Raw genomic sequence first — 72,089 nt, 5'->3', positions numbered from 1 at the left:
TAATGCTAATGAGATGAAAACATTTATAGGTATAATGCTTTGTATGGGTTTGGTTGACTGCCCAGAGGTAGGCCTCTACTGGTCCAAAAATAATTTATACGAAAATAAATTAATCGAATCAGTAATGACCAGAGATAGATTCTTGTTGCTCAGAAAATGTTGGCATTTTGCTGATAATCAGAAAGCTCTAGTTACAAAGGATCGTCTTGTAAAAATTAGAGACATTGTAGATTATTTAAATACAGCTTTTATGGAAGGTATGGTTCCTGGTAGAGAACTAGTTATTGATGAGACAATGATCCCATGGCATGGAAGACTTATTTTTAAACAATATATAAAAAAATAAGTCCCACAAATATGGTCTAAAACTGTACAAATTGTGTACTCCTAAAGGATATACTTAGCGTGTTTCCTTATATGCCGGGAAAAACAAAACTCCAGTAAGTGCTAATGGTCACACATATGATGTTGTGATGGAGCTTATGGGCCCACTTGATGATGAAAATGTTCACTTTGACGGATTCCTCAATGAAGGGAGAATACTCTATGTAGACAACTTCTACACGGGAGTCCCAATAGCAGAGAAATTATTGGACAACAAAATCCGTATTTGTGGAACAGTAAACATGAAAAGGAAAGGGTTGCCAAAAAACCTGCAACAATTCAAACTGAAGAAGGGCCAATGTATTGGTTTTAAGTGTCAACATGGGACGAAATTTATAAAATGGACTGATAAAAGAAATGTTACCATGATCTCAACCGCTCTGGACCACAATATCACCCTCATTTGTACCGGTAAGAAATCTAAAACCAACCAAACTATCTTCAAGCCAAAGTGTGTATTAGATTATAATGGTGCTAAAAAGGGTGTATATTATAGTGATCAGATGGCAGCATACTATACAACTCTTCGAAAAAGTTTGAAATGGTATAAAAAGTAGTGTTAGAACTGCTTACCGGCACCACAATGGTTCACTCATGGGTACTATTTACTAAACTCACTGGGAATAAAATGTCCATGATAAAGTTTAGAGAAATTGTTACTCTGAATCTGATTAATTCCAGCAATGAATGAGGTCCTACTACAAGCCCTTTCAGAAAGAAATCGCACAGTCTGGCAAAAACAGATGGAATTGGAAAGAAAAAAAGGCGAAGATGCAGAGGATGCTAAGAACGGATTAGATAGACTTCATCTTCAAGAGAGGCCGACAAAAAAGCAAAAACTATGAATACATTCTGTAAGGACTGCCCTGACAAACCATGTTTATGCCTCGATTGCTTCAACTCAAAACACAAGTGAAACACTTAAAATAAAAGTATCTTGAGCATGCTATGCTATATTTTTATCAAAACTTGTAGGCAAATATTGTTCTTTTTTGTAGTTTTGTAAGTAAATAATTTTGTAAGTATCACTTGTAGACAAGTGTTTATAATATCGTCTACATACAAGTAGCTATGTTTATGTGTACATAATTATATTCTAGTTTATTTGTGAAATAATATGTGTTTTATTACCTTGTACTTGAAAACCCTAGAACGTCGTTAAATTTGTAGATCGAGTATATCAACATTGCTATTTGACAGTATATAAAAAGGAATAACACCATGATCAAAGTCATTCAAGTGAACTGATCTCCAAGGATTTTTTCTTATGGTACTGGTTAATTTTTCGAATCAATACTTATTATTCACAGTTAATTTTATTCCCTTTAACAAAGGAAAATCTATAAAAACAATTATTAAAATAAAACTATTTTTCAAGTTATTTTGTTTCATAGGCATTCAGTTGTAAAATACTTCTTTGTCCCTTTACCAATTATTCCTTTTTGCGTATTATTGAGCTCTAGTAAATATACCACTACTTGAAATTTTAGGTTATATTAATATTAACTAAAAAAAATAAGTTTGAATACTTTTAATGAATATTTTATATTAAAACAAGTATTTCATCCTAGTCCGAAGATTTTGTATGTTTTAGCTGTATTAGTGTCTCAATAACATTTTGGCCAGTCACAGGTCCAAAAGTTGTCAGTGTGTTACTAGACATCATATTCTGTTTTTGAAGAAAAATTAAGACTGTATAAAATTAGGGGACAGGTTAAGTTTACTGGATACATCCAAGAAAAATGAGTTAAATGCATAAGCAATTTCATTTTGATTACTGTGTAATTTATTAGTATTTCAGTAATAGTAGTGTTTTTTTAAAGACCCTGTTTCTTGATTTATAATTTTCAACATAAGCTTTGAAAATAGGATCGCTAGAGTTATTACATTGCATGTGCAGTTCTCTCTTCCTAATCGCTGACACTTGCAAACCAGCTGTAAAACCCACACTTTGTCAACTAATGGCTCAATTTTTTTTTTGAAAAGTAGAAAGTGATAAAAATAATGTTTAAGAATATGCATTAAAACCTTGTTGAGATCATTATTCATTCATTTCATTATTTTGAATATCATAGAGAGCGTGCCAGTCTCCATGTGAAAGATGTTTTCTTTGGAATGATTCCTTTTCTTGGGTATAAAGTTATATGTTGTGTTGCATGTTAGAGTTGTTTTATAATTTATAAGAACTAGAAGCAGAACAGTGATCAGAAAAACCTGTATCAAGAAATATCTATTATTTAGGCGTATTACTAATCAATTGTATTTAACAATTTACTGAATTCTACTCAAGAAACCGCTGCCTCTACATCTGAACGTAAATTTCCAAAGAAGGATACGCTTAAAAACAACTAATTGATAACATGTATTTTTTCAGGATGCAGAAGACGATGAGAATAGACTATCTTCTTGAACAGTACTTCTTAAATTTACCGTGAACTGTTGTTCTATTTATCAGCAAGTTCCTATATTATGTGATAAATATAATTTAATTCTCTGATACAAACGTTTCTTGTATGTGATAGTTGCTTTTTCTTTTTTGATACTTACAAATGTTTCCTATGTTATGTGTTTTTACTACCTTATACTTAAATAAAAATGTAAATAATATTTAAGAAATTGTTTAAATAAACAATTTTAAACAATTTTTATTAAACAATTGTTGAAATTAACAATATGGAGAGGGCGCTGTGATCGCCACGGTAGAGTATTATTGTTAAATCTGGTCTTATTAATTTTTTCAAAACACATTTAATTAGAATGCATCACAATATTTGTCATATAGTGTGAACACTGCCATATCAACTTGAACGTGTTGGACGATAAGTAACTCCTTTTGGAACGCTAGTATGAGTAAGCAATTGCTTTGATAATTCATAACCTCAACTACGAGCTAACATTCAAGCACTAGTCAGTGAAGTACATACCGGTGTTTGTCGTTTCTTCACAACACGCAACTCTTATACTAGTGCCTTCTCGTTTAGTGATAAGCACTGATAGCTCAGTGGTAAAGAGCGATAAGGTCACTCAAGAGATAGCGAGTTCGATCCCAGCAACTGACAAGAACTTTTTGCTGCATTCAGACAATTATTGTTATTTTGCCGCTCTTGTCCTGGTAGTTCCTGTTATCATTCACAGATAGAGCAAGTGCCTGGAAATCATTAAAACAGAGTGAACTTTTATATGACTGGCATGTTAAGAAATCACTGTAGTAGCATATTAATGACTATTAATCTTTTGTGTTGTTTGTTTTAATGTGTTCTTATGTGCGACCTGCGTATTCCTATTCCTTATCGTTATTTAGAAATTATATATTTAAATATATACGAAAGCTGAACTTAATAAACTCTATTATAATGGACTTTACGTTGGAAAACACACAAAAAGGATGACCTTGCCTAATTTATCAAAAATATAAATTCAGATTAAAAAGAGCTTTAGTAAATGGTGATTTATCATGGTGTTGTTTGGGGAAAAATTGTGGAGCCTCTGTAAAAACTGATTCTCAAAAAACTGTTTGAACTATATGTAATGAGAAACACAGTGGACCACATCCCGTCACTATGCGTTCCCTGGCTCCCGACTGTAAAGGTACGTCCACACCGAACGCGCAGAGCTGCGCCGCGCTGCGCAAAACATGTGCGCGCCGAGCGGCGCACTTGGTGTGGACGGCGAACCGCGCAGCTTCGCGCACTCGCGAACATCCGCCAACACGATCAGACTGATGGCGGTATTTTGACGAACATCTTTGAAGTTTGTTCGCCCATGCGCGCTCAGTGTGGACGGGCATTTGCTCAGTTGTTGCTGCGCGTCGTTTCGGCTCGAACTGTCACTACCTGTGTTTGATCAAAATGGCTTTTGAATGGAGTCGTGAATGCATCGAGACTCTGGTGAATGCTTATCGAGTTCGAACGGAGTTATGGGACCCAAAAGACAATAAATACCATATTAAAAATAAAAAAAGTGACGCCTGGCGTGAAATTGCCAGTGAGGTGGGTTGTGATCATGGAGAGGCGAAATCGAAAATGTCATCCCTGCTCTCATCCTTCCGGCGAGAAAAAGTAAAGGAAAAGAAGACAAAAAATTCCACTGGTTCAGGTGAGTCCGTGCAAAATTAATTTTACACTTTCTGTAGCCCCGTCGAAACCCAATGGATACAGGTATATTTTTTTCTTTTAGTCAGTACTACTAACATTTCTAAAGAAATAATTATACCTTTTAACAACTGAATAGGCCCACATTATACATCCTTAACTGTACTTAATTGTTAATGTAAAACACGTGATTAAATTAGAAATTTCAGATTTTTTGTAATGAGTACATGCAGTTTGCACGAAAGCAGTCTTTAAAAACCAAATTCTATGATTGATTTGTCAACTATTTCATGCGAGCAAGAAATTGTGACTATTTTTTTAATTAAAAAATACTTTGTTAGGCTACTAAAATTATCTTATTTTTTTACTCATGGAGGAAATAGCCGCAGTACTGACATGACATCGTTTACTTCCAGGACGTGACCAGTTATATGTGAGCACTTGGTTAGCCTACAAGCTATTTGCATTTCTGAAGGAGAAGGATACACCAACCAATTCTTTGGACACAGAAAGTGTAAGTATATGTTTATTAATCTAAATGTATACATGTTTTACAATGCAGTAATATTATCATTTGTAGAATGATGTTTCCACTGTTATAGCCTATCGGTGGTGGTGATTTAATCTAAGAATAAAAGTAAACAAATATTGATATGTAATTTTAACTTCATCAATTACGAGTAATATCTACACAATTATCTCTGTATAAACCTTTAACAAAATGAAACAGTTTTAAATGAGACAAAAAGGAAAGTTATTAAAAATAGCCTATTGGCAATCTCTTTAAGTAGAAACTTAATTATAAAAATAACTTCAATTCTAGGTTTAACAATGTTATTTTTTTATTTTTTACGATCAAAACACATATATAAATGTCTGCAAATGCAAAAATAGTATTTCAAAGGGTATCCGAGCACAATTTACTTGAAATCGCTTAAATTAACATGGGCTGTTATGGCAGTTCGGCTACATACTGTTAACACACGTCACATGATGCACAATTACAAAACATTAACACATATTTCTTGTAGTCTCTAAAAATAACCGGCTTCAAATGCCAATATGATTCATAGTGTAGAGCAACCCTTGGCTGAAAGGTTTTGGTTTAGGTTTATGCGTAACTTTCTTGCCACGAGACTTGTCCTGTTGTAACAAAGTTCTCCGCAAATTCATTGCGAACTGCCTTTGCAACTTCAGAACTTTTATGGGCTTTCTTTATCATACCACGAAGTGCTGTACCGAGGATTTCTTTTCTCCAGTTCCCCTCAATGACAGTGCCATTCGGTAGCTCGATGTCAAAAGTACCGGGAGGAGTGTAGATGTCCCGGGATGTTTCGCTCCTCCTGAGGAAATTGTGCAAAAAGAGAGTTGTAAGCACCACATCTCTAACCTTTTCTGCCTCCAACAGCATCGGTTTTCTTAAAACTCTGAATACAGCTGAAAGAATCTCAAAACTATTTTCTGTGACTCGCCGAGCTCGTGATAAACGATAGTTGAAAATCCTTTCTTTGGATCCATTTTCTGAGACCCCAGAGTAGGGCTTCAAAACATTTTCATGCAGAGCAAACGCTTCATCTCCTAAAAAAACGTAAGGAACACGTTTTTCACGACCTGGAAGTGTCTTTGGTTGCGGTGCGTTCAAAGTTTTCCCCTCAATCTTTTTCCACAATGCACAGTTTTTAAATATACCACCATCAGATATACGTCCCTGAGCACCGACGTCAGCAAACATAAAATTGTAGTTTGCATCCACCAGCGCAAACAGAACGATACTGAAGAAAGACTTGTAATTGTAGTATTCGCTTACAGTATCCCAAGGTGCTTGGATTTCGATGTGTTTGCCATCTACTGCTGCCAAACAGTGTGGGAAATTCCACGTTTCTTCAAACTCCTTTTCATACTGTAGCCATTCTTGTTGTGAGCTCGGCAGCTGTAACAAATGGCATTAAGGTGCTATATAACAGCCGGTGTTATAGTCAGTTATAAATAAAAAAGTGTTATAGCGAAATTGGTTTTAGATCAATTTTCTTTTTCCCCAGGTTTTTGTCGAACAGCCTGAAAATGATCCTGATGAAGATGAGGAGGAAGAATCTAATCAATCTGAACCTGTTGTACCATCTGGGAATCAAAGCACGGCAACAGCATCGCCTGCTTTAACATCAAGTCAAAACAGATTTGTACCACCGCAACCCAAAAAGCGAAGGAGAACGGCCATTGACGACCCCCGGCTTGCTCAGGCGTACAAAATCATGGATAATGCGACAAAAACAACTCGTGATGAATGTTCAACATTTGGAGAGCATATTGCGACAAAGCTCCGAAAGTTTGATGACCGTAACCGTAATTATTTGATGCACAAGATTAGTACATTGATATACGAGACAGAAATCGAGGTTGACACTGTTTACACACGTTCTCCTATGCAACAGAGCGGTGAATCCAGCGCAAGCCGAATGTCTACTCCTAGTCCTTCACCTCAACTTCCATTGCAACAAGTATACAGTCCACCTGCCAACAACCCTATACAAACATTTATAAATGGCTTTGTGGATAACAATTCAGAAGTTTTAACTACTCTGTAATGGCTAGTATTTAAAATGACAATGAACAATAGTTTATAAAATAGGGCTTGTTACAAGTTATCTTTTGGGGGAATCATTATGTAGATTATTTTTAGTTTGTTTAATTCACTTTCGTTAGTTTGTTTTAAACCATTTTTGAAAATGTTACAAGCATATTAATATTGTTCATTCTAAAACAATCATGTTCCCAAAGTACAGTTTTTTTTATAAAAGTGTTGTAAATTTAAATTTACTGCTTAATAAACTGTATTACTTACTTGTATGTAGTCTCTCAGTGCATTATTCAGAGCCCTGCAAACTTCCATCACAATGTATGAAATACTCTGTTTAGACACTTTAAAAAGGTACATCAAGCTTGTGAAAGAGTCTCCAGTTGCTAAAAAGCGAACAGTTATCGCCAGTCTGTCCTTAGCACTTATAGCTTTTCTATAATTAGTATCCCGTCGAGTGATTTCTGGCCCAATCAAATTTAGAAGATACTCAAAATCTTCAGACGACATGCGGCAAAAATTTTTGAACTGCCCACCAATACGGAGATCATTAAGCATGGATTCCCCTCCATACGATTCCCGACGTCTCAGTATGGGCGTCACCCAATGACGACGTGGTTTTCTCCTTCTTTTTAACAGATCATTATAAATAACAATAAAAACCGAAGCAGCTGTTGCCGGGTCCATTTTCTACATCGGTGTGATTGTGTAGCCCGCGCAACACAGATCACAGCCACGCAACTACGAACATGGCGCTCTGTTCCGCGCAGTTTCGCGCAGCGCAATATGCTTTGCGCAGCGCGGCGCAGCTCTGCGCGTTCGGTGTGGTCGTACCTTAAAAGACCTGAGAGTGGTTCTGCTAGCGTATCTCTTTTGAACCATTCTGTCGATAGTAGTCCATCTGCCTCACCTCTATTGTCACAACTCTACAACAGGAAGTCATTTTCTGACTCAGCTAGTCAGATTGAAGACGGCCACATGAAGACCAAGGATGAACTGATAGAGCGTATTAATCAGCTAACTCATCCTTAGTCCTTCAGTGCCAAACTATGCACTCACAGCTTGAGGAAAAAGAAAAAGAAATCCAGAACTTAAAAAATGCATATTCAGATACTAACAAATTGGCTGAAAGTACCATGGCACCCCACCAAAACGATAAAGAAAAAAAAAACGAATCTTGTCAACGTTGCGTAATTCTCAGAGAAGAGGCACAAAACATGGTTCAGGCCATCAGAACTTTAGAGAACTTGCGACTCCAGAACACACTACAAGAGCGCATCATGACTGAACGCAGTTTGGCTGTGGACAGCTAGATTGATGACAGCGAGGGCTCGCAACGACGCTCGTCGCTGCCTTTAAGCAATCCTCTCCGTTTCTTTCTGAGAAACAAATCAAATTTCTGACAATGGGGATTGTGTAAAAATTAAAAAAAGAAAATATAAAGGGAAAAACATAATAAACAATATAAATACAAACAAAAACATTTAAGCCATTACAAAGAACAAAATATTTAAGTAAAAGAGATTAATGAAACAGAGCAGAAACTTCATGTCTTCGCTGACAGCCACGGGAAAAATATTTATAATCTATTGGCAAATAAAGTTCCACCAAAGTGTGAAGTTTTCGTTAATGCATGCTCAGGAGCGTCTTTGAACCATGTCTTGAACAATGCCCACAGTATGACGGAAAAATTCACGAACTGTCAAGTTGCCTCTCCGCACTGTATCACGGCCGTCAACGGAAGAGAGCGCCCGAAGCAGAGACACGGATGTTGCCGAGACTGTCGATGCTCCGTCCAACACGTCGTCACTTCACTTTATGGATAATCTAAACCAAATACCATCTCATGTGAAGTAGTAAATGATCGCTCTCCCTCTAGCTCTCTACAAGATAAAGGCTTTAAAAATAGTTTAAATTATATTAACAATACTGCACCAAAACACTCAGATTGCAAGTAATAAAATTTTAGAAATCGAAATTTTGTGCGATGAGCTAAGTCCAGATATATTAGTAATATCTGAACACGGGTTTACCATCGATTCACTGCATGCATTTAGACTAAGAAATTATGTTTTAGGAAATTCTTTCAGCAGAACTAAATTTAAAGGTGGAGATGTCGCTCTATTTCTGAAACGGTAATTGAAATTCGAACGTATTAATTTAAAATTCAGCTCTGATAAGGACTTTGAAATTTCTGGATTAAAAGTCTTTACTGCAGTAAAAAGTTCTTACATAAGTATTTATGGTTCATACCGATCTCCCACAGGAAATATTGAACACTTTTTTTAATAAATTTCAAATTGTATTAAACTTATTAATAAATAAAAATAAAAGATTTATTCTTACGGGTGATTTTAATATCGATGTACTGAATGGCGAGCTACACTGCACACAGAGATTTCGAGACATCTTGAGAAGTTTTGGTCTGACGTGGTCCGTCAACTCGCCAACACGGGTTACAGCTCCCTCAGAGTCAGCCATCGACAGTCTGGTCACCAACATACCAGACGTCACTGTGTCAGTTGTATCGACGGCTATCGCTGACCACTACGGACAACTCGCTGTTGTGCCGAGGTGTCCCGCGACTCGATGTCCACCGGTGGTAAATTTGGCGAGGGACACTCGACCTTTGAATGTTAAAACATTGATTAGGTTTTTACAAAATGAAGACTGGGAACCTGTTTATAATTCTATGTCTGCCGAGGAAAGGTTTGCAACATTCTATGATACTTTTAAATTTAATTTAAACATTTCATGTCCATAGAAAAAAAATATTCAAAAACCAAAAAGAAATAACTGGATTACAAAAGGAATTTCAGTGTCCAGAGAACATTTAAAAAGACTCAAAATTTACCAAGTACTCTAAAAATATCGGCGATCTAGAATTTTATAAACTTTACAGGACAATTTATCGTAAAGTAATAAAAGCGGCAAAATCTTACAACATCCAAAAACGTATTGAAAATTCGGATAATATTTCTAAAACGGCATGGAAAATTATAAATGACAAAAATAAAACTAAGCGAACTAAGTTGAACTGAAAAAAGGAAATAAATTATATAGTAAGAGTAAAGATAGTACAGGCAAACTTATTTCTGGCCGGTGTATTGGCGAACTCTGTCACTGCCCATTGAAATGCCAAGAAATTCTTTCAGATGCTGTTCAGAAAGAGATATTTGAAGGATTTTGGAACCTTAGTAATTTTGATAAACAAAATGCTTATTTGTTTAAATGTATTGAGGCTTTTAGTGTGAAGAGACGTTATGGTAATACCACTCCAGAAACATCACGTCGTCAGAAATCATATTATTTTAATGTTAATATTAACGGCGAAATGAAACGCATCTGCAGAAAATCATTTCTAGCTATTCACGGCCTTCAAAATAGTAGAGGACGTCTCAACAACATTTTAAAGCAAATTAAATCAGGCTCTACACCAAAAACAGACACAAGGAGTAAGCATGAAAATCGTCCTCATCGTATTTCTGAGAATAGAGTACAGTCAGTTCATGACCATATTAAATCAATCCCCTTATATCAGTCTCATTACAGCAGATCTCAGAATCCACAAAGAATGTTTTTTGACAGTAATTTGACTACTTAATCACTATATGAAGACCTATACTTGACCTTCTGTAAAGAGCGAAACATCAACCCTGTTAGTGCTGACTTTTATAGACGAACCTTTTGTGAATGTTACAACATTGGGTTTAAATTGCCTAAATCCGACACTTGTAAGATTTGTGACCTTCTTAATATTTTATTAACAGACAATGCTAGTTCTGAACAGGAGAAAAATGAAGCTTTTACTAAAAGGGAACTCCGCTTAAGAAAAGCGGAGGCTTTGAGTAAAACGCTAAACGAGCTATCCATAAAATCTAAGGAAAATCCTGATGATATACACACAATCAGTATTGATTTACAGCAGACATTACCAACCCCAAAGCTTTCCTGTGGTCCTGCATTTTATTTGAGAAAACTTTGGACCTATAATGTAGGAATCCATGACTGTGGAAATTACATCGGCTATATGTTTCTTTGGGATGAAACCATTGAAGCTTGAGGTAGCGATGAAATAGGAAGCTGTCTCTTAATATATATAGGAAACATGAAGATAAAAGTAAAAAGTTAGTAATATTTTCTGATAACTGCTCTGAGCAGAACAAGAATTACAATCTGGTTGCCCTTTACAACTATATGATTTTAACCGGTATGTTTGAGGAAATCGAGCACTATTACTTGATTACTGGACACACATATCTTCCTTCAGATAAGAATTTTGCAAAAATCGAAAAATATCAAAAGAAAGAGTCTAATGTGTACTCTCCAGAAGAGTGGAAGATGTTAATTACAAAATGTGGGGAAAATAAGAAATTCATCGTCACACAGATGACAAAAGAAGATATATATATATATATATATATATATATATATATATATATATATAATCTTGCTGAGTTAAAAAATAGTTTAAATACCAACAAACAAAAATGTGATGAGGGTCATCCTTTGAAGTTCAAAGATGCAATTTGTTTTAAGTTTTCAATAAGTGAACCAATGACAATGATGGTAAAACATCTTATAAATCAAGACTTCATAAAAGTATCTCTTAAAAAAGAGGGAAGTCGCCTAACATAAGTTCATCTGCTTTGAAACAAAATATAATGAAGCACGTCAGATCAAACAAAAATATAATGAAGCACGTCAGATCAAACAAAAATATAATGAAGCACGTCAGATCAATAAAAAAAAATTGCCGACATCAAGCAGTTGCTTCCATATATTCCACAAGTGCACCATTATTATTACAACCATCTTAGAGCTACGGAAGAAGAGAAAGGCGATGGACCAGAAATTATAGAATAATGAAGACTTGTTCTGTATACTGTACCAATTAATTAATTTGCTCTTTTTCAGTTTATTTTTAATGTAATCAAGGTTTTTTGTATTTCTACTGTTTAAAATAAACTTCATTATTAGTAGCCAATTCACAGTTTTTCTTTACGAAGATAGTGCTAACCCACATTATTCATGTATAATATATATATATATATATATATATATATATATATGTTTTTTAATATTGTGATACTTTAATTAAAACAGTTAAGTGTTGTTTATGAAGTTTATTCTAAAGAAATAAAAATAAATAGTTTTATGTTATTTCACTATAAAATGTGATTTACAGATTTAGCCAAACTTTAAAATCTCATTTACTCAAAAACAACTTTGTGTGGGTTAGCACTTTCTTCCCCCAACCCCTTCAATTGGCTTCTCAATCATCGCGGGCGTGTAATAACCAGCTACCAAATAGCTGACATTTTTGGCAAAGCATATGAAAGAAACGCAACATTGGGAAAGGGAATTAAGGGCTTCGAGGTGTGTGGAATTTTCCCTGTTAATCGAAACGTTTTCTCAGATGATGACTTTCTTCCCAGTTCAGTAACTGACCAAACAATACCTGTGGATAATTCAGATGAAGATTTGGGTCTACACGAACAAATTCCAACAGATGTTACTTATCAGCAGATGTTGTTTATCAAGCAGAATCTACTTTTGATGAACATAACAGAGAAGAGTTCAATGAAGAAGTGACAACTCCATTTAGAGAACACACGGTTAGCAGAGGACCTCACCGGTTGACGTGTTACCCCTCTCAAAACGAACAGAAGCACAAAAGCAGAATTAAGAAACAAAAGTCAAAAGTCATGATTAGCTCTCCATTTATGGGCCAGTTAATTACTGCCGATCAGAAAAAAAGGCAAGCTGAAGAGGACCGATTAAAAAAGCTGGAGGCTAAAACGAAAAGTTGGGATTTGCGTCAGTGAAAAAAAAACCCAAAAGCAAGCGGAAAATTGATCAACCTGGCACCTCAACCGATAACAGTAGGTGTCCGGCGTGTGAAGAGAGTTCAAAGAACCACCGGAAGAGGACTGGATTCAATGTACAAAATGTAGAGAATGGTGGCAGGAAGATTGCTCTAATTATAAGGGCGGGGTTAATTTCATATGTGATTATTGTTAAAAATATAGAGAAAGTGGTGCAAATGTGGAAGCGTGATGATAATGTGGAAACTTAACCTGTAGGGCTCGAGAGGTGCTGTACTCTAGCGGTGATCGCAATAACTTGTTAGCGGTCACCTCATTGTTTATTGTCAGTGAACTAGTTGACGTTTTCCAGATTTCTCAAACTTTTCAGGTATGGCTTTAAAAACATATTTAATCACATAGTCTACCCTACTATTTCTTAGTTCTTAGGCAGTCACTGTTAAACAAGACATACGCTACAATCTAGCACAATAAATTAAATTCCTAACTTTAAAATGCAGTTTGTCTTTAACCTCAAATCTCAATTTGGCGATGCTGGTAATGTGGCAATATATACACATCTTTTGGAAGTTATTTGTAGAATTTGGAAAAATTCCATTAGTAATCAAATTAGTTATTAAAAATAATAAAACAAGGTTTCCACATTTGCACCACTTTGTCTACGAGTATGTTTAAAAAACCTTGTAAAACTAATTGTGTTGAATAATGCAACTGTAGCCTAGTTACAAAATCTTGTTCAATATGTGGTCTATTGAATACATTAATCGTCGTTTTATTTATTGCACACATTTGTCCCACAATGTGCGAACTCTTGACCCTCACACGGGCAGTAAAAATGTTTGAATACATAAATAAATAAAATTCCGCCAACGATAACAGCCCAAACACAACTTTAATTGGTTACCATATTCCAGAAGATAATTTTCTAATAGTTTTGTTTAACTTAAGTATAATTTTACCCATATTTTAAACGATACTAAGACTAAGAGGGCACACTTGCCCCAAGTTACTCTACACCTAATAATAGAGATAGGTGTGCCAACAAACTCAAACACACTGTTAATAGTAGTAGTAAACTTAACCTTAAAATACGTAATTTTCGAAAATTTAATCACGTCAGTCAAGTCCTAATGAAGAGCTTTAATTACCAGATCAGTCGCTTGTAAAATGATAGGGAACAACAACAAAAATTTTGTTTCGCAACAAAGCTGCAGAGTTGTTCAACAGAATTCAAGAAGATGAAGTTATAAACAAAAAAACTAAGATAAGAGAGATAGCAAAACCAGTAATAGAGTTTTTTTTTAAATACGCCATTGAAACAGGTAGGGAAATAATAGGGCAATAGCTCGATCTAGTATTAAAGGTAATAATCGACCTTTACAGTCCGCAATTAAGAAAACATAAGGCAAAACATTCAAATAATAACTTAACCGATGATAATTGTAAGTTAATCAGGCTAGGCAGGAACGAATCATATGAATGATTTGCTTTTATTGTACATATACGTATACGTTTTAAGGTTATAAGATTAACGAGAGAGGATATAACGATGTTTTCCAACTGTTAACTGCAATTATTAATAATTCATGTCCTCCGATTAATTTATACAACATCTATTGAACCAATAGAAAACTAAATCCAGCTTTCTGGTACAATGAATTATTTTCCAAGGATAGTGGACATACTCTGATTGGGGGAGACTTCGAAGCGCACCACCCTTTCTGGAATTGTAATAAAGCTGATATAAGGAGTAATTGAATCTTTAAGGAATAGAGTGATTCCAATTTTATTTTAATCATACTTATTAGGTCATAATCATACGACGGTAAAAAGCATGTTTACAAGGCAATCAATCCTTGATTTAACGTTTATGACGCCGGGATTATATTCTCAACTACTAACATGGAAGGTAGGGAGTAATTCTATGGGAGTGATCATTTTCCTATTGACATCCAGTTCCAAGTAAGATATGAGCCGGTTAAAGGCAAAGTGGATTAATTCCATTTTTTTTTTTTTAATTTTATGGTCAGCAATGGATTCTCCATACCAAAATCTATTTTGTGCAATGATAGTGCAAGTCCTAGTACACTTGGGGACCACACAGAGTGCAGCACTAGTTTTAGCTGACAACAGAGACATCTGTTGGTTATAAGGAAAAATGGTGTAACTTGGACTTGCACCACATTTCCAGAAACAGCTGTTGTCTAAACAATGAATACACATGGTTGTTTGCTTTTGTTGATGAAGCAGTGAGTTTATATTCCAGTGTTAGTTACAGTCACAGTTTATTTGTTATATTATAATGGATTCTGACAGTAGTGAGCCAAGTATTTTACACGATAATGCATCAAGTGACGATTATAATCCATCTGAATCTGCACTTTCAGGTAAGCTAAAAAAATTTAATTTTTAGGTTAGAGTAAACCATAGGCTTAGGTTTAAAGTAAACAGTTTTTACAAAATGTTTGTCTGTATAATGTATGTAGGTACCCAAAGCTAGAGCCAACTGTTATTTTATTGACAGTTGGTGTGGTTTTTCAGACGAAACAGACTCTTCAGAAGACGACCACGATGAAGTAGATGTAAGAAGAGGAGGTAGAGAAGACGAGAATGTAGCAAGCAGGTGGAAATGAAGAGGTTCATCCAATTAATAGATCCCGTAAAAGGACAAAAGGCACGGGTAAGAGAAAACAGAGGAAAAAGAAGCGACATCTGGGAGAATGCTACAAAACTGCAAAGGGTAAGGAAGTCAAAGCTAAAAATGTTCAAAACGCTAATTGCAATTGTAAAAAAGTGCTCAGAAAAAGTTTCCATTGAATCTCGAAAAAATGCTTTCAACACCTTCTGGAAAATAGGTTCATTTTCTGCTCAAAATTCTTTCATTTGTGGATTAGTTCAACAACAAAAAGTAGAACGTCAACGTCCTCGAGGCGGTGGAAAAGAACCAAAGTCAAGCACTATTCGTTTTCATGTCATACTGATTAATGGGACAGCGTCAACGTTTGTAAAAAGTACTTTCTTGGTACTTACCAAATTTCTGACGGTAGAATGACCAGAGCTTTGAAGGTGGCCAAGAAGGGCCTTTCTCCTGGTGCAGATGGACGGGGTAAACGAAATCCCATAAACAAAATTCCTAAGTTGAGATGGCAGTAGTGAGGCAGCACATATTACATTTTCCTTCTTACGAGTCACATTATACTAGGGCTCATAACCCTAACCGAAAGTATATGCCAGAAAATCTCAACATTCGATTGATGTACAATCTTTACAAAGATTACTGTACTGAGCATAACATACGACTCGTTAAAGAGGGCATATACCGAAGAACATTCAACACTGAATTTAATCTTCATTTCCATGCTCCTCACAAAGATACATGTATTAGGTGTGACGAGTTTAAAAACAAAATTGACCACATAGTTGATGAGGAACAAAAAAGAACATTACAACAACAACATGAGGTACACTTGAGAAAGGCAGAGAAGGCAAGAGAGAGCAAGTCAACAGATACTGAAAAATCAAAATCCGATAACACTTTCTATGCTTTTAGCTTTGATTTAGAGAAGTCATTGGCATTTCCCAAACTAACCTGCCAAGTCGCATACTATAAAAGAAACTGCTACCTGTACGATCTTGGTTGTCATGAACTTGCCACAAAATTAGGCTTTACGTATTGCTGGGATGAGACCGTTGGGTCCAAGGGATCCCAAGAAGTAGGTGCGTGTATTTTAAAGCATATTCAGACAAGAGCATCCACTGCAAATCGTGTGGTAATGTATAGCGATAGCTGCACGGGCCAGAATAGAAATTTCAAAATGTCCCTCATCTTGATGAGGTTTCTTCAAAGTGAAGACAATCGTGAGATTTCTATAATTGACCACAAATTTATGCAGAATGGACATTCATACCTCCCTAACGACTGTGATTTTGCTAGCATCGAAAACCACAGCAGGCTTCAACAGATCTTCTGTCCTGAAGACTGGCACCGAGTAATTATGACAGCTAGGAAGAAAAATTCTTTCCATTTGACAGTAATGACGAGTGATGACTTCATCTCAACAGAAAACATTGAAAGTCGAGTGACGAGAAGAAAAACAGACACTGACAACTCAAAGGTCAATTGGCTGAAAATACAATGGCTGCGTTACACAAAGTGATCCGTTCACCATATTTTTCAAAGATACACTCTTAGAGGACATGCCATTCTCCAAACTGGACATTACACCCACACAGAGACGTGGACGTCTAGTTAGTCTGGCCTCAATCCAGCTTGAGAAACTTTACCAAGGACCTCGACCTGTGACAAGAGCTAAAAGGAGAGACTTGGAAGATCTGTTGCCCTACATCCCAAGTGTTCATCATGGATTTTATCAAGGCCTTACAACATCTGACGATGCCGCTGACGTTGGACCCCTTGTTGATGAAGTCAACGAGCCCCAAGATTAGTTTCATAAGACAGTCAGTTTTAGTATCATAACACAGTCAATTTTAGTTTCATAACACAGCATATAGCTGAAAAATGTTCACAATTAAATAATTTCTTTTGTACATTTTTACTTTACTCAAAAACCTCTATTATCTAACAGTATGTCGGAAAAGTGGTGTAAGTCACATTATCTGATTACTGATTAAAAATGTATCACAAAAACACATTGTATCCTATAGAAAACTGCTTAAAAATTCAAACTAACATTTCCTTTAACGAGCCTTATATCTCAAAACTTTGATTGAGTGACTTACACCACTTTGCCTTTAACCGGCTCATATAATAACAACCCTAACAGGCCTGGTATGTTTTTGTAACCATCAGCCTAAATTTTCAAACGGAAACAGTTATAAACAAGCCAACTGGAAAGGATGTACCAAGTATATAACAGAGAACATCAGCAAATTGGAAACAAATTAAATAAATCAGAACATTGATAAACTTATTTACCAGGCTATAGATGAAAAATGTTCCCAATATGAAACCCATAATAGTTGTAATCACCTTTAAATCCAAAACATGGTGGACTCAGGAATTATCGCATTCTGTAGCCAAAAACGATTAGCCTTCAAACAATTTAGACCATTTATGACTCCTAGTAATTATCATTGGCATCAGACAGCTCAATTAAATACCAGAGAGATTAGCAAAGAGGATAGGATAAAATGAAATATGCCAAAACATGGCTTCTACTAACTCCAAAGCACATGCATAGCATATTATATATAAATAAAAAAATAAAAATCATTCTTGAGTTACTATGATAATTGTATACAAAATAATGAAGAACTTAAGGAAACATTTATAACAGATATAATCTCAGATTATGTCCCACATGTTACTAAAATAAAATCACTAGTAAAAGTTGAAGGGGTGAGTGCATGAAGGGGCTATGTAACATTTTTGAAAATTCGGAGTTATTAGTATGGAAGAATGGGTTATGTGTCAATCTACCTTCTGGCGAGGTCCTGATAAGCCTAATAATTATATTGAGCTAGATACCCAGATGCAGAAGGGGCCATGTACACTAATATGAACAATATCAAATTGAAGAAAGAGTCATGTAACTATTTAAAGCCATAACCAAATGGAAGAAGTACTTCTTCCATTCAACTTATTTAGTTTATTACAACATGACCCCTTCTTGCATTAAACAGCTGGTATTACCTTGACTTTAGTAAACACAGTGTGTTGGTATAAGTGGCATTGTTGATGTTTGTCATTTTATATTTGTTTAACCCTCCCAGCGTTAGAAGTCGATTATTCGATGTCGAAGTACACCGCTGGAGCGTCAGTTTCGTCGAATAATCGACGGGTAGACAGTAGTTTACAAAGACGCCGCCGCTAGATGCGTACGCAACAAATATCGTATATTAGTTGTAAAGAGCAGATAAACAAGCTTTCTGCCGTGTACTGTCTCAAGACAGTATATAATGTTTGTGTGAGCTGTACGGCTTGTAGAAAACACAACGACGTGTTACTGACAGCTGTTTCTTGCACAACAGGTTGCCGTAGCGTTGTTTTGTCGTGGTCAGTTCGTGTTTATAGTTGGGTTATCTTTTGAAAATGAGTGACCAATTTACGTTCTCAATCTATCCTATACGGAATATATTAGACGAAGTGATTTTAGTGAAGATGAGAGCAATGGAAGCGACATTGATGTGGGAAATATTCCATCTGGCCATTCACTAACAGATTTTTTCATCGGGCGAGCGGTGAGGAATACGTTCCCGATTATGAAGACTTGGAAAACATCTGACGAAGAAAACTCCAGGTGGTACTTTGGGATTATACCGACCACACCCAGACATGAATCGTTATTTAACATTTTGCTTCTACTGATTACTAGATTAGCGTAGAAGACTATTTCGTCAGTATAAAAACAGGAATTGTCTTATCGCAAAACCCTCCCCATCTCTCAGACAGAGGTCAAAGTCGAGCGTCTAGTAGATTAACGTGATTGCAGAGCCTCGCCCGCACGTTCAGGTGTGCATCGCTTTGTTGTACTTTCGTGTTTACCTCTACATTTCTCCAAAACACAAAAATTTAACAAAAACAAACAACATTTACCAAACCTAAACTCTTTATTAAAAAAACACTCAACTCAAAACTTTTTTTTGAATTTCCGCCCTCCGCCACCCAAAATGCGAGTCCGGCCATCAGCGCGGGCTTCGACAGCACCTTCGGTGCTGCCCCGCGCTGATGTCGACGAAAAAGAAAACATCCCTCGAGATAGTACCCTATCGAGTAAAATATCAAATTCTAGAGGGGCTAATCAGAAATATAAATTGAATTGAAATGGAAAGGCAATTATGTACCGTGCAAATCACGTGATGCCGCGCGGCCTGCCGTAATCAGGATTCAGGATTCTCGAGAAGATAAGATAACTGCGACAACATTACCGATCACAATACCTGGAAATGCTTGTAAGTTTGTAATTTTGTAATTGAAGAGTTGTTTTTTTCGTTCTATCATGTTTGTTTCTATAAACTATTTTTGTGTTATTCATACTGGTGTGGTCGGTATAATCCCAAAGTACCCTCCAGGTAATGAAGATGATGTTTCTGATAATGGTAGTGGTTGTCGGTGATAGGCCTGCAGGCCGTTTGAATCCATGGCTCAGAATTTATCCCCAGAGCCAGAAAAGGACATTAGGTCTCAGTTCCAAGTCAGAAATCCTGGTATAAAAAATTGCCCTCCTCGTATATAGTAGGCCCATTGAGTATTTGAATTTGTTTCTAACTGCAGCTTTTTGGCAGTTACTAACTAGAGAAACTAATGCATATGCTGGACAGAGCAATAGCTAAAAAACGAAATGAGGGAACCCTAACGAGAAATTCAAGGTGGAAAAAATGGTCACCAGTCACCAGTAGCTGAGATGAAAAAATTTATGGCATTGACCATAAATATGGGGATTGTTATAAAAAAAAATGTGAAGCACTACTGGGATGTTAGGACCTCTCAGGGCACACCATTTTATTCCATGGTTATGAAATCAATGCAGATATTTTCTAATTAGTGGTTTTTTGCATCTGTTTGGTGAACATTGAGATAGTGTCAGAGATAGGTCAGCCCGGTTATGATCCCTGGCAAAAAGTAAGATACTTTCTTGACCATCTAAATTTAGCTTTTGCTAGGCACTTTGTACCTTTCCAAAGTGTTTTATTGATGAAAGCCTAATTGGGATGAAGAATAGGTGCACCTTCATCCATGTATCTTCCTAACAAAAAACATAAACAATATGGGATCAAAAAAATTTGAGGCTTGCGATAGCTCAACAAACTATGTATTGCGTGTTGAACTTTATAGTGGAACTGACTATCTAGCAGTTCACCGCAATGATATAAAATGAACCAGTCTTGTTCACCGAAAGAGTTGTGATGAATATTATGGAAATGTGGGACCTCTTGGACAAGGGCTACCATTTGTTTACAGACCAGTTCTATACAAAAATTCCACTAGCAAATAGTCTGTTGTACAGAAAAACCTTTTTAACACGTTCACTGCGCGTGGGACGCCGGCGTCCCATACCCAATCCATTTGCGCATGCGCATGGGTGCCCGGCGTCCCATCACACCATCATACGTTGGTCGTTTAGTGCCTGCTCAGGCTCCGTACAAGAAGGCGATTATTTGTGCGCGTGTTGAAAACCGCCATCTTTGTTTACACTGCACTGTTCGTGTCCCGCTGGCGCCTTTCTTTGTTCGTTGCTAGTGTCGTGAAGTGTGTGTCGTGTGTTTGTTGTTATATTTGTTATTTGCTATGTAGTTTTTTTATACTTCCTACAAATAACTTGTGACTATAACAATGGCTGCCGGACTCAGTGACTCACAGATTGAACGGGAGGTTATAGACAATGACCTTGACAATGAATCAGACAGTTCCGTGCAGGAAAGTGATACCGATTCCGAAAGTGACTTGGATGATGACGGAACTTTTCCACTAAACCCTGCATGGTCTGCACAGCTACAACCCCCTACAGTTATTCCTTTTCACAAAACAAAATGAACTATTAGTCCCTACGCCAAGAGAAAATAAGCCGGTAGATTGGTTTTTGCTTTTGGTTGACGATCAGCTGCTGGAAAGTATCGTAGCAGATACAAACAGGTACGCTTTTGACTTGTTTTTTGGGCCTTCCACTGAGCCACGATCACGTATTCACAGATGGAAGGACTTAACTTTAGACGAAACTAAAAAAGTTCATAGGCCTATTGCTTCACACTGGTACGTTCAAACTGAACCGCCTCAATGACTACTGGAAAACCCATCGAATGTTCAACTTGAATTGCTTCCGTGACCATATGAGCCGTGATCGGTTTTTTGATTATATTACGATGCATTCATTTCTCACATCATCAAAATGTAGCTCAAGGTGTACAGGAAGACCGTTTGTCAAAGTAAGGATGCTAGTTGACCACTTCAACAAAAAGATGGATGATGTTTACTATCCAGGCAAAGAACTTTCTTTTGGATGAGGCTATGGTTTTGTGGCGCGGTCGGTTGATTTTCCGACAGTACATCAAAGGAAAGCGCCACAAGTATGGCATCAAACTGTACACTCTTTGTGAACTGGTGGTCTCATACTTCGTTTTCTTGTCTACTCAGGATCTCTCAGTGACTTAGGTGGGAAAGGTCATGCCACAAAGGTAGTACTACATCTTATGAGAGGGAAGCTCAACCATGGTCACTCGTTGTACATGGATAATTTTTACAATAGCTTTCCTTTGGCCTACCAACTGCTTAGGAAGAAAGACGTATTGTACTGGCACACTTAGAGCAGACAGAAAGTAACCTGCCAGATGAGGTAAAATCAGCCAAAGTAAAAAAAGGTGAGACAATTGCTCGGAGTGCAGAAACAAGTCACTGTTGCCAAGTGGAAGGACAAGCGTGTAGTGACATACATCACTACAGAGTTTGAAAACAATATGGTTGAATCACGGAATCGCCATGGAGTAGCTAGAGTAAAACCCCTGCCCATTGTGAAATATAACACATTTATGAAGGGAGTGGATAGGGCAGATCAAATGCTAGCGTACTATCCATGCGAAAGAAAAACGCTGAGGTGGTACAAAAAGATCTTTGTACACATAATGCAGATGGCACTGGTGAACGCCTTGAAGCTGTACAACCTTTCCAATCCCCAAGAAACAATGAATCTTTATGACTTCAGGCTAGCTGTCATCGAATCCCTTGTCCCTGAGAAAGAGCTACAAGCCCCAGAACGTCCTCGCCGAAGCAATGAGAAGGCACTGCACGTTGTCTCCTTGATTGAAGGGAAGGACAACAGGAATCGGCAGAAGAGAAAACGTTGCAGAGTCTGCCACAGTGAAGGAAGAGAAAAACGTACTGCATACTTTTGTGCACAGTGCCCAGGAGAACCTTCACTCTGTCCTGTGGCATGCTTTGAAAAACACCATGCTTAGGACTGTTTAGAAGAAAGGGTGGTGGGAGGGATGTAAATACATGTAAATAGGTTTTATTTAGTTTTTAATTTTATTTTGATGACTTTTTTGTCATAAACAATACGATGTAGTGAAGGAAAAGCACGAACAGCCCTAAAAGTTTAGTCAGTGCGCATGGGATACCAGTGTCCCACATGGAGGAGTTTTCGGCAGTGCTGATGGGTGACCGGCGTCCCACAACTTTATGACGTCACTTCCGGGTGCAAGGTTAACTTCTGGCAGCTTCTTTCCTATCTACAAAAACTGGCCTCACCATATAGTAAGTAAAAAAATTATATTTTATTTTAGCATATTCTAAAATTTTTTCCCAATATTTAGCAGGTACCATAAATAAAAACTCTAGATTTTTACCCAAAGCTGTCAAGAATGCAGACCTGGAGCCAGAGAAACCATATATTTTAGGAAAGGAGATTTACTGCTTGTCAAGTTCAAGCAGAGAGCTGGTAAAAAGCCTGTGTTTGCTCTGACAACTGCATGTCATGCAGAGGATCAGCTGATAAGAAGCAAAAAAGGTCTGGAAGGGATGAAAACCTCTTCTCATTCATAAATATAATCAGGATATGGGAGGTGTGGATGTAAGCGATAAGTGTGTGTTTCACACTACTTGCAACCGCCAGACAACTAAGTACTGGAAGAAAATATTTTTCAATCTGTTTGATTTGGCTCTTTTCAACGCTTATGTTCTATACTCCCTAAACACTGACAAGCCCATGGACAGGAGAAAATTTCATTGTAAGCATCGTGGACACTCTTGCTGCCAGTGAAGAGCCTGTGGTTGTAGGACCTGCTGGTGACGCTGGACCTGATCCTCATCGACTGGAGCGTCTTCCTGGGGTCCAAATGAGGAAGTGTGTTGTTTGCAATTATAGGAAGATCCACCTTCTGGTGTCCAGGATGCAACTGTGGTGTGCATCCCAAAGGCTACCATTTTAACAAAAACACTTTTGGCGGCCCATGAGGGGTGGAAAAAAGAGAAGGCGACGGGAGAGCAGTAGCAGTTCCTCTGACTGAGCAATATCAGCCTTTTCCAAGATTGTACATAGTTTCGTTTTTTAGTTGTAATTATTCTAAAACTATATATAATGATCTAAGTGTTTATATTTTCTAACAGAAGACTAAATTGTGGACACAAAATGGCTATTTTTGGATTTTTTAACTTTTTGGTTGTGTGTTTTCTAGGGGGGGCGCAAAGTTAAAAAAAAAATAAAAAAAAAAAAAAAAAAAAATTACATTTTCAAGGCAAAAAAGTTTATAAAATTCAAGGTAAGGACATTACATTTATTTTTTATATAATCTCTATTCATTTTTAAATAAAATGATATATAACAATGCATGGTTTTGTTAGTAAATATGACAGCTCTATATTTTTAAAAAAACCCTTACAAATGGTAGAAAATGGCTATGACGCCAAGAGGTGTTACAGTGGACGCTTGGAGGGTTAAGTAAAGATGAGTTTAAATTCTTTATCATTATGATGAATGTTAGAGCCAAAATTATTGGTTGATTTGGCTTTATCAAAGGCCAGACGACATAAAAGAGAAAATATAGAGAGAAGAGAGAACAGGCACAAGGTGAGGCAGAGGTGAAAGCTACACATCTTACAAAGGTATAGTAGTCCATTCTAAATCAGTTGAAGAGGGCAATATTTGCCCAGAAAGTAGCAAATTGAGATGTTCTCAAAAGTTTAATCTTGAGCAAAGAAGAAACATTTTTAGATCTTTCTACAAAATGGATGTCAATGGTAAAAATGCTATTTTATGTAACACAATACTTGGTACTGTCCCAGAAAGGAAAAGGAAGGGGGAAATAACACATAAGCACAATACTTACAAGCATTTCATAACTTTAGAGGGTAAGCAAACATTAGTTTGCAAAAGAGCACTCATAGCTTTGTACCAAATTATCAAGAAGAAAATTGAAGTTATACAAACCAAAATGAAAAGAAAATCAGTCACCTGTAGTCCCGACAAAAGGGGCCATCATGATAACAAGCCGGATAAAATCCCAGATGCAGTTAAAGAATATGTTAAGGAGCATATTTCAAGCTTTCTTGCAGAACATGCTCACTACTCTAGAACACACAACATAAATAGAAACTACCTTTCCCCTTTGTTGGCATTACCAAAAATGCACCTCCTTTACCTTGAGTTATGTGAAGGAGAAAACAAGTCAGCTAGTTACAAAGTTAAAGAATGTTCATACAGATCAATTTTTGTAAATGAATTTAATCTCTCGTTTCATCAGCCCCGAAGTGAAACTTGCAGTACGTGTGATTCAGGGAAAGCTAACAATGAACATGTAGAAAATTATCGCGATGCTTTTGATGCTATGAAAGCAGAGAGGGACTTAGCACGAACATCGGAGAAAGTTGTCTACATCACTATTGACTTACAACAAACGATGCCACTACCGAGATTAACCACCTCGAAGGCGTTCTACCTCAGACAGCTATGGTTTTACAATTTCAGGGTTCATATTGTCACAAAAGATGTTGATAAAACCGTCTTTCGTACTTGGACAGAACAACAGAGCTCCAAAGGAAGTACAGAGATCTTAAGCTCTTTAGTGACTATCTTTGAGTTTGAAAATGTCTTCAGAAATAAGGAACACCTCATTTTGTGGTCGGACTCTTGCGGAGGCCAAAACAAAAACTTCTTGATACTTTGTCTCCACCAGTACCTACTTCATAAGAAGTTTTTCAAAATAATTTATCACAAATACCCTGAGGTCGGACACACTTACCTGGACTTTAATCGCGCTTTTGGTAGGATTGAAAAGATTCTACGAAAAAATGAGACCTTATATTCCACAGAGCAGTATAGAGATATCATTGTGAAAAGTGGAAAAAATAATGTAGTGATTGACATGACAAACCATTTTAGGAAAACGGACAACTCGGAGAAAGAAATGAAACTGTTGAACAGAAAAAAGATTGTTTAAAGGAACAGGTTAGGTTCAGAGATGGAATAGTGGTTCAGAACTGACACGTACAGCTACTACACATTTAAAGAATGCTACGACTACAACATGCCCTTTAAACAAGTGGACATCAACATCTCAATGAAGGATGATGAAACTCCTAATCTGGAAAACAAGAGAGAAGATTGACAACCTGCGGGAGCAACTTAAATACATTCCCGAAGAGCACCAGTGATTCTACCGAAACATCATAGCTGAACATGACACAAGTGAAGATCAATGAACAGTGCCATAAGTGCAAGAAGGATATTACTATGTGACAAAAATATCGAAATATTGGCTTACATTGTTTTATGCATGGTTGCACATCCACCATAAAACAACAAGCTACATTCACCATTTCATGTAGCTTATGGCGAACAATTTTAATTTTTTGACAAAGATTTGTGTAAAATGTCTATCAATGTTTTTATATATTTGGTAATCAAAATTAGTTTGTTCGCATTTAATTTGATTGATTGAAACCTAGAGTAACCCCTTTATTCAATTTGGAAGGTCCTCAATAACAACTGCGCTATAATGGAAGAAGGGGCTATGTGATTTGTAAATTTGTTAATAAATAGGTGCAAACTCCATTCAAGTCTAAAAATCTATTCAAAAGAATTTGATAATTGTTGGTACACACCCTAAAAAAATTGGAGGTATAGAGTGTACACTTAAAAACCTCCAACAAAAAAACTTAGAGGCCAAATATCTCAAAACTTACTTTTTGTTACATAGCCCCTTCATGCACTCACCCCTTCAATTGAAAGTAACCACTTTCTTAAAATACTTTTACAATGAATGATTTAAAAATATGAAATATTGAGCAAAAAAATATACGTCACCACGAATTGGCAATATCAATTACAGCCTGATGAAACACCTCCCACAAAATGGTCAAAGAATGCTACTTACAATATATAACATAATTGGAAAGGAAAATCAAACATTCCATTTATTGAATTATTAAAGCCAGGGAAAGATATAAATGATGAATTATCGTATAGGCGAATGTAATTGATTCCATGCTTTATCAAAATAATGAACCCTATGGTAAGAAATAGGCTACAATGGCTTGTGAATAAACACAATTATACTATCTACCGGTGATGCACTTATGACAAAAATATTCTGGGAAAATACAGGAAGATGTTTACAGATAACCAGGAGTCTCGCGACCAAAAATAATATCGCTCATAACTTTAATGAGAAGAAAAAGATAGCAGGAAAAGTTTGGTTGGCAGGCTTCAAAAAAGGCTTCCACATATCACTTTGAGAAGCCCTGAAGCTACTTCTCTAGCAAGAACTCTTTAACAAAGTCAATGTAACAATTCTTTTCATATTTAAAAACAGTTTTAGATCCAGAGACTGATCTCTGGATCTAAAAAGAGTTTTAAGTATCCAGCATATAGAATTTATAACTGTGACGAAACAGGTCTATTAACAGTTCAAACTAAACACCTTAAGATTTTCGCATTGAAGGGAGGGAAGCAATTTAGAGCGATAACTTCGGCATAAAAAGGCTTACTTTCGACATTTGAAGTTTGCATGCCAGCTGAGGGAACTCATTCCTCCCTTTGTAATAGGGGAGGAAGAAAAGGCTGAGTTTGCAGACGGTGATCCCCTAGGATCAAAATTTGCATGTAGTCCCAGTGGATGGATGCGTACTGATATTTTCTTGAAATGGTTTGATCACTTTTTAGAACACGCCAAGCCTTTAAGACGCTCCAGTTTTTTTTAAATTTTGGATGGTCATGCGACCCACACAAAGTGTTGATTTTCTCAATAAGGCTATAGAAAATCAAGCTAAAGTTATATGTTTACCTCCACACTGTAGTCATAAGCTACAACCTTTAGACGTACCCTTTGTCACCTTTTAAGGCCTATTACATCTAAGAATGTGAAAAGTTCCTCAGAATTATCCCTGGAAGAACTAACATACAATTTCAAATTAGCAGACTCACAGGAGAAGCATATTACGTGTAGCAGTGCCTACACCAGGTATTAGCGGGTTCCGCAAATGCGGGATTTTCCCATTTAACCCGGAATCGTTTGTGGATGCAGAGGTAACTGACATTCCTACAAACGACCCCCAACATGATGAAGACTTAAATCGTATTGGAAATCAAGTTGAAACAGTAAACTCGTTAGAAGAAATTAAGAGAGACACACAATACTACTTAGCATGCCTTCAACCAGCAGTACAAACGTAAATGGAAATAAAACTGCTAATAATCCTAGCAGTGAAGATTTGGCAGTTGCTGGACCTAGTGGAGTAGGCTTAGTTCGAAGTGTTTTTTAAGTAAGTACAAAAGATATTATTCTTTTGTCAAAACAAAATATGATGAAGAAAAGAAAACAGAATACATAAAGGGGGAAACAGCAATTATCACCGACAGTCCTTACAAAGAAGAATTAGAAGAAGAAACTAAAAAGCGACAGGAGGAAGAGTCCAAGAAGAGAAAGAGAGCAGATATGAAGAACCAAACAAAAACAAAAAAATCTACTCAAATGAGAAAGACTTCACTTTGATGTTGAAGAAGAATCAAAAGCAGCAAAAGCTGAAGAAGATTGCCTTGGTTTCTATTGCAAGGAACCTTTCTCCAGATCTAAAGACAATGAAGGCTGGATTGTGTTTTTTCTGCAAGCAATAGGCCCACCAAGAGTGTGCAGGGTGCGAGGAAGGGGATGATGATTTCTAGTGTGACTATTGTAAAATGAAGCAGGCCTAGTGTTCACGTCTTTTCTTTCCATTTAATATTTACAGGATAATAGTTTTGGGTTTTTTTTCGTTTAAGGGCCAGCACCTTACAAACATACTATACCTGACTGACAGTGCATTTAATCGTTTTTTGTGTTATTAGCTCGTAGGGCAGTAGTCCAGGAACTACTTCTAGTATAAACTCATCTTATCTTATCAGTGATAAACGCGCGCCGCTTATCTTTTGCAGCGGGCAAGCATCGCGTGATCTGAGTTTTGAATAGGCAAGCTAGGGTCTTTTGTGCTGGCCCTTAAACGAAAAAGACCCATAGTTTTTAATATATTTTAATATTTACTTAATACAGTTAGGTTTGCAAAAAGTTGTGTCACTTCGTTCACTCACCCATGTGACCTGTGAGAGCAAAGTGGCCACTATACTTTTTTGAAAAATTGTTTAAAGTTGATTTTAATTGCGAGAGTAAAAAAACACTATATTATCTTAAACCTTATGTATAATAACAGATGTTGGTGTTAGGTTCAGTGATTTTTGTGATTTATAAGTCATTGAAAAAACTAAGGAAACATAAAGTGGCCACTTTTTGAGGGGGGGGGGCATAAAACACAAAGAGATTATCAATGGCCTCTGTACACATGACAACTGCCTACTGTTGTAGCGTTGTCATTGAATCATGCTAACGGGGTGACTGCAGATGGGGCACTCTGAAAATAGTTAAGATATAAATTATAAGGGTAACACATATAATAAATAGCAATATACCAAACTCAACAATGTTATTGTCAAAGTGACTGTAAATGGGCCACTCTGGCAATTATTAAAAACTAAACAACAAGGGAAAAATACTAAATAAAAGTACAACTATAATGAAAACATTACTATCGGCATAGCTGTATACGGGCCATACTGGTAATACTTGTCAATCTAACAAATTGGGGAAACAAACATTAAAAACTAAATTACAAGGGTACATCTAAGATAAAATTAGCGTAACAGATAACAAAATATACTTAATGAATTATAAAACAAAACTACATTCGACCTAAAAGGAAGGTTTCGTTTAAGAAAGCGAAGAGCCTCCCAATAATAGCCTCGTTGTCGCCCAGTAGATCAGTTAACGAAGTTGGCAGACCAAGAACGCGACGGTATCATGTGTAGCGAGGGCAGTAGAAAAGCACATGCTCCACTGTTACAACAGTGTCCCATGTGTCGCAGACTGGAGGATTATCTCTGTTCACGAGGAAGCTGTGAGTCAGCAGTGTGTGACCTAAACGCAGGCGACACAACACCACCTCACAACGATTGCTGCGGCTGGCTGTACCCCATAGTTTGACACAGTCCTTTATACAGCAGTGGGAGGTTAGCAATGAACTGATTCCACTTGTCTTTGTTAAGAGTTAATGAATGTTCACCGTCGTAGATGAACACACGTTGTTTACCAAACACGTTGATGACCTTGATATCCCCCCCACTGATCTACATCGTATTGAGAGATCTGTTTTTGATTGAGTAGTCTGTTAAAGCAACAATTGAAAATTGTATTCGTTCTGACAGTGAGAGGGAGTGTACGGAGGTTCTCCCTAGTCCCATAGCTCACAGGCTATCTCTCGAGATTGAACTTTTCAAACGGTGGTCTAATGGAGGCGATAGTTGAATTTCATGCTTTTAAAGGTAATGAGAATCGGTTTATTGCAAAAGAATTTGTCATAATCAGTCATCTCTTTCGTGCACATATAGCATTTAAATCTCCGTACAGCAAAACGGAATTCAAAAGCGGCTAGAACCGCACGGTGGCTACGTCACTTTCATAATATAAAATTGGAGGAGGGTGGTCTTCTCTACGATGAGGAGCTGATACGCGCTCTTTGTAAACCCTTTGCTACTGTATATACTAAAGGACTTGAAAAGGTCAACTTTCTGTCCAGCTTTCATAATAACGTAGTTGATAGAAATGTAGTTGATAGTCAGGAAGCAATCGTGTCCGATAGTCATTGTTTATTACCTCAACATAATCGTGATTGCTTCGATGTTTGTGCTTTAAGAAAAGCTCTAGAGCGGGGTGTGTGAATGCTTTTGTTTCTATGGCATGGCTAAACCCTGTTAAGTCCAGGAGCTTTTTACTGCTCTTACGGCTGGCCTAAACTCCGTAAGACCGGGAGCAGTTGTGGATGTGGATGTGTGTAGATGTGTGTGTGTGTGTGTGTGTGTGCGCGCGCGTGCGCGCGCGCGTGTGTGTGTGTGTGTGACAGATACCTCTATGGCAGGCCTAAACTCCGTAAGTCCAGGGGTATGTACCTCGCTCTAGATGCTGTACAATAAATAAATAAATAAAAATAAAAAATAGTCTTTGCAAGTGTTTTACGAGTTACATTGAAAGGCTTCTCCGAGTAAAGTTGCTTGTTACACTCGCGAGGATAAAAAATAAAAGATAAAATATAAAAATGTATCTCACCGAGAGACAGGGTTTCGGCATTGAGTTGAGAAGCCCTGTCATTGGTGAGGTACAAAAAAAAATATGTTGGGAGGTAGCAAATTTGTCATGAAAAGGCTACCACCTGTGATGAGCGGTGGTTGGGGCTCATCACCCGAGAGGTTAGGCCTACTGGGGATGCTCTCGGTTAACAAAAAGAACGCGCCTAAGACCTGACCACATGGGTGGTGTGGAACGAAGGTCACGTTGCAATAAGGAACACAGCACATGTGACAGGAAGCGGGTCGGCTGTATATAAGCAGAGGATGCGTGTGTATCCTGCACTGTCCTATCATGTTCAACTGTGAAGGATTGACGTCGGTTACCATAGCCTGCTTCCTGATGATCACTGCCACGTTCATGGTCATGCTGGGACTACTGTGCTGTGCCCCTAGAGCCAGGATCGGGAACACCACAGTGTTGCTGGTACTTCTCGCCCTCCTGAGCGTCGCATCCGCCGGCAATGAAAACGTAAGTCATGCAATGATTTCATGTAAATGTTATACTGTTTACTAATATATTTAGTAATATTCGATTAATGTTTAGGAACAACCGCAACCCTCGACATCTACAGGCGGTTGGACAGGGGATGATGGAGCTATAGACTTGGTACGTTTAGTAAATGTAAACAACACTAATATCCCTGCACTTTAATGAAACTGATTACTGATACAGAATTATTTGCAGACTCAACCATCGACATCGAGGGGAGGTTGGTCGGCAAGCGGGTGGTCTCGCAGCGGTCAGGAAGTGAGTGTCTACACACTTTTTCTGTTTGTTTTTTGTTGTCTAGCATAACTTATACATATTGTTTTACACAGCACCAGATCCAGAACCCCGCCAGACCCCGCAGTGACCCGATCGCTATTCCTACGACGGTACGTACATTAGTACTAATGTTATGTTTTTCGTCATATAATGGGTTTTCAATTTTTTATATCCTCTGTATTTACAGACGACGCGGTCTACTTGCGTGATAGAGGACGTATTTTCGTTTGCTCCTCGTCGTCACAGGCCTGTTGTGAGTTTTACTATAATATTTTACATGTTACACTTTACATATGTACCTTAACACATTCGGTGCGGCGCGTCGGGTATACCCGTCACGCGTGTCTACTGCCGCAGCCTGGCGGCGGGTTTACCCGACGCTTGTCCCCTCCATAGTTACTGGCTCAGTCTGAGCTCGGCTCTTGAGTGAGGAGGTTGTTTTCGCTGTCAGGCCCTCAGATATTACTCCTTTGTTCTTTGTGCGCGCCAGTCTCGGCTTCAATTCTGATATCAGTAATTACCTATACTTTATTGTTTACATTGTATTGTGCTGTGTTTAGTGATAAGTTTGTTTATTATTTTGAGTACTTTGTTCATGAATATGGCGGAAACTTCTGGTAACAATTCAGAAGACAGTGAAAATGAACTTTCAAGCAGCGAAGACAGCGCGGAAGAATACGACACCGACTCAGGTGAAGAAGGTACGTTTGATCCAACATGGAGTCCTACTACATCTGGTCTTCGTAATATCCCTTTTACAGGGGAAAATAAACTTCTTTGGCCAAAACCAACAGAAAATAGGCCAGTTGATTGGCTTTGGGTTTTGTTTGACATCATACTAATTGAAAATATAATACAATTTACCAACTTCTATGCCAGGGAACTATTTTTTGGCCCCAACTTGGAACCTAAGTCTCGCATAAATGATTGGAAAGACCTGACAGTAAATGAATTTAAAACTTTTATTGGAATCTTGTTGCACATGGGTACTGTCAGACTGAACAGAATTAAAGATTACTGGAAGACTAATTATCTTTTTGATTTCAAGGTCTTCAGGAACTCAATGAGTCGAGACAGATTTCTTTTGATTTTGAGGTGTTTGCATTTCAATAATAATACTCTAGAAACCACTGACAAGCTGTCTAAAGTAAACCTGCTTATTGACTCATTTAATAATAAAATGTCACAGGTTTACTCTCCTGGCAAAGAGTACTCTCTAGATGAAGGAATCATATTGTGAAGGGGCAGGTTTAGCTTCAGGCAGTACATAAAAAACAAAAACCATAAGTATGGGATAAAAATTTATGCTTTGACTGAACCTGATGGCCTTGTTACTAATTTTACAGTTTACAGTGGGAGTGAGGGAATCCTGTCAGAGAAAGGTCATACCTCAAAAGTAGTAAAATGTTTGATGACTGGAAAATTGAACAAGGGACATTCATTATATATGGATAATTATTATAACAGTCCTACACTTGCTTGGGAACTTCTGCAAAAAGATACTTATTGCACTGGAACTCTCAGAAAAGACAGAAAAAAGCACCACCAGACTTGAAAACTATTACACTCAAGAAGGGAGAAAAAGCAGAACGTTATGCGGAGGGGGTTATGGTAGGCAAGTGGAAAGATAAAAGAGTTGTCAATTATATATCAACAGAGTTTGAAAACGACATGGGTGAAGCAAGTAACAGGCGTGGACAAATGAAACAAAAACCCATTCCGATAATACACTACAATGCCAAAATGAAGGGTGTTGATCGCAATGATCAACTTTTATCCTACTACCCGTGTGATCACAAGTCCCTGCGCTGGTATAAAAAGGTTTTTGTCCACGTATTGCAGATGTTTGTCACCAATGCCTATCGCCTTTATTGCTTTGCAAATCCTGAAGTGAAAATTTCCTTATATGACTTTAGGTTGAGAATCATTGAGCAACTTCTTCCACCAAAAGACGACATACCTAATGTCCCAGCAAAAAGACAGCGACTGACTGAACATGTCATTTCGAAAATTTCTCAAACTCCTGGTGGAAAATCAAGAGGAAGAAGATGCAGAGTGTGCAGCAGAGAAGGGAAAAGAAAAGAAAGCATGTATTTCTGTTCGCAGTGTACTGAAGAGCCAGCATTGTGTGTAGTGCGGTGCTTTGACAAGTACCACAAGGAGTAAAATTCGGGTTAACCCGACGCCGAATGTGACGTCATTATCAGCACCATAGAATCTTCTCATCTGACTTCTATCAACATTTCTGAGGTCCATGTATGTTAATATAAGAATTTTATGTAAAACAAATTTTAGGCCCGTACCACTGTTTTACGATTTGGCATGCAGCACTCAACGTGTTAAGGAATTTATGACTAATGGGTTTGTTTTCTTTTGTAAGAGACGTGTGGAGGACTATATGGAGTTCTGTGACGAGGATCTTGGGGAGGTAATAACCAATTCTCTCATCTATGTACTGATATTGAACTGTTGGACGTGAACTAATGATTCTCCTCGTGTTTTACAGATGTTTGCAGAGTCTGACCTTGTCGAGGCTCTTGACCGGGCAGAGGGTCAAGAGCACGATAGGGAAATTTCGGAACTGCTAGATCGCCTGAACGAGCCGCAGGAAGTCTGAATCGAAGGGTTAGTTCTTCTTCTTCAAACCCCTCTCACACTTATAGTATATTAATTTCTAAGTGTTCATACTATTAGAAATTAATATATACGTCATTAATATATGTGACTTGTTTTCAGCGTTGTAATCTTTTTTTTTAATTCAGTTTTAGGCCAGGGTCAGAGATTGGGACTCGCGGGAGTGTATTGCGGCCCTCGACGGTCTCTGTAACCTGATGCGGGAGCTGCACTGGACAGCCTATCACTTTCTGCTAGATACCGACCGTGAGTAGAAGGTCAGATTCACCCCGCAGGTTTGGCGCACGGTTCGTGAGGACTTGGAGGAGTTCCTACGATCCGTTGGGGATAGAATGGAGGATGCCAGGCGTAATAACACCACTCCACCCCCATACGCCGAAACAGAGGAGGAGGCACCTCTGTCACAACCACGTAGAGTAGAGTGTCCCGTATGTACGGTGAATCTTCCCACGGTTGCTCTTCGGTTGTGTGGGCATACTCTCTGTAGGACCTGTGCCGACAGAGTACACACATGTCCCACGTGCCGAGCGTTAATCGTGGGGAAGTTTAACATATTCCTCCCAAGGTAACTCTAACTCTACATATCTGTAGTAATTTTTAAATTCTTCAATTAGTTCGAATATTCAGTCAAAATTTATCTTCCAAATTCACTTTCCATGGGACGGGGCATTATTGGGTTCGTGGAGTGACAACCAGTTATGTCGTCTGGACGGACTCTTATACCTCAATAATGCCCCGTCCCTTATTTCTTAGACGGTTTAGTGGAAGCAGTTGCAGTTGCTCTCCACGCAGTTCCGGTCAGGGTCCTGTCACACGCTATACAGCGAAATGTTCTCTCTAGATAGAGAATATCATCGCTAGATAGCAAAAAGTAATCGACACTTCCGCACTGATCAAAATGTCCGGCCCTACCGTAAGGTGTCTTCTTAAACGAATGGTAGTGTTGGGGGCTCGCCTTTCAAAAGTGATCTGAAAGTAAGGATCCAATGCACGATCCCTGATAATGCACGCTAAACTGCAGTAAAAGTGTTCACCTCCAAGTGGTGTGTAGAGTATGCACTCCACATGGAAGCAGTCGTGGTTAAAGTGCTCCTCCATGAGAGCGTCCCTGACCGTCAGCGGTACTTCTACACTCATAAGGGCACTCCCGTTGTTAGAAAACTGTTTGACCACATTTTCTTTAGCAAGGTCAAACAGGGAGTGTGGCTGGAATGCTCTATACCTGGCCATAGTTTGAGTTAGAATGAAACACTCGCACCTCCCCGGGGGCCTAGCATCGTGAACATACATTGACTGGTCATGTGACCTCTCCCTTCCACTTGAATGCTACGCTCTCGCGTTCTGTAACGCAGTCAGTTACAATGTTGTCGACGGTGCTGGTGGTATTGTGGCGGTACCTCGCTAAGGAGCTACCACCTCCGCCGCCTCCACCGCTTCCACCACCACCCCCGCCACCGCCTCCATCACCAACCGTTAAAGGTAAGGTTTTTTTACACTTGTTTCAAAGTATTAAGAATTTACTAGTGATTTTCAGTCACAATTAAGTCAGAATCGTTTACTAATACTCTCTCAACAATCGATCTAAAGTATTGATTTTTTTTCAGCATCAGGGTCTCGTGTCCCTTTCGAGGGACCTATCGAAGAGTATGGCGTTGGGTGGTACTCTGACGAGGAGGAGGACAATGCAATGTTTTTAAAGTATCTGGAGGCTTATGGTAAGTCCTGTATTTTTGTTATAGACGTAAGATAGAAAGAGACCCTAGGTTTACGGGCTGTTAGGCAGCGCCAGTGACCTTCATTGATACCTCCAGGGGTTCTGTCGTGCACACACACATCCACAACTGCTCCCGGTCTTACGAGTTTAGGCCAGCCGTAAGAGCAGTAAAAAGCTCCTGGACTTACAGGGTTTAGCCATGCCATAGAAGCAAAAGCATTCACACAACACTCAGGTTTACGGGTTGTTAGGCCGCTCCAGTGACCTTCATTCATGGCCCCAGGATTTTCAGGAGTTTAGTCCGTCCTTAGACGCCTCATTCACTCGCACGTCCAGAACCCCTAGACATACCGAGCTGTTCGGGGCATAGCCTTGTTCATCTTCATGTCCAGGTCTTTACACCCTACTTAGCTCCCAAAATTCATATAATCTCATTAACTTTATGGAACAGGACTCAAGGAGATAGAAGGTTAACATTAAGCCAGTATTTTACGCTTGCGGTTAGTGACGGTGGTAGTGGGGAGTATGAGGCTTCTCTACACTCGCGTCTTTATAAGTCAGTTAGTGTCAACATGTCAGAGAAACAAAAAGTTATTACCTTGACTTTGAAAAAGTTCACTGATATGCGGAAGGCGGGTCAACTGGACAAGAACTTACGGACGATTGTGTTATTAAAGAGCGTAATTAGGATAGCAGAGGAGATGCGAGCGAATCGACTAATGGATCAGAGTGTAGTTACTTGTAAGTTTTTAGTCTTTTACTGTAACCAAATGGTAGTTTCATACCTTCAAGTTTGCGTTTTGGTGCAGTCACTTTAAAAATTTTAGTCTCCTCTATTGTAACAATGTTTTTGTCTTTGGTCCGCCTAATGCGGTTCTCAGTGATCTCTAATGATTGCTTGCTTTCAGAAAGTACCATTTCTTTTAATTTGGAAAAAATTAGTTTCTCCGATGTTTTCATATTAAGTGTAAGACCTTTTATCTTACAAACTTCAATTAGGGAGTTTTTATTAGTGGACCAAACCGAGTAAGCATAGGTTTTAGGACCACCTGAAACAAATTCTGTAACATATGAGCCAGGGCCGTACTCGACCAACTCGTCAGTCATTTCACCGAGGTAATCGCCTGTGGGGACTCTGTACAATCCTTCCTTATGTATGTACAATACACTATCGGTATCATAATAAAGTACTTGTTTATCTAACCGATCTAAGTAACTGTACAGCTTAAGTCTAGCGTGTGCAGTGGTAAAGGCCGCGAGCACAACATTTACAGTTCGCAGGGATTCACTGACTTCGTCTATGTTCTGCCAATTAACAAGGAGGACCTCTTCGTTAATTTCTTGAATGGTGTTTACTTATGTCCCGGGACTTGTAAGTAATTTAAAAACCTCGTTGGGTTCTCTAATGATAGAAGTTTTTGTCTGATTTTCCCTTTGACCAAATTTACCCCAGAAAGAATATTTAACATTAATTTAGCTAGGGAGCGAAGACCCCCTTTTTTAATTTTGGAAGGATCAAGTCTGACACCTTCGTGTTCATAATAATTTTGAATGTACCTGGCCTTGTCCTCTTCAGTGAGATACCAGGAAGGGTAGCCCGATGCCTCCTGTTTAATTTTTAGAAACTTGTTAACCCTAGAAAGGTACTGTGCGTATTTTTTACGCATACGCGGGAAATTTTTCTCCACTGCAATGTCCCATGTCAACACTGTCAACCGTCCGTTTAGCAGTGCCCCCACTTTTCAGTGCCTCATCGGCTACTGTCGACAGCGGAGCGGTTTGCAGGTTAGTTTCGGTCTTATATTGATTTTACTGTTTGATGTGCGTAACTTTTACGCATTGGTACCCTTATTGTATTAATTTGCCTACGTAAATTTTACTCATGAATACTCTTACACGACATTTAATAGACGTAAAAATTACGCATAGGTATCAATAAACAGAGTTGTATGTTTTTATTAGACTACAATTACTCAGCATTATTTTGAATATTCTGTTCATCTCTGACTGAAATAAAATTACACGCATCTGATAAAATTTTTTTTTAGATTTCTTTCAACTATGGACGTTGAGAATATCAACAGTGAAGAGATTCTTGAAGAACTCTACGATTCATCCTCTGATAAAGAAGAAGAAGATTATCTAGAGTATGAAGTTGAGGCAGAAGAGGAAGAATATGATAGCGATGCCGATCCTGAGTATTTACCAGATGTTGAAGAGTTAGGAGCTATTGATGAATTGCTTGAAGAGGATATTAGGGAAATAGAAGAAGATAAGACTAAAAAACAGAAAATTAGTAGTGAGAACACAGACTCAAGAAAAAACGCAAAGGAAATAAGATGGGAAACAAATCTACAAAGAAACCTAAAATAAACACAAATTCTGAAGAAAACAGTTAAAAATACAACAGAAATTGAAGTTCCCCCAATCGTTTTAGTTGGTGAAGAAATTTTGGTTGGAAAGGACAATAAATTTGTTTGGGAAACAAATGCACCTAACTCAATTCACGGAAAAACTAAAGCTAAAGATATTGTACATATTAGGCCTGGACCTACACAGAGAGCAAAAAATATTTTTTCTCCACACAGTTGTTTTAAATTTTTTTTCACAGAAAACATCATGGAGGAAATTTTAACTTGTACAAACATAGAAATAGCTTTTCAGAGGGAAAGTTATACAAACAAAAATCACATGGCTCTCTCAAACTTGGATATGGAAGAACTTGAAGCATTTTTGGGATTGTTAGTCTTGTCCGCAGCACTTAAAGACAATCATTTGACAACAACATTGATGTTTGACACGTCTTATTGTGGTGAAAGATACAAGGCAACTACTACTGAGCGTAGATTCAAGTTTTTACTGAATTGTCTAAGATTTGACGAAAAAGAGACGAGATGCCAGAAAAGCTGACAACAAATTGGCTCCCATCTCTAACATCTGGGATATGCTTTTAAAAAACTGCAGGGAGAACTACAAGCCAGGAAGTTATCTAACTATTGATGAGCAATTAGTTGGGTTTAGAGGGAGATGTCCCTTTAGAATGTATATGAAGGGTCGCGAGCAAGAACAATCAGAGTCAATTTTTTCACGAAATCGAGTTTTCAGTGCCATTCGATAGCTTAATAGAAGTAGATTTCTTAATGCTATTACAAACGTGCAAAAACAAGTAGAGTCACTAAGTTTTTCAAAGGGAAAGATATAAGCTAACGGGCAAGAAACATCATAGTCCATGCGGCGGCGCACAATAACAATCAGAGTCAATGTCGCTCCCCTCCACCTCACTCTAACTCAGATTCAGTCAGGTGCTTTGTTGTTTTGTTTCCAAAACATAACCCTACTTTAGTGGATGTGTGAATGTTGTGCGGACAAGTTTTCAAGATTGTTAGATTATTTTACTGTTAGTAAACGCTATGTTGAGTGATATAAGTGGAAGTGAGGGGGAGGAAGGGACTCATGTTGGTTTACAAAATGCAAAGAAAAGGAAGAAAACGGGGAAGATGAGCGACGTGATGAAAAAACTTCGTGCAACTACTCATGAGGTTGGTGATGATTGTCAATGTTCTCGTTACAAGTGTTTTCACGTTGTTTCACCGGAAAACCGACAACGTATCATCAATAACTTTAACGGACTAGGTGATTACAACGCACAAAATCAGTACTTGGGTGGTCTTATATCTGTTGTACCTGTTAAGCAGCGCCGCAACCGAAATTCCCAAGAAGAGGCTAATTTCAATCTTTCTTCTTATTGTTACCGTGTTCGTGCATATGTAGATGATAATTTACAGGACGTTACAGTTTGTTACAAAGCATTCATGTCATTACATGGCATTGGGAACAATCGCGTTCAAACCATAAAGAAACACCTTACTAGTTTTGGAGAGGTCAAGCCAGATGGGCGAGGTAAACATGCAAACAGATCTAATGCTCTGTCCGAAGAAACAAAAGCAAAAGTAATAAGTTTCATTCAATCCCTAAAGGGTAGAAAATCACATTACTCTTTGAAGGACACATCAAAATTATACTTACCTGAAGAGCTCAATAAGTCTAAATTGCATAGAATGTACAATGAAACAAATAAAGATAATACTGTTGGGTTCACTACATTTCGAGACATTTTTGATAGTAAATTCAATATTTCATTCGGGTACCCAAGGAAAGATACGTGCAGTACCTGTGATGTACTTAAAGCAGAAATTTCTGTTTTAGAAGAAAAAATCAATGGAGCGGATGACAAAAAAACTAAAGATACATTATCACAAGATCTAACAAAGAAACAAAAAGAAAAAGAAATTCACCTGGCTAAAGGCACAAAATTTTATTCAATTAAAACTAAGTTCAGGAAGGAAGCAAGAAGAAAAGAAGAATTTGAGGCCGTTACGATGGACTTTCAAAAAAATTTGCCTACACCAAACATTACAATATCTGACGTATATTATCGACGCCAGCTCAACTTTATATCATTCAATGTCCACGTGTTAAGTGACTCTACATCGTTGTTTAACACATACGACGAAACCGTCGCCAAGAAGGGAGCAGATGATGTTTGTTCAATGCTTGAACATTTTTTTGACAATGTACTAAGCTTGAATGTGCGACATCTTGTTCTGTTTTGCGACTCGTGTGCAGGACAGAACAAGAATTATACCGTCATACGCTTTTTACATCACACAGTTGTGGACAAGGACCGTTTCGATAGTGTGAAAGTTGTGTTCCCCATAAGAGGTCATTCGTATATGGAGGGAGACAAAGACATGAGCGTTGTAAACTCAAAATCCTACACAGAGACACCAGATGACTGGAGGGATGTGCTCAGAAATTCGAGGGTGAAACCTTCACCTTTCACAGTAATAAACTGTGGCACTGAGGTTAATTTTCAAACCTGGACGAAGTACTTTTCTGACAAGTACGTAAAAAAATGTCCCATCCCAACGAGACCTATAAGAGTACTCAAGATTGACAAAAATGAACCAAGATTCATGCTGCACAAGTCTAACTACTTTGGTAGTTATTTAAAGGCTGTCTTAGTTCCTCCAGTGAAAAAAAAGCAAAATTCAAGAAATCCTAACAAAAACAACTCTCCAAAAGTGCTTAGTAAACAGTACAACGGACCAGTGCCTATTAAAGCGGCAAAAGTGAAAGACCTTTTACACTTAAAACAGTTTTTGACACGCCAGAAGTCAAAAGCTTTCTATGAAGCGTTAGTACCTGACTGAATGTTTAGAGGAAGCCTCGGACGGCGAGTTTGCAGACGACCCACTCATTGATGAGGCCCAGTGACGGGGAAAACCAATCAAGGTCATGACTCTTTTTTTTAAATATTTAAAACAACCTTTTATTGTCGTGACTTAAAAATGTTTACTATGTTTGGAATAAACTAAATACTATTTGTAACATGTTTGGATAGTTATTTTTAGCTTTAGACCTTTTTAATAGTAGGTAGGCGACGTTAAACTTTAAAAACTGTTTTCTGGCAAACTAGGTTCAGTTGACTCTGATTGTTCTTGCCCGCGACCCTTCATATTCCTTCCAGGGGCGGTTCCAGGGCTGATTTTCAGGGGGGGCTATCTTGTTTTTATGTAGCTCATTGGTCATTGAAAAGTCCTCTTTTATGCTGTATTGCTGTAACCACAATTTTAATTCACAGAGAAATTTTCGCTACGTCAAAGTCCATGTAAATCAAGACAAACCTGAAAAATGTTTAATTCTAACATTTTAAAATTGTAATTTTAAGCCATTTAAAGTCAAAGAGGTTTAATATTCTAACGTAAATTGGATGGTTACAGAGAAACTGCTACTGTTTACTGAAAACAAGTTTATTGTGTACAAGATGGCTTTTAAAACAAATACTGGTTCAAAATACAAAACTTATAACACAAACTCAAACCTTCTTGCACCTTTCTTTGCAAATCGTTCTATTATTTTATCTGTGTCCACTTGAAGATGCCTGTGAACGTGAAGCATGCAAAGGCCCGTGAGACGTGTTTCTCCCATTCTTGATCTCAGCCAAGTCTTTACTCTTCTTAAAGTGGAGAAAGTCTTTTCTGCCGAAGCCACACTGACTGGAAATAAAATAATAAAATCACTCATGGAACTGAAATAGTTATTATAAAATATAGACTACATATTAATTTTAATGAATTTACTTATTTTGTGTTCATGAATGAAAAAATTACTATTACTTGCTTGTGTGTTACATTTATATTTATTTAAGTTAAACTTGGAAAACAATTTTATTCTTAGGTTAGTTCTTATAGTATACTCTTCAGGTAATACAGTACCCATTCTGTGTGCTTTTCCATTTAAACCCACATATCTAAAGTATGTAAAGTCACCCAGCCAGCCCATACCTATATGACTAATTTTATTTATTAATTTACGTACCTGGAAGTGTGGCCAAGATTTTGAGAACATCATGGATAATTGGAAATATATTTGGGTCACAGGAGTCTAACACTTTCAATATATCTTCAGGGAGTTTTACATTTTGCTCTTTCTCCTTCTTCATCTTCCAGTGATTTTTCCACAGGTCCACTTCACCTTCAAACTGAATTTCATTACTTAGGGTATCTCCATCACCGATAATAGGTGCAAACTGTTCGAAACCTTTTTTTAAATTGACAATGAGATCATTTTTTTCTCTGGCATCCTCAACTATATTGGTGGGAATTATTCCTCGTAGGCCAAAACATTCCAGTGAGCTATAACTTAACCTGGATGTTAAGTCAGCACAAACATTATCAAGAAGAGGTATATAAATAGATCGTCTGTAGTACTCTTCTACGTCTCCTGGGTGATTTGATCTCTTAGTTTGACTGCCCGTACGTCTTGGTAACTTCAATTCAACATCCAGCTCCTCTGCTAGCGCTTTGGTTTCAAAAAATATTTGTTTGAATATATCATCACATTTAATCCTTCTTTCTTTTAATGTTGCCATGGTGTTGGTGACTGCGGTAGATGCCCGGTTAGTGTCAAGTGATGGTGTTTGTAGAAGTCGACTGAGCGGCAATGAGACTTTTAGAACGTCAATCAATGACATCATTGATATTACAAACTCAGCCGTGCATAAAGAGTTGAGCAAAGTCGCCTGCACGCATATTTTATGATAAGCCGTGTTTTCATGTGTTTGTATGAAGCCGTCTTTACCCAATAGCTTGGCATATGAAGTCAAGGGTTGGGTTACAAGGTTCTGAGCTAACATCCCTTTATTGTGCCCACACTTTTTATCGGAAAACAAAACGCAGAACTTACAAAATAACCCCTTTTTAACGTCGGAAAAAACTAGCCAATTTCTTTGTTCCAGGTGTTGATGACCTAAGTAACGTTTTACTTCCTTACCATTTTTAGTGTGAATTGAATGTGGGAATTCATATGATTTGGGCGGTGTCCAATGTCGTTCTAACAATTGACACTTTGTAAATTCATCTGTCTTTTTATTCACAAAAAGCCCTATGTCATTGGCACAACTACCATCTCTACCTAATTCTAGGGATGTATTTTGGTTTTCATTGTGCTCTTCAGTGTTCACAATAGTGGTGTTGTTAGATGCAGCATCGGTAAGAGAAATTGATAAAGTATTTATGCATGAGTCAGGATCAGGTTGTGATGAAGATGTATTAGTCTTTTTTACACGTGGTTCATTGTCGTCTGTTATTTTCTCAACTTTTTGAAAATATGAACTAATAATTGATTTTGGATTCGGTCGTTTTCGATTATTTTGAGATGCCTGAAACAATTAGGAAGTTATTAATTATCATTTAAAAATTAAGGTTGAGTATTTATTTTAAAGCCAAGCGCCTGTCTCGTGATTTTGTTATTTGTTTATAGTTCCTTTCCTAACCTAGACAAGACCGTATTATGCTTCCAAATAGTTACCGGTACGTATTCACTAATTAGTTATTATATTTTACCTTTAAACATAGAAAAGTCTTAATAAAATTGTACTTATACTTGAGATGAGAGATGGTCCCGACTCCCGACGGGATTCGAACTGGGCCACTTCATGATAGGTATTCCAAAAAGCTACTGCTTATTTAGCAACGCCACGGAATACATATATTGAAACATTGTGCAAAAATAAATTCCACGATAATGAATTGTCAAAAATATAGGTCTGAAGATGCTCATTCTACAAAATTGAATAATATATCCATATTAATTTACATAGGTCAGCAACTTTAAATATGTAAAGGGCCAAAAGAATATAGCTTTAGAAAAAAGTCGAATGTAGATGAAAATTTGTTTTCATTTTGGCGTTATTTGTTGAATGCTGTTTTTGTCAAATACAAGAACAAATTCTGATTTTTTTTTATCTTATAGTCAGGTTGTTTCCAAGGGATATTAAATACTTGAAAATAAACACATAGTGGCGCGCGTTTCTGGCGTCTTTCCGTTTTTTAGTCATTAAATTCAATTTAAAAGAAATAAATATGTGATTATGTGCACCTATTTCTTTTACAAAGAAGAAGTATATGAATATCGTGCACTCATACATGAGCATAAAATAAATGCATAAATATTAATTACTTTTGAGTTTGTTTTCCTCGTTTAATGTAAATGCAATACTACTTTGTAAATACACTATTTAGGCCTATAGTCTACACAATTACACATAAAAAGTATAGCCTATAACATTTGTCTGTGTTCGTACTTACCATTTTTTTAGAACTGCAGATTAAACTAAACATTAAACAAACCAGTGGAGGCAACGAATACAGAAAACACAACACTATAAGTGTACAAGTCGGCGGATGAGTACAGACTACGTGATACGCGACGAGCGTGGGCCGTGAGTCACTACAATAACAAGATGACGGTTGGGAGGGGCGCGGCTGCACTGTTGCCAGATTTCTTTGTGTTCTCAAGGCGCCAACTAGATGCGAGTGCCTTTTGACCACTGAAACTGATTGTTAACTTAATACTATTTAAAAATAAATACTTTCTGTTTGACTCGTTTTTATACTAAAATAATTATTGTTAATTGATATGTACCAGTATTAGGATTCAATTTTGTTAGAACTTATAGATTATAGAAAATATTACACTAAGCTTTCCTAGTATTTCGGGGGGGGGGGCATGGCCCCCATGGCCCCTTCCCTGAAACCGCCCCTGATTCCTTCTAAACCTAACAAGTATGGAATTAAAATAGTCATGTGTTGTGATAGTGGTACTAAGTATATGGTTGACGCAAAAACATATTTAGGAAAGGGGACATATCCTCCAAACATTGCTGCCGGAACATTCTTTGTGGAGGAACTTATTCAAACTGTAAAGGGCTCCAATTGTAACCTAACAATAGATAATTGGTTTACAAGTATTCCACTAGTTCAGCGTCTTCTAAACGAGTACAAGTTGACAACTGTAGGTACAATCAAGAAAAATAAACCCGAGCTACCTTTGCAGGCAATTGACAAAAAGTATAGTGGTCGTCAGCAAAATGGCAAACAACTAGACTTCAAAATTATCCCAAAATGAATTTATCTTTGAAGAAATCAATCAGGAAGCTGGTAGGGGCTGTGGAAGAACCTGTCAATGTGAATGCAGATCAGCAGGGACCTCGGAAGTATTGCAGATTTTGTCACTACTCAAAACGAAGGTTCACCACAACATACTGTAAATGTGGACAACCAATCTGCCGTGAGCATTCCATAAAAAGTTGTCCAGAATGTTTGTGAACAGACTAAAGTGAATTGTAGCTACAAAGTTCTAGTGTGTCTTAAGTTAAAATTTCAAAGGCTTGAATAATATAACAAAACATGTAAAAAATTCAATACGGTAGAAAAAAATTACCAGTTATAGTCTAGCTAAATTACAGTCCGATGTCATTGTATGGCTATTAGATATATGTACAGTCAACTCCCGATTATCCGCGGGCGGGTTATCCGCTTTGCGCATTATCCGCGATCCGCGAACGATAGCCTATGTACTGTACTTACTGTATGCATATTAGTGATAAATGAATTAATAACTAAGTAATAAGTAATATGGTGGAATATTAACTACATAATGTACTGTATAGACAGTTATTTGAAAACGTAAGTTGTGTTGGCGACGCGTGATGTGTAGCAGTGAGAGTGGCGGTGTGACTCGTCTGGCAGGCGGGCAGGCACCCAGCTCAGTCTGCTCCCCTCTACTTATTTGCCTCCCGTCCCGTCTCACTTCCCAAGCATTTCCACCACTGCCACCTCCACTCCATTGTGTCACTGCGCACTGTTGTCGCGCATCAGCCATTACTGTCACTCATCTGCCATGACTCATCAGTCTGTCACTGCCTATTGTCTACACTACACTGTTTACTTTACATTTGTTGCGTTATTCTAAACATCTGTATTTTTGTTGATTAGTTAGTGTATTGACTGTTCAACCTTTTCTTAGTGACCGGCCTTCCGTGTGTCAACTGTTCTGCTGTTTCTTTTTGAAGTGTCTTTCGTGTGTTATTGACTATTCTGCCATTTCTTATTGATTGTCTTTTCTTGTGTGTTATTGACTGTTTATCTAGGTGTGCCTTTACATACTTTGTTTTATCAGTATACTGTAGGCCTATATTAATTCGCATGTCAGAAAAACGATAGAGAGTTGTTTTAACAATCAACCAAAAACTTGAAATAATAAAAAAACTACAAAACGGTGTTTTGAAAAAACACCTGTGTGCAGAATATGGCATTGGAGAAACGACCGTACGTGACATCTTTAAACAAAAAGATAAGTTATTGTCGTTTGCTGCTAGTGCTGAAACGTTGTCTGCAATGAAAAAGAGAAAGGCAATGAAGCTTTCTACCTATGAACACCTAGACGCTGCACTACTTGAGTGGATTGCTCAGTTAAGGAGTGAAGGTACGCCAATCTCAGGTCCGATCCTAGCAGCAAAAGCTGAACATTTTCACAAACTGCTTGGCCTCAAAGGTATGTTTAATGCTTCTTCTGATTGGTTAACTAGGTTTAAGCAACGCCATGGCATCAGGGAAATTTCACTGCAAGGTGACAAACTCAGCAGTGACACTGAAGCTGCTGAACTATTTAAAGCAGAGTTTGAGGAGTATGTTGCTGCTGAAAATCTGACTCCAGACCAGATTTATAATGCAGACGAATCTGGTTTGTTCTGGGAATGTTTGCCGACACGTACACTTGCTTTTGAAAGAGAACGTCAAGTTTCATGGCACAAATCTAGTAAGGAAAGATACACAATTCTTTGTTGTGGCAATGCTTCAGGGGAGCATAAATTAGATTTAGTTGTTATTGGTAAAGGTCCTTTAAAGGTTCTAGAGCTGTAAACCTCCCTGTTCAGTACTTTTCCCAAAAAAAAAAGGATGGATGGACCAAAGAATCTTCAAAGAATGGTTTAAAAACACTTTGTCCCACAAGTTGAAAACCATCTTATGTCCAAAAACTTGCCCCTGAAAGCAGTTTTATTAGTAGATAACGTCCCTTCACATCCCGCTGAAAATGTGATGAAATCTGTTGATGGGAACATTGTTTTAAAGTTTTTACCGCCAAATGTAACTCCTTTGATCCAACCAATGGATCAAGGAGTTATTGCAGCCACAAAAAAGAATTATAGGTCCCATTTACTAGAAAGAAGAATAAATAAAGGTTATAACCTGAAATCGTTCTGGAAAGATTTTTCTATTCTTGACAGCATTTACGACATTGCAGCATCTTGGAAGTCAGTAAAATCGTCAACCTTGCAAAAATCATGGAAGAAACTAATGGCGAGTGAAGAAAACAGCAATATTAGTGTAGAAGAAGAAGCCCTTCAAGATCAATCTGATGTAGATTGTGCTTTAGCTTTAGCACAATATTGGCAAGAACCGTCGAAGGGGGTGAGCAAGTTAATGACGAAAACATCAATGAATGGATGAACTGAGATGCTGACGATCCCGGGTACGAACTCCTGAGTAATGAAGACATCATTAACAAAGCTCAGGGAGTCGAGGAAGAAATTTACAACAATGAAGAAGAAGAGATGCCTCCTCAATCGCGTGTTTCACATGAATCAGCTCTACAACACGTTGAACGACTTATTGAATATTTAGAGGGCGAAGACTTCGGGACAGTTGCAGACGATCTTACATTACGTAAACTTAGATCACAAATTAGGGTTAAGTGCCATAACAAAACAAAACAGAAGAAACTTACTGATTTTTTTAAAGCAAATTAATTTGCAGTTAATGTAATATAAAATAGTTTTATTATTTAGAGTAGGGTATTTACAGAACAGTACTGTATTTTCATTTCCGTCTATGTATCTTTTTAGTTAGCTATGATGTACAGTACAGACGTACAGTACTACTAACTTTTAAATTGTTTGTACTCGATACTGTATTAACTGTAGGCTTACGTAACGGTATACAATACCGGTACGTAATGTTAACTTTGAACTTATTCCAGCCTTTTAAATGTAATAAAAACTTAGTTATAAGTCATTAAATGTCCTACTTTGCTTATTTCGAGTTTTTCTTTGCCTTTCTTTACGTTTTGCGGATTATCCGCGGCCGCCAAGCCACCCTATTCCGCGGATAATCGGGAGTTGACTATTATTGTATTGCAAATTATCTCTATATTCAACTCACTAATTCGGTGGTGTTTTATTGTTTCACGTCTAATTAATAGCTTAGTTACTACTTAATTGCAACAAAACTTCACTACTAAATATTTCAATTTGTTATTTGAAAATGTTCAATTACAATTTTGTGTGTGTAAAAACCATGTAAAATGATGTATTTTGACAGTAAAGAATAAATATGTTTATAGGTACAATGTAAATGTGACTTTAATTGATTACCATTTACATTCACTGCAGTAATGTACTTTTCTTTAGTAAATGAGTAAAAATTACGCATAAATACACATAAGAGATTAAAAAATAACGGTACCTTTCTAGGGTTAACTAATTCTGTGAAGAGACCACCATCTTCATAAGTAATCATTTTATACTCCCACAGCTCGTACATTTCTAAAATTTGGTATCCCTTTTCCACAGCCTTGCGTATTTCCTGCATTGTCCATGTCCCTGTCAATGCTATTTCTTCGATGTTATGGTTACAGTCTGTGTTTAGCATTTCTAGACCACATGTACGGCATAAAACAAACATTAATTTATTATTCATACGTGCTGGAAGGACGGGATGGTACAAATTTAGTGGAGGCAATACTTTACATTTCAGCAGACCTTCGGCCTCAATGCCTCTTTCTCTACACTCCTTGTCCCCTACATATATTTTTGGATGGGATAAAACATAAGGCGAAAACTTATTGACAAACGGGTACAAGGAGCAAACGTCTACATATTGAATCGTTTCCCCATCCCCGCACTTGTGATAGGATTTTGCATTGCCTGTTCTGCCCCCGAAGAAGGCATCTCTGGGGTTAAGTGGGAGTGTGTTTAGAATGGGGAGAGAATTTAGATAATCCAATTTGAGTTCGGTCTTTAGTTTTTTGAACTCACACTCCTACATTTCAATTACTTCATAGTCAGATGCTCGGAGTCAAGCCATTTTAGATTTGGTTCTCTCGAACCTTAATTGCAGGCAGTCTGAGGGATCATCAGGTAAGGGTGCTTCCCTATCGTATCTGTAACATTTGGGGCACCCGTGGAAATAACAGCCCTGAAATTCATAGATTCGTTCTCCATCAAAACCGTCAACTTTTAGGCCCTCAATTTTAACTTCTCTGCCCCTCCCCGGGTGCTGAATGTTAATACTACGCTGTTCTTCCTCCCAAGTGAGCCACTGTAACGCAATAGGCGATTGAATGTCCACAAGACGGTATCCGTTCTTTGGGACTAGACCAATAGTGTTTGGTTTTAGGAAGTTCCGTCTAAAGACCAAATTACAACTGCTCGCTATTGTTACTGCTTCCATGAAAGGGTCTACGTTACATTCTTTCAAGAAAATGTTTCTAAACTTAATACACTCTTGCGCTAAAAGTTCTACATCAGAAATACAATACTCGACCAACTCTTTTTGAAAGTCAAAAACTACATTTTGGTTAAGTTGGTCGCTGTGCCAATTTTCAAAATCTTTGTAAGTCTTTTCAAACATTGATTCAGGACCATAGTATTCCTTTGGTGGTATGGGGCCTACGTAATTTTGATTTGCCAATGTGTAAACAGGTGAGGGAAGTAGCCCTTCTTCTTCTCCGGGGGGAGATCAAAGGCTTTTGGGAGTGCAGAGAGGGCCATGGGGAAATAGTTTAGCGAATCAACAAATCGCACATTGTGTAACTCCATAAGTATGACTTTAGTGCCTCGCATAATTAACTCTGAAGTGAACTTTGTTTGTTCCAAAACGTATTTTAGAATAAACTGAAAATCAAAACCCTGCCCATTATGGGCCATAACGCAAACATTTTTGAATTTTTTTCTCTCATCCATTACATAATCCATGAACTGAACGATCGGGTCTTGTCTAAACACACGAGTGCGGGAGGTACAATTTTGGCAATTTCCCCCATCAATGCATTTCCAACAAAATTGCTGCGAAACGCAAAGGTTCGCCTTGTGAATACTTTTATCATCAATATGCTCGCCTTGACGGGTCTCTAAATCGAAGAAAATGAAAAGAAAGTCTTTGGTTTTTGGTTTATTTCTGTCAACCCGCATGTAGCATTGGTGGTTTGGGGGCATGAATTCGTTACAAATTTTACAAAACACTTCTCCGCACAAATTATTTGATTTTCGTTTTTTCAAAAACACAAGTCTATGGCACTGTAAGCATTTTTTCACCGACTTACAACGTTCACTTTTATGAGCCGCAAAACAGATCTGATTTTTCATGACCATGTTACAGTCAGGGCACAAAATTCCCTCATGGTCCTCTTTACAGGGTGGAGAAATGGTCTGGCACGCAGGGCAGATATTAGAACACCTCTGTTCACCCTTATGGTCGTAAGGGACATGGCATGCATCGCAGAAGAATTTACATAAAGGCTGCAGTGAGGGATGTGATTACATTGTAGTGATGGTTATGGTACAGCAAATTTATTTTGTACTAAGCATTGGAGTTATTACCGGAAAAATACACGTCTCGACCCTTACTATCGTAATTGTATACTGTAATGTTGTACTTTTTCAGGTGGTCTTTGAATTTTGAAAGTTCGGGGATTCCAGCTCCATGTTCTGAAATTTGGACACCGGTTTTGGTCATCAGTTTTTGGGCCTTAAAAGTTTGCCTCTTACATTTGTCTTCACGTATAGCCTTAAACTGGGGATCTTTTTTAGAGTTGGCTTTGGCAACTACCAGCGCACGCGATAGACACAAATTATCGCTATTCTTAATGACTACGATACCTCTACGTGCTTTACATTCTTCTTCAAAATTATTATAAAAGCCAGGCCTTCTTGGGCCACCACTACCTACAGGAAGGTTAATTCTGGTACACTCTACTCTAAACGTATCAGCTGACTTTACGGATTCGGCATTACTTTGAACTATTCCCCCAAAGATACCCCAAAATATATGGTGATTGACTTGATGAGCCGGCCGAAACGCTACATAACCTGGCTCTTCGGTTTTCAAATATAAACTCTGGAGAGTGAAACCGAGATAGTCAGATTCTGAGCAATCTGCTTTCATTTCATCAACTAATTGGAAAATCCTGTTCTTATCCAATCAATTTCACTTACATTGTCTGGTACTGGGTTAAATTTGAACGTGGTCTTGGTACCGTACACCCTATATCTTTTTACATAAGTCTCGTATTTCCCTAGTACTTTTACAGGATCTAGTTCCATGTCCATATATACAGGCTCAGGGTCCACTTCAATAGGTTCGTACTGTACAGATTCTATTGTTAGATATGTAAGTATTAAATTATTTACAGTAGAGTATTAAAAATAATATCTGGATAACTAGGTAAAATAAAATAATGTTTATTTATTTTATATTTATATTAATAATTAGCAACGATTTCAAGAAAATTCTGTCTTGATATTATTGAAACACTATGTATGATAATGTTACACAATGTTATGCAATATCAAGGAACAGAGCGACATAGGTCTTACCTCTTTAACGTTCACTGACAAACTGACGAAAGAGGAAAATCTCTGCTGACTATGTAGAACACAGGGGCGGTTTCAGGGAAGGGGCCATGGGGGCCATGCCCCCCCCCCCGAAATACTAGGAAAGCTTAGTGTAATATTTTCTATAATCTATAAGTTCTAACAAAATTGAATCCTAATACTGGTACATATCAATTAACAATAATTATTTTAGTATAAAAACGAGTCAAACAGAAAGTATTTATTTTTAAATAGTATTAAGTTAACAATCAGTTTCAGTGGTCAAAAGGCACTCGCATCTAGTTGGCGCCTTGAGAACACAAAGAAATCTGGCAACAGTGCAGCCGCGCCCCTCCCAACCGTCATCTTGTTATTGTAGTGACTCACGGCCCACGCTCGTCGCGTATCACGTAGTCTGTACTCATCCGCCGACTTGTACACTTATAGTGTTGTGTTTTCTGTATTCGTTGCCTCCACTGGTTTGTTTAATGTTTAGTTTAATCTGCAGTTCTAAAAAAATGGTAAGTACGAACACAGACAAATATTATAGGCTATACTGTTTATGTGTAATTGTGTAGACTATAGGCCTAAATAGTGTATTTACAAAGTAGTATTGCATTTAAATTAAACGAGGAAAACAAACTCAAAAGTAATTCATATTTATGCATTTATTTTATGCTCATGTATGAGTGCACGATATTCATAGAGGAAAGTACCCAAATACGGACCCCTGCCTTAATGTGGACCCCATGGTTATTGTCTCTGATGAGTGCTGAAAACCTAGCAACAAACAGTTTAAATACTAGTGCAAGGTTCCACCACAAAGTAGAAGAGCGCTAGCGTCACCTGCTCCAGTTGCTTTCTTGACAGTCGGCCATTACGTGTTTTTGCAATACTAAAAGTTTTTGTGAGTGCTCAGTTTTTTTTTAGTTGGACGCGATAAGTGACAGGTAAGCCTTACAACCCTTATATATTCTTAAATGGTAATGTTGAAGGAATCACGTAACCATGTAATTATTTCCATGGGATATTTTTTTAATTAAATATGGCGTTTTAAAAATTCAGAAATGAGGTGCCTAAAACGGGACCCCAACAGTTGCCTAAAACTGGACCCCTGCATAACGTGTGATATTTTATTTAAAAATAGGCCTAGTTATTTTTTCCAGATTATATTTCCTTATTGTATTGTTTTCAGATTAAAAAGAAGAATGGGGAAAATAGCCCAGCGAAAATGGAATGAATCTGACATGATAAAAGCAATAGACGCAGTTCGTAAAAAAAAATATGGGATGGAAAAAGGCTAGTAAACACTTCAATGTGCCCAAAACTACTCTTATAAGATTATCTAATGTTTAAGTACGGCACATCTGAAGAGGCAGTAAAAGTAAAGAGGGGTAGGCCAACTGTTTTTGAGTAAAGATATTGAAGAGGAGCTAGTTACTTACTGTCTTGCGATGGAGGCATCATTTTTTGGTCTTACTTCGTGCTGATCTCCGAAGAATCGCTGTCCAATTGGCAGAAAGAAATCAAATCGCACACCCTTTCAAAAATGAAATTGCAGGGAAAAAAATGGGTACGTCTTTTCTTACAAAGGCACAAGTCTAAGTTATCAGAAAGAAAGCCAACTGGGACTTCTTATAGCAGGGCTCTTGGGTTAAGCAAGGAAAATGTTGAGATGTTTTTTGGCCTTTTGGATGAAGTTTATGAGAAGGAAAAATTTACTCCTGATAGAATTTATAATGTTGACGAGAGCGGAATAACCGTTGTTCAATCAAAAAGTAGCAAAGGTTGTAGGTCTAAGGGGGAAAAAACAGGTTGCTTCCTTGACTTCAGGAGAGCGTGGAGCCCTAATCACTGTTGTAGCTTGCATGAGTGCTAGTGGTTCTTTTGTGCCCCCGTTGGTAGTTTTCCCTAGAAAAAACATGAGTGAACAACTTACAAAAGGAGCTCCAAGCTGGAACTATCTTTTCCACACATCCTTCAGGATGGATTCAGACAAATTCTTTCACAGAGTGGTTTCGACATTTCATTAAGTTCTCCAATCCCACCAAAGAAAACCTGTGCTCTTGTTGCTGGATGGGCACTTTAGCCACACCCCAAAACATAGATTTAATTGACCTGGCAAAAGAAAATCATGTGACCATTCTTTCTCTGCCTCCCCACTGCTCTCATAAACTCCAGCCGTTGGACAAGACCTTCATGGGTCCTCTGAAAATCCATTACAGTGATGAAATAAGACAGTGGCTCAGAATTAACCAACGTCCTGTCACCGCGTTTGATGTGATGGAGTTATTTGGTAAAGCTTACATCAAATGTCAGAGAGAGCTGAAGTAGCGATCAATGGTTTTAAAGTAACTGGGATATGGCCATTGAACAAAACAATATTCTCGGACGCTGAATACATAGAAGAAGCTAACAAAACAAAGAGATTCCTCTTTTTATGAAGCTGTATTGAAGAAAAATAAACCTAAAGGCACAAACCTAAGCCCACCAATAAATCAGAACCAAAGTACTTCGAATGAACAAGGTGGTTTTCAAGAGATCGATTTAAATAGGCCATCAGCATCAACAAGTTCAGTAGTTGGTTATCTTCCTTTGCCGGATGAAGAACTCGAGATGAGCCCTGCCACATCTTGTCAGATCAGCCCATTTGACATAACCCCACTTCCACAAGTCAAGAAAAAGAAACGTCAAATAGAGGACGAAAAGCCTGCAAGTCTACAGTCATTACTTCTACTCCTTATAAAACTCAATTAGAGGAGGCCAAAAAAAGCTAAAGAAGAGAAGGAAGCACAGCAAAAGGCAAAGAACCGTATTACTGGAGGATGTCGGGGGAACCGGAAGAAAGGAAAACAACTGGTTAAGAAACGTCTTTCTTTTGATGAACGGGATGAAAAAGTATCCGGCAGTAGTGAAGCAGATGAGAGTGTCTCATCCGGAAATTCAGAACTCGAGGGTACCTCCTGGTGTAATTCCAGCCAAAGAAGACGACGCGGCTTGTATGTTTTGCGACAGAAAGTTTTCAGAGGACAATAAAGGAGAACTCTGGGTAATGTGTATCATGTGTTCTATGTGGGCCCATGTAGATTGCGCAGGAGCTGATAAGGACATTTATATCTGTGATTTTTGCCTTTAATAATCTACAACCTATTCACTGAACCCAATGTACATTTTCCCAACCTTGAATTTTCACATTTTCAATTTTCTACGTTTTAAAAAAATGTTCAAATAAAAAAAAACTTTTCTGTCAAACCGTTTTGCAATTGATTTTCAGTTTTATTCCCTTTCCTAGTTCAGTAAATTAAGTTTTTTTTGTCATTTTACCCAGGGGTCCAGTTTTAGGCAACCTTTTTGAAATTCACTGAAGTGTAAGGTTTACAAATTTTTGTATTTACTCCTGTAACTTATATATATTTTGGCATAAATAAATTACAAATAGTACACGACATAGTAAAGTAAATATTACATAGTTTTAAAACAGGTTTTTTCAATAATTTATATATTTTATAATATAAAAACAAAATGGGGGTCCGAATTTGGGCACTTTCCTCTATACTTCTTCTTTGTAAAAGAAATAGGTGCACATAATCACATATTTATTTCTTTTAAATTGAATTTAATGACTAAAAAACGGAAAGACGCCAGAAACGCGCGCCACTATGTGTTTATTTTCAAGTATTTAATATCCCTTGGAAACAACCTGACTATAAGATAAAAAAATTCAGAATTTGTTCTTGTATTTGACAAAAACAGCATTCAACAAATAACGCCAAAATGAAAACAAATTTTCATCTACATTCGACTTTTTTCTAAAGCTATATTCTTTTGGCCCTTTACATATTTAAAGTTGCTGACCTATGTAAATTAATATGGATATATTATTCAATTTTGTGGAATGAGCATCTTCAGACCCATATTTTTGACAATTCATTATCGTGGAATTTATTTTTGCACAATGTTTCAATATATGTATTCCGTGGCGTTGCTAAATAAGCAGTAGCTTTTTGGAATACCTATCATGAAGTGGCCCAGTTCGAATCCCGTCGGGAGTCGGGACAATCTCTCATCTCAAGTATAAGTACAATTTTATTAAGACTTTTCTATGTTTAAAGGTAAAATATAATAACTAATTAGTGAATACGTACCGGTAACTATTTGGAAGCATAATACGGTCTTGCCTAGGTTAGGAAAGGAACTATAAACAAATAACAAAATCACGAGACAGGCGCTTGGCTTTAAAATAAATACTCAACCTTAATTTTTAAATGATAAGTAATAACTTCCTAATTGTTTCAGGCATCTCAAAATAATCGAAAACGACCGAATCCAAAATCAATTATTAGTTCATATTTTCAAAAAGTTGAGAAAATAACAGACGACAATGAACCACGTGTAAAAAAGACTAATACATCTTCATCACAACCTGATCCTGACTCATGCATAAATACTTTATCAATTTCTCTTACCGATGCTGCATCTAACAACACCACTATTGTGAACACTGAAGAGCACAATGAAAACCAAAATACATCCCTAGAATTAGGTAGAGATGGTAGTTGTGCCAATGACATAGGGCTTTTTGTGAATAAAAAGACAGATGAATTTACAAAGTGTCAATTGTTAGAACGACATTGGACACCGCCCAAATCATATGAATTCCCACATTCAATTCACACTAAAAATGGCAAGGAAGTAAAACGTTACTTAGGTCATCAACACCTGGAACAAAGAAATTGGCTAGTTTTTTCCGACGTTAAAAAGGGGTTATTTTGTAAGTTCTGCGTTTTGTTTTCCGATAAAAAGTGTGGGCACAATAAAGGGATGTTAGCTCAGAACCTTGTAACCCAACCCTTGACTTCATATGCCAAGCTATTGGGTAAAGACGGCTTCATACAAACACATGAAAACACGGCTTATCATAAAATATGCGTGCAGGCGACTTTGCTCAACTCTTTATGCACGGCTGAGTTTGTAATATCAATGATGTCATTGATTGACGTTCTAAAAGTCTCATTGCCGCTCAGTCGACTTCTACAAACACCATCACTTGACACTAACCGGGCATCTACCGCAGTCACCAACACCATGGCAACATTAAAAGAAAGAAGGATTAAATGTGATGATATATTCAAACAAATATTTTTTGAAACCAAAGCGCTAGCAGAGGAGCTGGATGTTGAATTGAAGTTACCAAGACGTACGGGCAGTCAAACTAAGAGATCAAATCACCCAGGAGACGTAGAAGAGTACTACAGACGATCTATTTATATACCTCTTCTTGATAATGTTTGTGCTGACTTAACATCCAGGTTAAGTTATAGCTCACTGGAATGTTTTGGCCTACGAGGAATAATTCCCACCAATATAGTTGAGGATGCCAGAGAAAAAAATGATCTCATTGTCAATTTAAAAAAAGGTTTCGAACAGTTTGCACCTATTATCGGTGATGGAGATACCCTAAGTAATGAAATTCAGTTTGAAGGTGAAGTGGACCTGTGGAAAAATCACTGGAAGATGAAGAAGGAGAAAGAGCAAAATGTAAAACTCCCTGAAGATATATTGAAAGTGTTAGACTCCTGTGACCCAAATATATTTCCAATTATCCATGATGTTCTCAAAATCTTGGCCACACTTCCAGGTACGTAAATTAATAAATAAAATTAGTCATATAGGTATGGGCTGGCTGGGTGACTTTACATACTTTAGATATGTGGGTTTAAATGGAAAAGCACACAGAATGGGTACTGTATTACCTGAAGAGTATACTATAAGAACTAACCTAAGAATAAAATTGTTTTCCAAGTTTAACTTAAATAAATATAAATGTAACACACAAGCAAGTAATAGTAATTTTTCATTCATGAACACAAAATAAGTAAATTCATTAAAATTAATATGTAGTCTATATTTTATAATAACTATTTCAGTTCCATGAGTGATTTTATTATTTTATTTCCAGTCAGTGTGGCTTCGGCAGAAAAGACTTTCTCCACTTTAAGAAGAGTAAAGACTTGGCTGAGATCAAGAATGGGAGAAACACGTCTCACGGGCCTTTGCATGCTTCACGTTCACAGGCATCTTCAAGTGGACACAGATAAAATAATAGAACGATTTGCAAAGAAAGGTGCAAGAAGGCTTGAGTTTGTGTTATAAGTTTTGTATTTTGAACCAGTATTTGTTTTAAAAGCCATCTTGTACACAATAAACTTGTTTTCAGTAAACAGTAGCAGTTTCTCTGTAACCATCCAATTTACGTTAGAATATTAACACGTTCACGACGACCAATATTTACTGCAGTTTCTAATATGACGACGCCATTTTAGGTATAGTATGACCTGTGGACGAAATTGAGATTTTCGCACAAAGAGGCCTGTTATGACTATATAAAAGGCCATGCGTCATTGAAAACTAAAAATATTATTGCAAACATATGATTTTCAAAAATTTTTTGCGTGACCCACCGGTGGGTATTCTAAATACTGTATTACAAAGGCGCGTCGTGACCCACCGGTGAGTCACGCTGTATTTCAGCTGTTCTCATAGCCCACGTGTTCCGCGCTCCGTTTCGTGCTCAGCCAGACTGCTTGGCGCCAAATAACACGTGAGCCAATCGTTTTGCTCCATTTGTTTACAATGTAATTTATTTGTTCTAACCTCACTTACACCAGTTGTACTTCGTGGTCTCACATCGTTTACATTTATTTTCGTTTGTGAACATTGTAGGTGCAAAGTGACTGGTAAAAATGGATGACTGTGATATAGAAGACGCGTTGTTCTCTGACATTTCAGAACTTAGTGAACTTCAATACTCTGGAAGTGAGTATGTTCCATCGGATTCTGTGAATAGTGAATCAGAAGATGAAGTTACGGAGGACGAAGATGAAACGATAAATACAACTGCACTATTGTCCTCTGTAAGTAATTGTGTAAACACTGTAAATAGTTTAGGTGCCAGTATTCAAAACTATGGTCAGGCTAATGATAACCGACCTGGACCATCACATACTATATCTCCTGCATCTAATGAATCTACTGTGGATAATGCAAATGATGTAGGTATTCAAAACAATGGCAGGCCTAATACCAACGAACCTGAACCATCACGTACTACATCTCCTGCAGTTGATGAAGCTACTGGTAGTGATAACTGGAGTGACTGTACATTAACTGAGAGGGATTTCCCTTTCACTGGAGAAGAGGGTTTGATGTATGACTTTGATAGAAGCGATCCCATGACAGTTTACAGGCAGTTTTTTATTGATGAGGTTTTACAGTTAATAGTAACTGAAACCAACAGGAACGCTCGTAATTACTTATCAAGTCATGAGGTAAGAAGACGATCTCTAATGAGAAACTGGTTAGACTGTGACGAGATAGAAATTATGAAGTTTTTTGGAATCATTTTGATAATGGGAATATGCCCTCTTCCACAACTCAGACTGTATTGGTCCAAGAATAAACTTTTTGAAAATGAAGTAATTAAAAAAACCTTGAAAAGGGACCGTTTTGAGGCAATTCTCAAATGCCTCCATTTTTCTAATAATGAGGAAGTAGCAGAAACAGAGCCAAGGCTTGCCAAAATTAAGAAAATTGTTGATATGCTGAAAAAAAATTTTCAATCAGTTATGAAGCCAGGAGAAAACATTGTCATCGACGAAACAATGGTGCCTTGGCGTGGGCGCCTTCATTTTAGGCAATACAACCCCAACAAGACACACAAGTATGGAATCAAAGTGTACAAGTTGTGTTCTGGTGAAGCATACACGTACAATTGTAAAATTTATGCAGGTACAAATGATATTACAGGGAATGAAGGACATGCCCAGAAAATAATACTTCTGTTAGCTTCTGATTTGTTGCTTCAGGGTCGCACTATATTTGCCGACAACTTCTATAATTCTGTTCCTCTCGCAGAATTTCTTCTCCACAAAAGAACATACTTATGTGGCACCCTTCGTGCAGACAGGGTCAATAATCCAAAAGAGCTCGTCAAGAAAAATATCAAAAGAGGCGAAGTATCTGCTCTTCAAAACGAAAGGGGAGTCAAAGTTATACTCTGGAAAGATAAAAGGCGTGTCCTCATGATTTCTACCCGTGCAGAAGACCAAGGGATTTTAAAAGACACTGGTAGAAAAAATAGCAAAGGACAACCTATTTTAAAGCCGTCGGCAGTGCTGGCATACAATGGAGCCAAAAAGGGAGTTGATGTTTCTGACCAGCTGTCGTCGTATTATACCCCTCTCAGAAAAACCATTCGGTGGTACATGAAAGTAGCATTTGAGCTTCTTCTTGGCACATGCGTGGTTAATTCACTTGTAGTATACAACCACGGTAAACCTAAAAAGGACCATATGGACATGTTAGGCTTCCGGTTAGCACTTATAAGTAAAATGATTGCTAGCCCAATGACCAACAGAATACAAACACCGGCTCTGCGTGCACCAGATGGAGAAGTAAGAAGGCGGCCTTTGTTGACCCACAAACTATCTCAGCGGGAAGGACCTGCCCGGACTTCTCGCAAAAGATGTCTGCCGTGTTATAGTGAACTGGCCGACAGACTTGGAACTAGTGAGGCGAGGAAGAAAGCAAGAAAAGTCACTACATTTTGCAATGATTGTCCTAATTCTCCTTCTATGTGTATCTTATGTTTTAACTCTAAGCACAAGTAAATTGTAAAAACATTACTCACTCTTGCATTGTTTGCCATATAGTTATATATCTTACTATGTTTTTCAAAGTTAATAACGTTTTTTAAATCCATGTTCTGATATTACACATGCTGCATTTTATAATAAACCGTTGTCCATATAGGCAACATGAAAAATACTAGTGTTTATATTTTTAAATCCTATAATATCACTGTGTTAGTAAACGTGTTCCTGATATACCTACATGTTCCCACAATCTTCCTGGTGGACGTGGTTAACATTAAACGGCCAATTCTTTGACTGTATAAAATCTACAGCCATATAGAAACGCATTGTTACGTGACTCACCGGTGGGTCACGACGTCCATTTGTAACGACCGTCGTGACCCACCGGTGGGTCACGTCGTCCTTTACGAATGGGCCCGTGACCCACCGGTGGGTCACGTCGTCGTGAACGTGTTAAACCTCTTTGACTTTAAATTGCTTAAAATTACAATTTTAAAATGTTAGAATTAAACATTTTTCAGGTTTTTCTTGATTTACATGGACTTTGACGTAGCGAAAATTTCTCTGTGAATTAAAATTGTGGTTACAGCAATACAGCATAAAAGAGGACTTTTCAATGACCAATAAGCTACATAAAAACAAGATAGCCCCCCCTGAAAATCAGCCCTGGAACCGCCCCTGGTAGAACACCGACCAATCAGGGTGCTTAGCGGCTATTTTGGACCAATCGGAGACGAGCTTATTCCTACTAATAGGAAGGCTTGACATTGCGGTTGCAGCTGTACCGTTACATGTCTGTTTTTTTACAGGTAACCGCAAGGGACCCGGAGGCTACTGTCCGCAGGCGGTGACCACTACTGTGATTACTTAGTTTATATTTAGTTAGTTTAATAAAAAACTTATCTTTATTAAGTCGTTTTATTTTAAATTCCCGCCACCGGTGCAAAAAAAGAGTGTGTGTAGTTGCCGTACTTGGAATTTTCTTGGTTCCCGCCAAGAAAAAATGAGGTTATGTTGACAGAAAAAAGGCGCCGAAAAAAAGGTTACATAGGCGCCGCCATATTCGATTTTTTAGATCACGTGACTCATGGGTGCCGCCATATTGGATTTTATTTGGTTCCCGCCAACGCGCGCCATATTGGAATTCCCTCCGTCCCTCGTTTCTCCCTCACGTAGTGAGCATAAGAGTGTGACGACCCACCAAATCACCGATTTTACCGAAAAACACGATAATTTCGATAGAATTTGGAACATTTTGATAGGATAAAAGTGTGATGAGGGAATTTCTCCCGCACACGAGGGAATTTCTCCCTCCCATAAAAGCCCATGTTACCGCTCAACGCGGGGGAGGTCTACTGAGTACATATCATTAATACCATGTAAGCTGCTGAGGGAGTCTGTACAGATGACTAACCTCCCAGTTCTAGACCAAGTGAATGGGTCCGTGCAGAAAGGGCTTCAGTCACATTATACCATATGCTTTAAACAGTAGGGCATTATTTAATATTCCCTGCAAAAAGGTTTTCAGTCCGTGACTGAAGTCCTTTTTGCAGGGAATCATTAATAAAACATCTGTTGTTATCGTCAATCACAGTACAATTGAACTCTGTTTAGTTGGCAAGCTTGTTTATTTCTATTAATTTGGAAGAAATCAGCTGTTATAGAGGAAGAATAATAATTTTATTGTTTAGAACCGCACTCATTCAGTGTTCTAAATTATTTTTTCTCACACTGTCTCTGATTGAATCAAACTCTTTTCAAATGTATTGTAAAATGTGAAAAGTATAGGGGAACCCGGGGCGGAATGGGGTAGCGGGGCAGAATGAAGATGTAGATTTTTGAGGTCAAGCACGTGCTTCTACCTAGCGGCAATCACTGTAACTAGATCACGCCACTTCGGCTCGACACCGGCAGCCATGTTTAGTTAGTTTCGTTGATGTTTGCGGAGTGAGTGTGCTGATGATAGTTTTCGTGCTTCTGCGTTGCAAATTTGATCGGTATTGGAACCAAGGTAAGGTCAATTTACAGCTTTTAAGCTCAACTATCATTAGTGGATACTTGAAGTACATTTAATTAGCTTATGTTACGTGTAGTAGAATGTTTCTTTACACATCGTTTTTGAGTCACCATACCTCCATAACCTAAAACATATCACTGGGGCGGAACGGGGTGGGGCAGAACGGGGAAGTACCCCGTTCTGCCCCATACTCATTTTTATTGGTGACCATATTACTTAGGCTATTTTTTATATTTCAGATGGTTCGAGACTATAAAAGAAAAACGGATAGACAATCATGGTCCTACGAGTCTATGAATAACGCAGTTGATGCAGTTATTTCCGGCCAATTCGGTTACAAAAAGTCGTCTCAACAGTTCAATGTGCCCCAATCAACTTTGGAAAGATATGTAAAAAAAAGAAAGAAAACCCTGACTATAAAATTAATAAATCAGCAGGAAAATTTCAAAAAGTATTTAGTGATGAGCAGGAACAAGAGCTAGTAACCTACTTAAAATCTATGGAGGCTAGGTTATTTGGTTTGTCAATGAAAGACTTGCGGGAATTAGCTTATCAATTAGCTGTAAGGAATGGCATTGGCCATAGATTTATGTATTCCACCGCATTGCTCCCAGAGGCTTCAGCCTCTTGATGTTGCATTTATGAACCCCTTAAGTCGATACTACAGCGAGGAGCTCCGAAAATGGCTTCGGAGCAATCCAGGAAAAGTGGTAACTTTATTCCAGATATCGACTATTTTTGGGGCAGCCTATATTCAATGCGCCAATATGAGAACTGCCATAAGTGCGTTTAAAGCTACAGGAATATGGCCTACTGATCCCTCCATCTTCAAAGAGGAAGATTTTCTCCCAGCAGACGTAACCGACATTCCTGTTGAAATACCTCCTTCCCAAGAGGCTGTCTTATCACCAGGAGAAGAACTGATCCAAGGAGGCGAAGAACTTATCCAAGGAGGTGAAGATCTTAACCAAGGAGGTGAAGATCTTAACCAAGGAGGTGAAGAACTTATCCAAGAGCCTTCTCCGAACATTCCAGTTAAAAAATGCCAATCAGCAAGCTCAAATGATGTTGATGAAGTTTTTTGCACTGATAAGGAGCAAACACCGGCAAAGAAACCCCGGCTCAATGATGGATTGAGTGTCCCTGGATGCTCTCATTGGGTAGATGGTAACCAGGCCTCTCAATTAGGGGAAACATCCAAATTTGTAGTCTCACCCGAAGTTGTGATGCCAATTCCAAAAGTTAAGGCCACCACAAAGAGGTCAAATCGGAAAAAAAGGGAAGACTGCGATCTTAACAGAATCGCCATACAAAAGAGAAACTTATGGAGGCTATAAATGAAAGGGAAGAAAAAAAATCGTATCAAGTAAGGAAAAAAGCAAGAATGAGGTTGTTTAAGAAGGAGAACAAATCGAAAGAGTAAGGAAACTAAAGAAAAAAACCTGAAGAAACTTGAAAAAAGAAGAAGGAGCAGAAAAATGAAGACAATGATGACAGTGATGATGATGATGATGCAGACTGTGCCTGTTTGTATTGTGGAGAGTTCTATTCAAAATCAGTAGAAGGGTGGGTATCGTGCTGTAGGTGCAAAAAGTGGGCTCACAATTCATGCGCAGGCATAGACAGTGAGGACGATGAAGCTGTATTGTTATGTGAATTATGTGACGATGAGGACTGAGAATAGGATTTGAAAAACAATTGATGTTAGTTTAAGTAGCCTTAGGAAAAAAAGCTATGACAAAACACGTTTTAGTAGTTATAATTAACAATATACGTTTGGAGGGAAGTTTTTCAAAAATGTTGACATGTATTTAATGACCACCCCATTCTGCCCCGATACCCGGGGCAGAACGGGAAATTGTAATAGGTGTAATTTTCAAAATATAAAAAAAAATTATTGATGTTTAGTTAAGATATGAATATTTTCTTGTTGTGTGCTAATGTTCAAAAAAGGGAGTTGATGTTTCTGACCAGCTGTCGTCGTATTATACCCCTCTCAGAAAAAACCATTCGGTGGTACATGAAAGTAGCATTTGAGCTTCTTCTTGGCACATGCGTGGTTAATTCACTTGTAGTATACAACCACGGTTAAACCTAAAAAGGACCATATGGACATGTTAGGCTTCCGGTTAGCACTTATAAGTAAAATGATTGCTAGCCCAATGACCAACAGAATACAAAACACCGGCTCTGCGTGCACCAGATGGAGAAGTAAGAAGGCGGCCTTTGTTGACCCACAAACTATCTCAGCGGGAAGGACCTGCCCGGACTTCTCGCAAAAGATGTCTGCCGTGTTATAGTGAACTGGCCGACAGACTTGGAAACTAGTGAGGCGAGGAAGAAAGCAAGAAAAGTCACTACATTTTGCAATGATTGTCCTAATTCTCCTTCTATGTGTATCTTATGTTTTACTCTAAGCACAAGTAAATTTGTAAAAAACATTACTCACTCTTGCATTGTTTGCTATATAGTTATATATCTTTACTATGTTTTTCAAAGTTAATAACGTTTTTTAAATCCATGTTCTGATATTACACATGCTGCATTTTATAATAAACCGTTGTCCATATAGGCAACATGAAAAATACTAGTGTTTATATTTTTAAATCCTATAATATCACTGTGTTAGTTAAACGTGTTCCTGATATACCTACATGTTCCCACAATCTTCCTGGTGGACGTGGTTAACATTAAAACGGCCAATTCTTTGACTGTATAAAATCTACAGCCATATAGAAACGCATTGTTGTTACGTGACTCACCGGTGGGTCACGACGTCCATTTGTAACGACCGTCGTGACCCACCGGTGGGTCACGTCGTCCTTTACGAATGGGCCCGTGACCCACCGGTGGGTCACGTCGTCGTGAACGTGTTAAACCTCTTTGACTTTAAATTGCTTTAAAATTACAAATTTTAAAATGTTAGAATTAAACATTTTTCAGGTTTTTCTTGATTTACATGGACTTTGACGTAGCGAAAATTTCTCTGTGAATTAAAATTGTGGTTTACAGCAATACAGCATAAAAGAGGACTTTTCAATGACCAATAAGCTACATAAAAACAAGATAGCCCCCCTGAAAATCAGCCCTGGAAACCGCCCCTGGTAGAACACCGACCAATCAGGGTGCTTAGCGGCTATTTTGGACCAATCGGAGACGAGCTTATTCCTACTAATAGGAAGGCTTGACATTTGCGGTTGCAGCTGTACCGTTACATGTCTGTTTTTTTACAGGTAACCGCAAGGGACCGGAGGCTACTGTCCGCAGGCGGTGACCCACTACTGTGATTACTTAGTTTATATTTAGTTAGTTTAATAAAAAACTTATCTTTATTAAGTCGTTTTATTTTAAATTCCCGCCACCGGTGCAAAAAAAGAGGTGTGTGTAGTTGCCGTACTTGGAATTTTCTTGGTTCCCGCCAAGAAAAAAAATGAGGTTATGTTGACAGAAAAAAAAGGCGCCGAAAAAAAGGTTACATAGGCGCCGCCATATTCGATTTTTTTTAGATCACGTGACTCATGGGTGCCGCCATATTGGATTTTATTTGGTTCCCGCCCAACGCGCGCCATATTGGAATTCCCTCCGTCCCTCGTTTCTCCCTCACGTAGTGAGCATAAGAGTGTGACGACCCACCAAATCACCGATTTTACCGAAAAAACACGATAATTTCGATAGAATTTGGAAACATTTTGATAGGATAAAAGTGTGATGAGGGAATTTCTCCCGCACAACGAGGGAATTTCTCCCTCCCATAAAAGCCCATGTTACCGCTCAACGCGAAGAACTGATCCAAGGAGGCGAAGAACTTATCCAAGGAGGTGAAGATCTTAACCAAGGAGGTGAAGATCTTAACCAAGGAGGTGAAGAACTTATCCAAGAGCCTTCTCCGAACATTCCAGTTAAAAAATGCCAATCAGCAAGCTCAAATGATGTTGATGAAGTTTTTTGCACTGATAAGGAGCAAACACCGGCAAAGAAACCCCGGCTCAATGATGGATTGAGTGTCCCTGGATGCTCTCATTGGGTAGATGGTAACCAGGCCTCTCAATTAGGGGAAACATCCAAATTTGTAGTCTCACCCGAAGTTGTGATGCCAATTCCAAAAGTTAAGGCCACCACAAAGAGGTCAAATCGGAAAAAAGGGAAGACTGCGATCTTAACAGAATCGCCATACAAAAGAGAACTTATGGAGGCTATAAATGAAAGGGAAGAAAAAAATCGTATCAAGCAAGAAAAAGCAAGAATGAGGTTGTTTAAGAAGGAGAACAAATCGAAGAGTAAGGAAACTAAAGAAAAAAACCTGAAGAAACTTGAAAAAAAGAAGGAGCAGAAAAATGAAGACAATGATGACAGTGATGATGATGATGATGCAGACTGTGCCTGTTTGTATTGTGGAGAGTTCTATTCAAAATCAGTAGAAGGGTGGGTATCGTGCTGTAGGTGCAAAAAGTGGGCTCACAATTCATGCGCAGGCATAGACAGTGAGGACGATGAAGCTGTATTGTTATGTGAATTATGTGACGATGAGGACTGAGAATAGGATTTGAAAACAATTGATGTTAGTTTAAGTAGCCTTAGGAAAAAAAGCTATGACAAAACACGTTTTAGTAGTTATAATTAACAATATACGTTTGGAGGGAAGTTTTTCAAAAATGTTGACATGTATTTAATGACCACCCCATTCTGCCCCGATACCCGGGGCAGAACGGGAAATTGTAATAGGTGTAATTTTCAAAATATAAAAAAAATTATTGATGTTTAGTTAAGATATGAATATTTTCTTGTTGTGTGCTAATGTTCAATAAACATGTATAAAATATTTCAGCCTTTTTAATCAACCCTTTTTACATGAAAAAAATATATATTTACTAAGTACCCCATTCCGCCCCGGGTTCCCCTAATTGGTTTTGGGTTGAAATTTTGGTGAAATATAAACTTTTGTATGATCTAAAACCAAAACTACCATTATTTTGTTTGTTGTTCTTATTGATCTTGTATGAGTCCCATGAATTTTTGATGAATTTTTCACAAAAATATACACAACTGAGTAATAGTTTTGAGCTTTAAAAATGGTACAGTAAGTATTAAAGTATGTAGTACGTAAAATATAAAAATCTTACAAGTTATAGACCTAATTGATTAAGAAAATCTTTTTAAATCAAAATGTAAACTCCTGAGCTGTAAGTGGTGAACTATGAGTGTTTTTATGTCAAAGTACAGAAAAGTATATAAACTCTTAACCCTTAACAGTCACTGGGCAGCAAACCCCTTCATGGTCTAGCAGAAATTAATTTTTACAAAATTAGAAACTTTAAACTAATAAATAGTACTTAAAAGTGATTTTACAGTGTTCCAAACGGTAGACTTGGGTTATTTTAGATTAACTTGACTAAAAAGTTAATTTTATCTTCACATCCATAAGTTGGTGAACGGTGAGATGGTTTGCCCGGACGTCCTTCAACTCCTCAATTTCAAGACACCATCCAGCACTCGTTCCAATGACCTCTTCATCAGGCAACACTATGGCACAAACTATGCAGCAAACAGCACGGTGGCTCGCCTGCAGAGGGCCGGCAACAACCTGCCTATAACTGTCGACCTGTTCCATGATGGCGTGAGATCATTGAAGTGGAAAGTGAAAGGTGCAGTGCTGCCAACGTAAATGCCTCCACTTTAATGTCTATGTTTGTTCATTTTCTCGGTTTATTGTATGTCATAGTTTGTCTATTTACCATTGTTATTTTTACTGTCTGCTGTTTTGAAACACTGTTACGAATATCCCTGTTATATTATTTTATAGTTTATTATGTTTTTTCTGTTGTTACTGTTATTAAGTTATTTCTGTTATTATGTTATTTCTATTGTTATAATTTATTTATTGTTGCGTTCTCTCATTATGGTATTGTTATAGTTTTTAAAACATTTAAATACGTTTTTATTCTAGCACATATCATGCCTTGCATTAGAGTATTATGTAATATTTCCTTTCAGTCATTCACATGTTTTTGTTGAGGTAATTTTTTGGTTTAGGTTAAGTTGTAATTATTGATCTTGAATTATGGATCTTGAATGTAAAAATGGAGTATGTCCGTTGGAAATAAATAAATAAATAAATAAATAAATATGCTTAGGCCCTGACTAATAGGCTCGGACGGAAAGTATATAGCCTACTAGAAAACTTGCCATGAATAAAAATTAAACTTTGCCGTGGGTAATACAGACCATATAAATATCATTAAACTTAAAAAATAAAGTAAGTAGTCAATCATTTTAGCCCTACCTGCAAAGTTGACCTTCTGCCAGTTTTGGTACGAGCCGACCTCTGTAATCTTCATATTCTTCTCCTTTGAGTCGAGCAACTTTAGTTTTATTCCTTTTTCATTGAGACGGCGTTCTTTGCCTTTTCTTGCTTTGAACTTCTTGTTCTTCATGAAAATCTTCTTCATTTTCGCCCTCCCTATTATTCATCTTTGCAAGATAAAATTAACTTTTTAGTCAAGTTAATCTAAAATAACCCAAGTCTACCGTTTGGAACACTGTAAAATCACTTTTAAGTACTATTTATTAGTTTAAAGTTTCTAATTTTGTAAAAATTAATTTCTGCTAGACCATGAAGGGGTTTGCTGCCCAGTGACTGTTAAGGGTTAAGAGTTTATATACTTTTCTGTACTTTGACATAAAAACACTCATAGTTCACCACTTACAGCTCAGGAGTTTACATTTTGATTTAAAAAGATTTTCTTAATCAATTAGGTCTATAACTTGTAAGATTTTTATATTTTACGTACTACATACTTTAATACTTACTGTACCATTTTTAAAGCTCAAAACTATTACTCAGTTGTGTATATTTTTGTGAAAAATTCATCAAAAATTCATGGGACTCATACAAGATCAATAAGAACAACAAACAAAATAATGGTAGTTTGGGTTTTAGATCATACAAAAGTTTATATTTCACCAAAATTTCAACCCAAAACCAATTAGGGGAACCCGGGGCGGAATGGGGTACTTAGTAAATATATATTTTTTTCATGTAAAAAGGGTTGATTAAAAAGGCTGAAATATTTTATACATGTTTATTGAACATTAGCACACAACAAGAAAATATTCATATCTTAACTAAACATCAATAATTTTTTTTATATTTTGAAAATTACACCTATTACAATTTCCCGTTCTGCCCCGGGTATCGGGGCAGAATGGGGTGGTCATTAAATACATGTCAACATTTTTGAAAAACTTCCCTCCAAACGTATATTGTTAATTATAACTACTAAAACGTGTTTTGTCATAGCTTTTTTTCCTAAGGCTACTTAAACTAACATCAATTGTTTTCAAATCCTATTCTCAGTCCTCATCGTCACATAATTCACATAACAATACAGCTTCATCGTCCTCACTGTCTATGCCTGCGCATGAATTGTGAGCCCACTTTTTGCACCTACAGCACGATACCCACCCTTCTACTGATTTTGAATAGAACTCTCCACAATACAAACAGGCACAGTCTGCATCATCATCATCATCACTGTCATCATTGTCTTCATTTTTCTGCTCCTTCTTTTTTTCAAGTTTCTTCAGGTTTTTTTCTTTAGTTTCCTTACTCTTCGATTTGTTCTCCTTCTTAAACAACCTCATTCTTGCTTTTTCTTGCTTGATACGATTTTTTTCTTCCCTTTCATTTATAGCCTCCATAAGTTCTCTTTTGTATGGCGATTCTGTTAAGATCGCAGTCTTCCCTTTTTTCCGATTTGACCTCTTTGTGGTGGCCTTAACTTTTGGAATTGGCATCACAACTTCGGGTGAGACTACAAATTTGGATGTTTCCCCTAATTGAGAGGCCTGGTTACCATCTACCCAATGAGAGCATCCAGGGACACTCAATCCATCATTGAGCCGGGGTTTCTTTGCCGGTGTTTGCTCCTTATCAGTGCAAAAAACTTCATCAACATCATTTGAGCTTGCTGATTGGCATTTTTTAACTGGAATGTTCGGAGAAGGCTCTTGGATAAGTTCTTCACCTCCTTGGTTAAGATCTTCACCTCCTTGGTTAAGATCTTCACCTCCTTGGATAAGTTCTTCGCCTCCTTGGATCAGTTCTTCTCCTGGTGATAAGACAGCCTCTTGGGAAGGAGGTATTTCAACAGGAATGTCGGTTACGTCTGCTGGGAGAAAATCTTCCTCTTTGAAGATGGAGGGATCAGTAGGCCATATTCCTGTAGCTTTAAACGCACTTATGGCAGTTCTCATATTGGCGCATTGAATATAGGCTGCCCCAAAAATAGTCGATATCTGGAATAAAGTTACCACTTTTCCTGGATTGCTCCGAAGCCATTTTCGGAGCTCCTCGCTGTAGTATCGACTTAAGGGGTTCATAAATGCAACATCAAGAGGCTGAAGCCTCTGGGAGCAATGCGGTGGAATACATAAATCTATGGCCAATGCCATTCCTTACAGCTAATTGATAAGCTAATTCCCGCAAGTCTTTCATTGACAAACCAAATAACCTAGCCTCCATAGATTTTAAGTAGGTTACTAGCTCTTGTTCCTGCTCATCACTAAATACTTTTTGAAATTTTCCTGCTGATTTATTAATTTTATAGTCAGGGTTTTCTTTCTTTTTTTTACATATCTTTCCAAAGTTGATTGGGGCACATTGAACTGTTGAGACGACTTTTTGTAACCGAATTGGCCGGAAATAACTGCATCAACTGCGTTATTCATAGACTCGTAGGACCATGATTGTCTATCCGTTTTTCTTTTATAGTCTCGAACCATCTGAAATATAAAAAATAGCCTAAGTAATATGGTCACCAATAAAAATGAGTATGGGGCAGAACGGGGTACTTCCCCGTTCTGCCCCACCCCGTTCCGCCCCAGTGATATGTTTTAGGTTATGGAGGTATGGTGACTCAAAAACGATGTGTAAAGAAACATTCTACTACACGTAACATAAGCTAATTAAATGTACTTCAAGTATCCACTAATGATAGTTGAGCTTAAAAGCTGTAAATTGACCTTACCTTGGTTCCAATACCGATCAAATTTGCAACGCAGAAGCACGAAAACTATCATCAGCACACTCACTCCGCAAACATCAACGAAACTAACTAAACATGGCTGCCGGTGTCGAGCCGAAGTGGCGTGATCTAGTTACAGTGATTGCCGCTAGGTAGAAGCACGTGCTTGACCTCAAAAATCTACATCTTCATTCTGCCCCGCTACCCCATTCCGCCCCGGGTTCCCCTATACTTTTCACATTTTACAATACATTTGAAAAGAGTTTGATTCAATCAGAGACAGTGTGAGAAAAAATAATTTAGAACACTGA

General features: G+C 37.7%; 2 protein-coding genes across 2 annotated transcripts; one reads left to right on the top strand and one right to left on the bottom strand.

Moving 5' to 3' along the window:
- Positions 1–42,239: 42,239 nt before the first annotated feature.
- On the bottom strand, positions 42,240–45,064 carry LOC124357785. The gene is made up of 2 exons (XM_046809839.1): positions 44,739–45,064; positions 42,240–43,810 (listed from the first exon to the last, which is right to left on the bottom strand). Exons 1-2 carry the CDS (start codon positions 44,769–44,771, stop codon positions 42,461–42,463), a joined length of 1,383 nt encoding a protein of 460 aa, XP_046665795.1. The 5' UTR covers positions 44,772–45,064; the 3' UTR covers positions 42,240–42,460.
- A 7,141-nt stretch (positions 45,065–52,205) lies between these two features.
- Positions 52,206–57,929, top strand: LOC124357784. Its single transcript, XM_046809838.1, has 2 exons — positions 52,206–52,605; positions 56,381–57,929. Exons 1-2 carry the CDS (start codon positions 52,573–52,575, stop codon positions 57,728–57,730), a joined length of 1,383 nt encoding a protein of 460 aa, XP_046665794.1. The 5' UTR covers positions 52,206–52,572; the 3' UTR covers positions 57,731–57,929.
- Positions 57,930–72,089: the final 14,160 nt, after the last annotated feature.

Source organism: Homalodisca vitripennis, chromosome 3 (assembly GCF_021130785.1).
Source record: "Homalodisca vitripennis isolate AUS2020 chromosome 3, UT_GWSS_2.1, whole genome shotgun sequence".
NCBI lineage: Eukaryota > Metazoa > Arthropoda > Insecta > Hemiptera > Cicadellidae > Homalodisca > Homalodisca vitripennis.
The sequence above is the reverse complement of the archived record's forward strand: the minus strand, read 5'-3'. Positions and strand labels throughout refer to the sequence as shown.

What these genes read in the sequence shown, in the direction of transcription:
- LOC124357785 (XM_046809839.1), bottom strand. Translation starts at nt 44,771, where the DNA reads ATGTTTAGTTTAATCTGCAGTTCTAAAAAAATG. An exon ending in TCTGCAGTTCTAAAAAAATG is followed by an intron (nt 43,811 to 44,738) that starts GTAAGTACGAAC and finishes TAATTGTTTCAG; the next exon opens with GCATCTCAAAATAATCGAAA.
- LOC124357784 (XM_046809838.1), top strand. Translation starts at nt 52,573, where the DNA reads ATGTTTAGTTTAATCTGCAGTTCTAAAAAAATG. An exon ending in TCTGCAGTTCTAAAAAAATG is followed by an intron (nt 52,606 to 56,380) that starts GTAAGTACGAAC and finishes TAATTGTTTCAG; the next exon opens with GCATCTCAAAATAATCGAAA.